We start from the raw sequence: 64,590 nt of genomic DNA on the forward strand, positions 1-64,590 counted from the left end.
AGTCTATCTGCTGCATGCATACCCCAAGCATCGTGATGCCCATTAAAGTCCCCGACAATTAAATAAGGACTGGGTATGTTGAATGTTAAAGCTTGTAAATCAGTTTGTTTTATATTTTGAGAATTGTAATTGGAAGGGATATACACATTGATTATCGTAATTTTATATCCTGCTATGTAAATTTGGATTGCTCTTGCTTCTACTTTATAATTCTGGAATAGTTTTTTATGTTTATGTAATTGTATTTCCTGGTAGGCTACCTTTTCATGGACATATATACCAATTCCCCGTTCCGTATCTTTGTATGGAGGTCCTATACAATGATAATGGGAAATTCTATATATTTCTTGCTGACGACCCTTAGTTTCTTGTAAACATAGTATTAAAGGGTGTCTTTCCGTCACTAGTTTTAGTAGATCTGGTTTACGTGCAGAGAAACTATTGACATTCCATTGAAGTAATAATGTCATATTAGTCAACTTTTATATAATTGATTTATTATGAGGTGAGATTCTGTAAAACGGCCAGCAGGTTTGTAGATAGGGTATTAATATGTTGTAAAAGAAGTTTCTGTTGCTGTAATTCTTTTATTTGCACAAGAGTAGACCATAGAAGCGGTATTGTCTTTAATAATGAGGTGTAAACCTCTTGAATATTTCCGGATGGGAGATAAGAGGATGATTGTTCTAAGTTTTTATCTATTGAATTAGCATGCTGTACCCTTGAGGAGCTAGAATTAGAATAAGCATTTTGTGCTATATTTAAAGAGGTCTTGGGTTCTGATTCAGCAGAAGAAGTATCTGTAATTGATGTTGTGGAAGGGTTGGATTGAGTATGTATCCTTGGTTTCCTAGGATGTTTCCTTTTTTCTTTTGGTGTCACTCTGATATTTTTATGTACTTCTATCGTCTTCCCTGATGTATGTGGAATAGGATGATGAAACGTTAAAGCAACTGGAGTTAAATTTGATCCAACAGAATGATTTTGCCATTTATTAATGTTGGGGCTGTGATTTGCAATTATGATAGGTTTAGATGTAAGGGTAGGTTGTGCATTATGATTTGGAATTTTTGAGCCTCTAGGTGAAGTATTTAGTCGGGCACGAAACTGAATAGGAGGAAAATCTGTTTTGTTAACAATGGGATTCAGAATTTCCTCTATAGATGGTGGTTGTATATATGTGCCTTCAATAATTTCTCTAACCTCACGGTAAGAGAGATTATCATTCGCCATTCGCTCCTGTATTTGTTGTTCTCTTTGCCACATTGGACAATTTTTATCAAGAGCTGAATGAGCTCCTTGGCAATTAGAGCATTTTACTGGTAGGTTACAGGAGGAACCATGCTTATTATCTCCGCAGGTTGCGCATTTTGGTTGGGAACGGCACTGAGTTGCCGTGTGTGCATATCTGAAACATTGTCTGCACTGAAGAACAGCTTTTTGCCTTGGATTAACTTCATATATCATGCTATTTATGATTAGTTTTTGGGGAATTATACGCCCCAAAAATGTCAGACATATAAGTTTTGTATCTCGTAGCAAAAATGTTCCATCATTTTTCCACAACTTCTTTTTCATGCGTTTGACGTCAATGACTGGGATAGGCGATTGAACGCCATCAAGTACATCCTGCTCGCTAACATCATATTCTATCCCGTAAACTAGTCCTTCTCGTTGAAGTAAAGATTGCGGTATACGAGATTTGATCGAGAGCTCAGCTTGAAATTTTGTATTTTTGACGAATTTGTTTGCCTCCAGAGCAGATTTAAACGTAATTCTAACTCTATTACGACCACATTGATCAATATGTTTCACTGGTATTTCTGCCTTCCTAAATTTATTTCCTAGGCTTCCCCCAGCTAGATTTCCAATATTTTTCCCTATACCCTCTATCAAGACAATGTATGGGCCAGAGCTGTCGAGTTCATATAAATTCTGATAGGGGATCCTTCTGTTCTGAGATTTGATACAATTTTCTGTGTTTTGAGACATTGATCCTTCTTGTGAATTATTACATTGATACTCCTCACTATTGATGTTATCCACTTCGATATATTGCGCCGGAGAAGGAGGAACATTGGGATCCACATAACTAACTTGAACACTAGCATTTTCATGCATTAATGCAGCATTATGACAATCGTTTGAGTCTTCTTCCATTTGGACTCTGTTTGTAGACCTTAAACGGCCTTTTACTTTACTTCTTACTTATATTCTTATATATCTTCTCGAAGATCACACACGCTTAATTGACACAAATTAAACACAATTTCAATCCACCAAATCACACAATTACACCAACGAACTCTCTCTCTTCGGATGCGTTGAGTCTAAAACCCAAATTTTGTTTATTATCATAAAACATCTAGGTTGCAATCTATTGATTATAAATTCTTGGGTTGGTTACTCCATATAACTCGTTTTACTTCATTGGTAACTCAACCAAGACTCAACTCTTAAAATGAAAGGCATTTGCAGCTGATGTGTATTGAAGTAGGATGAAATCATATGAGAGATGTCAATTACGTAGTAATTTCGTCTCGGGGATACAAAAGGATCGCAAGACAAGCAAGTTTACCTCGAAATACGACTGATCGAAACTTCTGAAGAACTTCGGGATTTGCTACGAATTGACAAATTTTGTCCCATTTTACAAAACGGAGTCTTCAAACACCGAAAATATCTTGTACCAGTGCTAGTACGCCTGATTTCGTGAGCGAATAGTTTGCAAAGTAAGTTTCAAAAATATTTCATTGGTTTTCTAGTTTATATTTGTTGACTAGTGACTGAATTCCTTTAATAGTAAATATGGGACACGTGATTTTAATGCCCTGTTATTAGGATGAAAATTAATTAATTAAGAGCAGGAAGGCTCATGTAGTTATGTTTTTTTACACTAATGAATATAACTAGAGAATATTACTTTCGAACTCCGAAATTTGAAGCAGAAATTTAGTGTGTATGTGAGGTAGTTAGGTTAACTGCTCTCTAATTATACTCACTTATATTTCCATGTTATGCTTTATCGTTAGTGTAATAATACTCACTTGTATATTTCCATGTTATGCTTTATCGTTAGTGTAATAATACTCACTTGTATATTTCCATGTTATGCTTTATCGTTAGTGTAAATGATTTAACTTACAAGACATTTACAATGTGTGAATAGCATAAAAGATTCCTGATGAAAATAACACCCCAAGTTCTGATTGGGAGCGAATTTACAATCCCGGACTAGGGTTACCAGACGTCCGGTTTTTCCCGGACATGTCCTACATTTTAGCCTTATGTCCGTCGTCTGTGAGGAATTGAAAAATATCATTTTGAACGTCACATACTTTGAACTAATAAAATGCATGTTTCAGTTGAACAAAGATAAACCACAGTGAAAATATTTATCTGCTGCTGGTTTGATTGATTTGGTGTTTTAAGTCCACTTTATACATAGTAAGGCTAAGATTTATGGTATAATTTAACAATACAGGGAATTTCTCCAATTTGTTTGAATTTTCGGTTACTTACTAATTTGGGTCTCCTAATCACGAATCTGCACTTAAAATTTGGCGCTCACGTATAAATTTGGCGCTTATTTGGGGGCAGGTGAATCCGGCCACTTTCTAACATGCCCTTAACAGGGAGTCTATAGATATAGGCGGGAAGCCGGAGCGAAGCGAAGCGGAGCGAAGCGGAGCGGAGGCGGGGCCGCGATAGCGGTTGGGGGCGGTAGGTCGATTACCCCAGGGGCGGAGCCCGGAACCGGCGGGAAATTCGGAAATCGAGGGTGTGGAAATAAAAACTTAATTTCGATTATTTTGCTATTTCCACGTGTGAGCGCCAAATTTTGACTGCAGATTCGTGATTAGGGGGTCAAAATTAGTGAGTATGCCGAATTTCAAACAAAATGGAGAAATTCCCTGTATTGTAAAATCGCTCCAGATTTATTTATATATATATATATGACGAAGTATTTTATTTACTGATAAGAAAACCTGAAGAAGCTAAGCGTAGCTTCGCGAAACTCAGTTTGCAAGGATTGTTACGACTGTTATACTCACTCATGTAAGTTTTTTATACCGTGGATGTCATACATTTCCCTCATAGTGATCTGGTAACCCTATACTGGACCCCTCCCCGATTTGTGTAATATTTTGCATACTCACTAATGAGGCCTCCTAATCGCGAATTTGAAGTTAAAATTTGGGGGTCACATGTAGAAATTGCAAAATAAGCAAACCATTGCGATCGGAACACAAACCCTGGATTTCTCTGCGAAAACAATGGTTATTGCAATATTTTATGGGTAAATTTCTCGTAAGGTATAGACAGATGAAATTTGCTACTTTTTTTTATTTCAATATTTCTACTTACGTATTCTGCATTGAGAAACATTGTTGAAGGTGGCTTTTCGCTTATTTCACTGCAATAAGCTCTATTTGCAACAGCCCGACCCTGTGGCCGAGTGGTTAGCACATCGCGCTGCGACGCCAAGGGTCCTGGGTTCGAATCCCGGTCGGGCTTGGTTGTTTGTGAATGTCCATTCATCAATTTCATCATTTCATCACTCATCCCCATCTTCGCAAATTAGCCAAGTGGCACAAAACGCGAAGTAAAATACACTAAATCAATCAATCAATCTATTTGCAACATATCGAGTAAGTTTTCTTAGTTTCTTTTTGCCTTCGGTAACACGCAAAATGGCGGTCACAGTTTCACTACCGTACTCGGCTTGCAGTGTTTCCACTCCACTGCACCCAAAAATACCTACGTAGCCCCACAAACCATTGATGCATAGCCCCATGAACCATTCATACATAGCCACATGAACCATTTCTGGTAAGGTTATGTAGGGTCACGTATATGTTACAATAGTTAAAAATTGGTTTCGAAAAAGATATGCGTAGCCCCACAACACCATTCTCACATAGCCCCACAAACCATTTGCGGAAACGTACCTTCTTCAGTTACAAAAACACATGTTTGGAAACACTGACCGGGATTATGTCATTACACACAGGCTACATCCACCTGGAAGTAAATGGATGCAAGAGCTTTCGTGCATCGGTCACACATTTATATTGAAAAATAGATGATTTACTGGCAATATTCAATGAACGATGCGAGAAAACACTTCCCCGAACTTCCAGAAGTATAAAGAAACTGCATTCTGTATGTAATTTCTCCTGTAAATTTGATGAAATCCATCTGTCCCTTACGAGAAATTTACCATTTTATGTTTTAGAACGAAATTTATATATTCCTGATATTACTAAGACCCCAAATTTTAACTATGCTTCCCTAACCTAACCTTACCGTGAATGGTTTGGGGCTGTCCATGAATGGTTTGTGGGGCTACCCGTGCATGGTTCTACAACCCCAAATTTTAACTGTTTTCCTAACCTAACCTAACCTTTCCGAGAATGGCTCCTGTGGCTATCTGTGAGTAGTTTGTGGGCCAATTGCAATCACGGATCGAATAAAAAAAAATGGTTTCGTAGCACTGTAACGGCAAAATTTCCTCACTAAATTTCGCTTTGCAATTTCTACACGTGACCCCCAAATTTTAACTTCAAATTCGTGATTAGGAGGCCTCAATTAATGAGTATGCGAAATATTACAAAAATCGGGGAGTGGTCCGGTATTGTAAATTCTTATCTCTGATTGTTTAATTCTGAACTAATCATGGCACTTTTTACATAGTTTGATTTATTTTCATGTCTGTTGACACATACTTCAGTGTCTTTGCCATTACTTATTGCATTTTATCTGGAGAACTTGGGGCCGTCGACCCACTCTACCCTCTCGAGAATTAAGTCTATTTTTTTTAATCGACAGATTTCAACGTTTTACGTAATATAAAAGTGGTTCCAGCGTTAAGAAACCACAAATAACAAATATTTGATCGCAAAATATGACCCACGTTAGCACAAGGAACTCCTATTCCAGACTGCTATCGGTCATTTTTCCTGTAAAAAATTCCCAAACTAACACTCCTGGCATATGTTGACATTATTACGACCCCAAATTTTAATTGTTTGCCTAACCTAACCTTACCTTACCGTGCATGGTTTGAGGGGCTATCTGTGAATGGTTTGTGGGTTTACCCATGCATGACGTCGGTGCCAAATTTTAATGGCGCCGTCGACCCACTGTACCCCTTCGAGAATTACGTCAATTTTTTTTAATGCTTGCTGCCATATTTTTAACTTCATACACACATTCCTGCGATATAGTCCACTGCATTTAACACATTTATTTTTTCCAGTTACTAAACCATCCTCTGCAACTCGCAGATATACACCTCCGGCTCCCGGCCGAAGAACGCTACGATACTGAAAATGTCGATACACTCCCCAATATGCATTTTCAATTAATAACACTTACCACATTAAAAACGCATGCCCACGTTGCAAATAAAATCCCAGTACCATATGTTATGAACCGAAACATCGTCTGCAGTAAATCTCGCGTGGCCTGACGTAACACCAGAATTGCCAACCTTCAATTTTAAATATTTCCAAGACTGCTCCAAGTTACAAAACACAAATAATGTAACAACATGTTCCTTCATATCACATGCAGATGGCAACGATGAAAACTACGTCATAAATAGTCCCATCAAAAAACTCTCATCACTCCAGTATAACACATGTTATAGAGCTAAAAATAACACAAATCGTTCGTATAGAACATAATCTTCATAAATGACACAAAAATCATAACCTTATGGCGTGGGTACGTACGGACCATTGACGGTACCGAGAACATTTTTTCCTTGGGTTATTCGATGTCAAATCATACATTAATGTAACTCACCGTCTCACATGTTCTTCAGATTTGCTACATTTCTTCCTCATGTGGTCCTTGCAAAAAATGCAATTTTTTAACATTCTTGAACATTTGGTTCAAGAGATACAGGGGTGCAAAGTTTGCTGAAACACTCATCCAACATGAAATTGTTGCATTTGTCTTAAGAAATAAGTGAACTTGCTTGGAAAGATGTAATTTTGTGAAATTTTGAATGTCCAAAAGTTGTGTCTACAGCTAAAATAAAAATTTTCAAAAATGTAAGATTCGGTTTCACAGTAATGTTTCACCATGAGCTCCACTTTGAAAATAAATGAAAATTGCTCCAGTGATAGCTTAATAGAGAAATGTCGAAAAAAGAAATTACACTTTCTGATCCCCATTGGCCCAAGTTCCTTTTGTTTTATTTAGATTGCATCATGCTACGAATGCAATTTTTACATGGCCTGATTTCGATTTACGTCTGTTAACCATACTGCAAAGTTTCAGCGATTACTTTCAATGACTACAAATTCAATCTATGTGTGCAGAAGGAATTGGTGTTGTTTACATAAAAAAATATCAATAAAATTTGCAAGATTTTAAATTCTCATTTCATCTTCAAGTTAAGAGAGTTTTTCTCAACCCACACATACCACTTTAAACAAAATAATAAGAAAAACAAGATTATCACTAATTTGTAAATCAGGAATATGAAGGTTTTGATGTTACTATCTTGAATAAGAATGTATAGAATATATTCAAGTTCTGTAGTATACAAGTAGTAAATTTTACCATGTAATTGACAAATGGTCTCTGATGGTCACAAGTGTAAATATATTACAGCCAGCAAATATTTACTTTCATCAGAATCTCACCCATACCATATGTATCTCATTATTTATTTGTATTTGTTCTTCAACAGGCACATCTCTGCAATGGAGTTTGAAGGGAAGTATAACATTAGAAGCCCAGGTGAGTTTACAGATTTTCTATCTTTACAAGTTTTTTTTTTTTTTAAATAAGATGGAATGGAATAGAGGAAAATATGTTGAATTCTGTATTAATTAATAGATTATTATGTTTTATGTAATATAAAATATGGTTTCTGGGCGTAGAAACCACAAATAACAGATATTTGATCCCAATGCATGGTCGCCTAAGTTAAAATCCAACTTCTGGATACTTTTGCAGTATTTTATCTGTAAACGCCTATTGTATGCACAACCAAATAGTGAAAAAACCTGTTCAAGTCACCAAACCTAGCACCTAAACTAAAGAAGTACGTCAAAAATTGTTATCATTGTTACAACTAACACTCCCAATGATGGTTTAATTTCAATTTTTGGTTTTGTACACTTCAGTCCATCTTGCCTTTTAACATTAATATCTTCTGTTTATGAACTGATATGCAATGTTCCATGTGGTGTTGTTTTGGGTGCTACTTTCACTTGTGCGAAGTCTTCAAGTTGAGCTGCCTCAGGCTATGGAAACTGGTAATTTGCTTCACATCCCTGCAAGCTAAAAACAATCGAAAACATACGTTAACCATGCATAATTTTTCACTCGTTACTAGGGGTACACAGGGTCGAAGGTACCAGCAAAATGAACGTAGTTGTTTTTTGAACTATCTACTGAATCATATTTTAAATTGGGCGTATTTCTTATTTTTAAGATTAAGTTGTATACGGTTTTTCCAATATGACCTGGGGATAATAATATCCTAGGTTTCATTGAGTGATGGACACTCCTGGTTTTACTGTACGTGGGGAGACCCAAGAGAAACAGGAATTTTGTAATAAAGAAATGTGTATTTATTTTTAGGTGTTACAAATAAAATCTCCTTCAAAGTAGTATCCATTTGATACAGTGCACATATCTAAATGTGTTTTCCACTTTTCAAGGCAGTCCTGAAACTCTTGCAAAGTGATGCCTTTTAATGCCTCAATGATTTTTTCTTCACCTCTTCCACATCCACAAAACATTTTCCTTTGAGGACTTTTTTCATTTGGAGGAACAAAAAGAAGTTGCATGCAGCGAGATCGGGTGAATAAACTGGGTCATGCTGTTTTTAGTTAAAAACGTTTCACACTCAAGGCTTTGTGTGTGCTGGCAGGTTGTCGAAGCCACCACTCTCCAGTTTGCTACGACTCGGGGTGTTTTCATCCCATCGCGTCATGCAAACTTTTCAGAACTTGTAGGTAAAATGCCTGGCTAACAGTTTGACCGTTAGGAACGAATTCTGCATGAACAATGCCTTTTGCATGAGAAAAAGGAATCAACATTTACTTGACTTGTTGCCCTTAGCGAGGTTGGTCTGCAAGTGACAATTCACCATTCCTGAAGCAGGAAAACCACTCGTAAACTTGTTTTCCCAAAGGGAAGAGAATATTTTTAATCTCTGTTCATGGCTAATGACATCCAGGAGTGTACTGACTTGTGCACCGGAGGCTGGGATACACGGTTTCAGTTGCATTATTGAGTTAAATTATTTTGTCACTGTCAATTTATTTTAATTCTTTTCAAGTATTCTAGTTGCATTTTTAGAAAAGACATTGGCTTTAGGAAATTTTAATTGCACGTAGGTCATGTTTTAAAATATATTTTATAGTGCCAATATATGATTGTCAAGTCATAATTTTTAGCTTATCATTATTTTACGTTTTCTTCGGTTTCTTGTATTGTAATTTTGAACACATTATTATTAGTACAGGGTGACTACTCACTGGGAATTATGCATAAATTTTTGGCTCCGGGAATTCTGCGTGAATTTTTCTCTGTACACGTGAAAACTTGCAACTTTTATTAATCCAAATCCCATTGAATTTATACTACTTTATAAATGCCCTGTGGCAAATTTTAACAGTTTAGCTTTTATTTTTTAAGGAAGGAAAATAAGGCTGCGTGAAAAATAGAAAAGAATTCTCTAAATCCGTTTACTTTGTTAGTGCCCTTTGCAGAACAGTCTGTCAGACGGAAGATTATTCGAAGAGAGGATATCTTGAAGTTGATTAGGTAAATTTGAGTTTGAGATTTCTTATACAATGAACAACTTTTCCTAGATTAGTGTCTACCATAACATTTGTGACTTGTATTTTTAAATGTATTGTGAGTCCGAGTATGTGAAATGGCAAATGTAAATTCCCAATCTTAAATTAAATATTTTATATATATATACTGTTTAATTGAATTGAATTACAAATTTTGGGTACATTGGAATCGCACAGACTCATTATATTGTTAATATTTTTGTGTGTGTGTGTGTGGGTGATGAGAGTCGGTAATACGTAAGGTTGAAATAGAAAAAACATCTGCTTGAATTTTTGGAAAATTCACCTTGAATACCGGGAATTATACTAGTGTGTTTCTGTGTATTGTAGTATTTCTTATAGTTACGACAATTCTCTTTCTTTCAGAATGCTATTATGAGCAAATACTACTAAATCATGGTTTAGAAATGGTACTAATAATAAAGCAGTAATTTTTTTTAAGAGTTTTGGTTAAAAGTTACTAGTTGATGTGTCATATATTTCTACTAAATTTCACAAGAATAGTAAAATAAGTCATGGTTTTTTTTATGGGGTTTGGTTTCAGATAGCTTGTCGTTCTTTCACGATTACGAACTGTGTCTGTAATAAATAGGAATATAATATACTAATTAGGAATGCCTTGCCCAACCTTTCATTTAATTTAAAACCCAAAGGGAGTTCTATACACAGAAATGTGTATGAAAGCTGTATCCTCAAGCAAGTGTATAAATGCATCGGGTAGAATGCATATGTTTTTATCAATGTTATTCATCAAGTTACTCGACCTGAAAGAAATCATATAATATTTCATAAACGTACTGAGATTTCTGTCCTGATGTTTATAATAATATTACCTTTATGAGTGCAGCAAATTGTGTTCCCAGATAGCACAGTAAGCTCGTTTCATAGCGTAGTGTACCTCACATTATCGAGTTACAGTTACTTTTGTAGAAGGCAGGAAATATGAAAGGAATGCGTTACTTCAGCAGAATGGATTTCTAGCTACAAAAGAGAAAAGTGGAGGGAGGAGAAAGGAAGTAGGAGGAGTCTGTTTTGGGGTGGATGCAAGTGTCTTGAACTGGACAGTTGGTCTTTAGCTTGGAAAGGGAACGTTTGTTTGGGGAAATTGTAAGGAGAGAAAGAGAGGAACACTACGGTAGCTTGCTGCAAGCATATTATGGCAAGCTTAAGCTTGCATCAGGCTTGAATCAAGCCAACTAGTTACTGCATGTCAAAATTGCAGCATGCTTGCCACAGAAACTGTATGCTTGATACAAGCTTACGAATGCCAACTGTCAGCTTCATTCAAGCTTGCCATATCCAACTGGCTTTGATAAGCTGCAACAGGGTGGTTACTCACCGGGAATTCTGCATGAATTATTGGCAATAGGATTTATGCATGAATTCTGCATGACGTGAAAAATTGCACTTTTATTAATACATATCCCACTGTTTCACACTTGAGCTTTTATTTTTATCAAGGAAGGAAACTAAAGCTGTGTGGAAAATAAAACAGAATTGTTTCAATCCATTTGCTTTCTTAGTGTCCTTTGCAGAACAATCTATCTGACAGACGGTAAATTATTGCAATAAGATATCTTGAAGTTGATTGGGTAAATTCGAGTTTGAGAACCTTAGGCAATTTACAATTTTTCATAGATTAGTAAATCGCGTAACACTTGTGACTTGTGTTTGTAGATGTATTTCGAGTCAGTATGTGAAATGGCAAATGTAAACCTAAACCTTGAATTAAATATTCTAAATATATACAGGGGATGGACAGAAATATGGAAACACCTGCGAAGAAAAGCCGGAATACTGTAGCTAATAAGGTGGAGGAACGCCTTTAGCTTCCAAAACACACTGCATTCTCCGAGGAATGGACAAATACAAGTCCTGGATGGTGGATAATGGGATCTTGCACCATTCTTCATGCAAAACATGGCCACAATCCTCCTCAGTGTCCTTCTGTCTCTGTCGCTCAGTGTACATTTTCATCCACACAGGTGTTTATCTGATGACGTCTTTCTGGACACACTATTATGTCATCATGATCTTGGATAGAGTCCCTCTCGGTATGCCAAATAACATGGCTACTCTGGTAACAGAGGTACCTGTAAGACTGGCACCAACTATTTGCTCCCTTTGAAGCACAGTCAGCTAGGACATCATTCAGTATTAACTGTCTGCATGCTATCTACGGTGCAACAGTCTACTCCTACCAGGCCGACAGGCTCCTATCTCACGGTGCAAAACAAAAGAATGTCGCACCTCGTCCGATTTCAAGTGGAAAAATTGTGTCGATATCACCCGTTCCGATGTCGTGGTGTTTCCATATTTTTGTCCATACCCTATATGTACCGTTTAATTGAATTGAATTAGAATTTATTGGATTAGGATATATTGGAATCGCACAGGCCCTTTATATTGTTAATATATTTGTGTGTGTGAGAGGCGGTAATATGTAAGGTTGAAATAGAGAAAACATCTGCTTGTACCTTTGAATTTTTTTTTCAAAAGTTTGCCTCTAAAACCGGGAATTATCCTTGAATTTTATCCTGGTCCTATAGAGACCACTCTTTACAAGCAAGCTACTGCAAGTTTTCTGCAAGCTTACATGCTATCTGGTAGTAAATTGTTTTGGTCATGTCAAATTTGCCTTGTGGGCCAGTACATCCCTGGTTACTGCAATATTTTGAATCGGTGAATGTATCACATCTCAGTCTACTTGTTTTATTTCAGCTGTGAAAAGACTAATGCGTGAAGCATGTGAATTGAAAGATGCCACAGAGGAGTTCTGTGCACGGCCTCTGGAGGATAACTTATTCGAGTGGCACTTCACTGTTCAGGGCCCCCCAGGAACCGAGTTTGAGGGCGGGATTTATCACGGAAGGATCCTATTACCGACCGAATATCCTATGAAACCACCAAATATAATTTTATTAACGGTAAGTGTACGTGCCAAGTCCTAAGAAAGTTATGTATGCATGTTCGGTAATAGTCACACTGAGTTAATACATTTGGGAGTCATGTCAAGTTTGTAGTTTGTACTCTGTCCCGGGAAAGTGTGGAGCAAGATTGTGCATAACAGTAGAGAAGGGGAGAAAGTGAGTGGGCAGAGCAAGGCAGTGTATGCAGGTGCAGCCACGTTTTTCCCTCCACGCACTCACTTCACCTCTCATTCATTGGTTGAGCCCTCTCAAGTCACTACATGAGCAGAGACATGCTTTCGTTCACTTGCTCGAGAGATTTCCTGGACAGGAAGCTTGTATGGACCATCAGAATTTTTTTCCACATTGCGTTGCTGTCTGTCTGTATTAATTGAACATGATCTATTTGAAGAGGGGATAGAATTTCATGTTTGAATAGGTTTCCAAGGTTTAATTATTCTGCGCTCTTTTTATATTACTTTCACAAGCCATGTGAGTGTATATTTTGAAGAACACCTTCTTAGTAGAGCCACATACAGTGAAAGATTTCGGTAGAGGAATTGGACACATTTCAGGATCGAAAGCAGTGACATTTTGGTGTTAGATGGTGGATAAGACCCTAAATTTGATTTAAAAATTACACTTATTATACAAAATTAACTTTTCCATGCTAAAACCACATTGTTTTCTTGTATATACTCATTGCTGCATTGTAGAATTATTTCTCTTGGAGTCTATGGTTTTTTAAGCATAAAAACACAGTTTTTTATTGTGACGCTTCAGGAGAACACACACTCTCTTCATCAGACATTATTTTTAGTTTGACTAAACTAAATTGTATCTTTAATCAAACTACAAAACTTGTAAAAATAAATGTCTGATGAGCGTGTGTGCTCCTGAAACGTCACAATGACAAACTTTTTTTTTTATGCTTGTAATAACCATAGACCACAAGAGAAATAATAATACCACATTTATATAGTTGTCAGAATATTAAGTTTATTCCTATGTGAAAGAGTCTGTTTTTACTTCTCAAATACACTAGACTACTCTGTTTTTACTTCTCAAATACACTAGACTCTCGCTAATCCGGCCCTCAATAGTCTGCCCTCTCAGTGGTCTGGCCCACATCTGGCCTGTAGTCACTCAAGCAGAAATGAGGTGCACAACAATGAATTATCGTGTTCAACAATGTTGTTAGTTAAAAATGTTAAACAATGCTATACAGCATTTGAAATTGTGACTTTCTTACAGTAAAGTTCAATACTATGGCTTCTAAAAGGAAACACGTAAAGTACAGCCTGTATAGTCCCTATGTGTTTAAACTACATAGCAGTATGTAATTTCCGACCCTCTCGATAATCCGGCACTTCTACGAATCCGGCACCCATATGTGCAAGGAATAGCCGGATTAGCGAGAGTCTAGTGTATTTACATCAAAATTAATGAGTTTTCTGTGATTTTCATAACTCACATAATAATTCAAATTTCAAAAAATATCTACATTTTGTGTTCAGGAATTTATTTTGCAGTTCATTTCGTGAGAAAACATGGTAGGAAAATGCACCTCACACCTCACAGAAACATGAGAAATAAACATTACAGTGTGTTATTTTCTTTTTCCGCCAAAAACGAAATATTCATGCCTCTACTTATTAGCCCTGCTTTTCTGAATAATGTTCGCTATTTTAGCCTAATGGGAGATTTGAGGTCAACAACAAGATCTGCTTGAGCATATCTGGCCACCACCCGGAGACATGGCAGCCATCGTGGTCTATCCGTACGGCACTTCTTGCCCTCATAGCTTTCATGCCTACGCCAGGGAGCGGAACAATTGGATCCTTGGATTACACTCCTGAGGAGAGGAAGGTTCTCGCAAAAAGGTACTGTATCAAGAAAATCTGTGACTCCCTCGCAATTCTTACCTCTAACCAGAGGTACATTACATGATAAAGTGAATTTCCACCAGGCACCTTTTTTGTTGTTGATGTTTCAAGTTTGTTTATGGAAATGTAATTTCCTTTTTTAAGTAATGAGTTCAGTGTTTTTGATGTTTGTGTGTTTTCTGTGTCATTAAATCAGAGTAATAAACATGCCACTATATTTTTTTCACTGTTGCTAGCCGCATTTTAAAATCTGTAGAGTGCTTCGATTTTCCATTTATTTCGGATTCCTTTACTTCTAATTTTTTTCCTCGTAAGGTTATTGCACGTTACGACACCAAAAATCTCCCGTGCGAACAAATTATTCTGGTTTTATCATATTGACGAAGAGTCCAACATGCTCTACCATATAGAAGACCAGGTTTTGCAATTATGCTGTATATTTTGTTATTAGGGCATATTTATTGAAATTTTAGGCCAAAAGTGCATGATGTTTTTTTTGTATGTTTTGATGAATTTGAGGTCATAAAAAATGTAACCCTTGTCACGTATGATACGAGATGATGATAATGGACATATTGCACTTAGAATTATGTATTTTCAAGTGAGGAGAATTCCTTAATATTGATATGTTTGTTCCTGTCTTGTCAGGTCACAGGAGTGGCAGTGCACCAGCTGTGGGAAGATAATTTCACTACTCGCTCCACCAAAGACAGCACGTTTGAAAGATTCTTCTAGCGGGAAGCCAGAACCATCCACTACCAAACATGAATTGAAGGTAATTGTTTCATGCATGTTGCGAAACACCATTATGAAAGTGCCATGCATACCTATAGCTTTCTCAGGAGTGGAAAATTGTCAGTAAAAGTCAATTTTTCATCCTGGTCTGTAATTTGTAAGTATTTTTTAAAGTCTTGTTAGTAAAGTAAGTATTTATTATGTTGCCCATTGCTTTTTTGGGGAATACATGATGTCTTTGAACAAAGGCAATAGATTTTCCTCAGTTAATTTAAAGATAAGACTTTTTTTTTGTATAATTTTGCCTAACCTAGTAATTACTATTTTTGTGCTGGCAAAGTAACACATTTATGAAAGCTTTTCTTGAGCATGGACAGTCCATATTGGTTTCAAAATTATATATTCTAGTTTGAAGGTTAGGTTTTTTCCTCTGGTTTCTATTTTATTCACCATTTGTGTTACTAAGTCACCTTTGTTACCCATTCATTAACTTTTTGGTACAAAATGAAAACATTGTTATCTTCATAAACATGTGTTATGTTATGTGTTATGTTTTTTTTGTTAATAAAATGCTGTTATCAATAGCAATTAAATTAGTCAGTATTTGGTCAGTTCTCTTGGTATTCTGGCCAGGTAAATCAGTAATTTGGACCGTTTTACTATTTTCCATCCCCACTATTTACAACAGACCTTTTTAGCCATGAAGAAGGATCTAGGCTCGCCAAAAACATTCAGAGGAAGACATGGAAGGATGCCAATTGTGACATACAATTGCTACCATAATTTTATCGTCTGTGTACCTTTTAAGACACTACCTTTTATCGTGTTTCAACTAGGGCTGAACCTTTGAACCAATACCAATATTCGTAGTGATTCCCACCAATACTGATGCATGAAAATTGTAATGATTAAAAGTTGTTCAAGATATTGATTAGTATTATATAATAATAAATAACCCGTGTCTCTACAGCCCATAATGTCTTTGGCCTATCTCCCGGCTGCCAGTCTCCCTCCCACAATCCTACCTAGAGGTGTGGAAATCTTCAACCAATAATGGGGTGACGTGGGGTCAGCATGTCGAACACCCAGCCATTGTAGGAGATATACATAACCGGGTTACCCTACTCACTCATAGCTCCCCAATTTCCTCATGATGGTGGGTTGCCACCTGTCCTATACACAGGCCGAAAACCCAGGCAGACTTGAACCCATGCCATTCTGCAGTCAGAGCCCAAAGCACAGCATCTTAGACCGTACGGCCACGGAGGAGAACGTTGATTGGTAGAGGCGTACATATTTCGTTTTTGACACCTTTCATGCTTCTGAAAGGTGTGAGGTGCATTTTCCTACCCTGTTTTGTCACGAAATAATGCGAAATGAACTGCAAGATGCGAAATAGACTCCTAAACACGAAATTTAGAGTTTATTTACCGACACAACACTTTCTGAAGTCAGAATTATCCTGTAAATTATGCAATTCATGGAAAATTGATTAATTCTGCTGTAAATATTTGAGACTCAAAAATGGACCCCTTTATACAGGAATAAACTTAATATTCTGGTAACGACATAAATGTACTATTAGAAGGGATATGTTTATTTTGTGTAGTAAGTGCAGTTTTTAAATCAAATTTGGGATTATATGCACATTTTTAAAAACAAAAATGTAATTTTATATACCGCTATAACAGCAAAATTTTATTTCATTTACCGCTTTTGAACCCGAAATTGACTGTTTTTGTACCAAAATGTTGCCTTTTTTTATTTTCAAAAAATGTATGCCCCTATTGATTAGTATGAAGGTAAGGTAAAGTTCCCCGTGCATATAGCACTGTGCCATGATGACACATTTAGGGGATGTGAGGATAGGACCACACACATTCTTGATCTCGGCCATTTTGGAGGTAATGTGGTAAGCACTATGCTCCAGCCACCTTTACTCCACAAGGACTGGGTGAGCCCTGGAACCACTCTGCAGGGACAAGGCTGGAAAAATTCCAACCTTAGATCACCCACCCTGGTAGAGTTGTAAATTACCTTACTATTTGATACATACAGAAGCAGAAAACACAAATTCTGAAATTTAAGGACTGATGCCATGCCTTCTTAGAAATTCCTATGAAGCATGTGGGTGTCCAGTTTGAAAACATGTTCTTTTTTTCCATACACAGGGTGAAGAATTGACGGATGAAACTGAGGTGGATACACTGCTTTCACCTGCTTCGGAGAGAAGAATATCGGAGATCACTGCAGCAGCACTGTCTGAGAACGTACTCAGCAGCATCGCATCCGAAGGGGATGCCGTGCCGAATGAATCCCAACAACATATCACCCACAGACAAATAGTTACAAACAACCTTCTACCCACACAGGTTGGTAGAGCGGTTGGAAACACTCAGGAAGGTGTAAGCGCAAACCACCAGAGCGATCTCCTTATATTTTTTCTCGTGTGCGCTATAGCAGTTTTACTGTACAGAAGAATCTTTCTTTTGTGATGTTGCAGATTGCGAGTTAGGGTTTAACTGTTGTTACTAATATTAAAGCAGTCCCCCATTGACCAGGTATGTAGAAATACTGTATATACATTCAAAACTTGATAGCAAGATCCCCCTAGTGTGATTCTGGGTATTATGATGCATTTTAGTTGTGAACAAGTTAAGTATACTTAAATAAATGTTGCTCTATAATTTTATCATAAATGTCTTTGAATGCAGGATTTTTTGGTATGATTAGCACATTTGTCAAAGTCGTAATCTATGTGCATTTGTGGTAATGTGTGGGTATTTCTCATTGATTATGGTGTGTGATTTTTACAGATTGCAAGCAGGGTGCAAAGTTATGAGTGTCTGCAAATCACTTAACAATTCCCTTTTTCTAGCACGGTTTTAATTGTTTTTGTTTCAGAATACTTTGATGTAGAGGAACCTTTTTTAAAAATTTCATTTGTAAATTAGTCTTCTGAACAGTTTCATAGAGATGGCAACATTGAGAAACTGTAAGAGTTGTGTAAAGGGCATCAAGGAAACAACTTTTCCGAATGTTTAACTTGTAAATGGTAAAAGACTAATTTGTTCTGTTTTCAAACTCACCTGGGTTATTCACCAAGAAATTGAAAGTAATGATAGTTACAGAGAGGAAAAATCAATTTTGAAAAACGTTGGTAGGTAAGCATTTTCAAACTCCTTTCATGTCGGGAAAACAGTGAAACAAATTATAAGGTATGTGTCTTTTACCATTTACATTGGTAATGACAAGTGGCATTAAATTTTACCTTTTTTATAAATGTTTTACTTGCCAGGTATTCGTTCTACTAAGACCCCCCCTCAAATGAAAACAGATTTATCCTGTATGTATGTAACTGTGCATCATAGATTCACTGTTCCCATTGATCTGAATAAACCATTGTTTCGATCAAGAAACTTCAAAATTTTTAATATGCTTTTCACTCTGTAATGAATTGAAGGGTTGACCCAGTGGAGGGACATAGTGGTTCCCACTTTAAATAGGTCCAGTCCCGATTAGCCTGTCCATGCATAAAGTGGACTAAGAAACAAACTCAACCAACCAGCTTAATTTAGGGGTTGACTTCGAGAGAGAGTACTTTTGGGCAAAACATGTGAAACCTACTCCGTAATGCTAAAACATGAAAGAGGATATGCAAGAACATACACACGGAAGGTACTGCATGTGTGGTTTAAGGGGGAGAACCTGTGTGAACAAAACAGTAAGACAAGTTCTTCACGTGTATATCCTCTATGTGCTGTGAAAGTTTGTCAGCATTTTCAGTGATGCTGATATGTGTGCCATTCGGTGTTAATTCGGAATATAAATGTAATTTATGGGTTTGTAGATCAGTGATTTATACCCCTAGATGCATAAAAAGACCTCATTATTCAGAAACTCCAGGCAGATGGTTCGAAATATATGAAAACACTATCAAAAATACAATGTTTATGCTTTACTTTTTATTTTTGGTCTTCACTTGCTCTTATGGTAGTTTTCGACCATGAACATGAATCAGATACTGTTTCTTTTCTTTGAAAGGGGGTCTACTTTAATCTTGTATTTATGAATTGGAACGTTGATTATACAGTTTCTAAGAAACTGTGGGAAAATAATGTGGGTAATTTTTTTACATCTTTCTTTATTATGTCTAGGAAGGTGAAATGTATGAAGTGGGGGGGGGGACTATAATTTGGGTTTCAAAGTAACATAAACTGATATTCATGTGCAAGGGGAAAAGCTGCGATTCATTTTACGATGATGTGGTACACTTTTCTCCCATAATAGTAAGATATGCCTGTATGTATTTAGTTGTTTTTTTCCGTAAGGATTGTGATTATCAGAAAGGTGCTTGTAATCTGATTGTTAGTACAAAGCGCAAATGACGGTGATACATGCAAGGGTTGAAAGTAAGAACCTGTAAAAGAATTACCCCTCACATCTCTCGGAATATTGTTTATTGTTATTTTGAAACTTGTTTCTTTTTCTCCTGTTCTTCTCTATATTTACAAGAGTACAACTTCTGTTTGCGGGCTTCAAGTAAGTTGATTAAATTGTGATTTTAATAAAGAAATGTTAGTGTTATGTGCACGTTAAGTATACTGACATTTTCTTCATCAAAGTAATCTAAACTCGGTGATCACATCCCCACGTAGGAAATCCTATTTAGTATGTTGTATTATAATGTACCAACTTTTATATGCAAGACCACCTATGATCCGGGTACCTCTTCCTGAGGATTCATCGTGTATCGTGAAATCACAAATGTGAGCATCTTCCTAAGTTCATTTACTCGTTCAAAGCTGACGAACCGAAACTCATTGTTCGACAGTTCATTGATGCAAGCAGTGTTTCTTCCCTGGTTGATATACTGACTGTTGTGGCAGGAGCCTCCTACTTCTTCTTTCCAAGTAGTTTTTCAATTGTCCTAATGATGCTGTGTCAGTGGGACTCAAATCTGGAACCGCTAGCTCGAAACTGTAGCCTACAGCCAACCACCTAAAAATAGATGGTTCATATGGGTCTGCAGTCCTTACAAAAACCACTGATTCACAGTATTAATATAAATATATAATTATAGTATATTGTATACAAATGCATCATTAGTGTATAAGATAAGATGGCACTTGTTTAGTTATTGTAATATTTATTGCTAGTCAATAACATAAATTAACTTTCATTTCCTGTGATAGCATTTCAAAGGGAGACTTTATACATTAATGTATTATGGACCATGCATATCTACACTAATTATTAAAGGGTTTGTAAACAAATGTAATTCATTAGATTGATTTGTAGAGTATAGGTTTGCTTATGTAACGTGTGTGTTGTTATATTGAAACGAGGACCAGTTTTCCTGCCACGTCCATTATTTTTCAGTGTTTCTTTTGTAGTATTTACTAGGGAAATTGAGATGACAGATCTTTAGATTCTAAATTATCCATAGTATTGGTAATCTGGATGGTGGATATTAGGATATTCAGATGTCGCAAATATCCGATACCTACAGTTTAATCAGATTTGACCACCCCAGTTTTTTTACAAATTACTCCACAGATGTGCTTTTATGAAAGCATGTATGTTGCAAATTAGTAAATGTTAAACATCTTTCTTTCTTTCCAGAGATTTATTTTAACATTAATGTTTTCTTTGTTGTTACGAGTACCATTTATTAAACTGAAATGAAGTATTCATGTACCTGTGAAACATTCTTGAGGTTCTATTACCTCCGTCCTCTTGGAAACTTGGTTCTAGTGTTGCTTGGCCAGCACCTGGTGTACTGTTTAATGAATGCTCCATTGGTTAAATTATACGAGGGGTGTTCCAGAGGGCAGGCATGATGCATTGCAATTCAGTTAAGCTACTAACTGGCACCACACTTCCACATGCTAACTTGAACCTTAACATTACATTGAGAAACCAGCCCTTAAGGTTATGAGAGAGAGTTTCGCACTAGGTGGGCATTTATTTAAATAACATCAAGATGTGAACTGCTATTTAAAAGGAAAAAAACGATAGAGGCAAAAGAGAGCATGAATTTCTCCCCATGTTGGAAGTGGAAGCGGTTTTTGAAGTTTATTATTACGCCAGATATGATCTGTGAAAAAAATTATGCGTATTTACACGATCCCATATTTTTTTATGGAGAGGCAACTTCATGTTTAATTCAGGTACTCACGTTTTCCGCGAAGCTATTTTAAGTAATTTTCTATTAATTTCGGTAGTCACTTCGTGGAAAACATGAGTACCTGAATTATCTATTACCGCATCTCTCATTCCCATAGTATGGATTCATCTTTAAGTTATGTCTAATCAAATGGACATTTTGACTTTTCCATCTGCAAATGAAATATTGAGCCTGTTCTTTTTCCGTTCATGTTTTTGTACGCCATCGGAAGTTTGATATTCCAAAGAGAAAATGTAAAATAATAGTTCCATAAGTGTAATGCTAAGTTCTCTTCCCCTCCTACAACAAAACAGCAAACAGCCCTCTCGTTCTTCAGCTCGCTGCAGGGAAAGGTCAGTGGGGGAGAAGCAGTTCAGGTCCTCACGTTTGGCTGGACACAAACTGCCCCTCGTAACCTTAAGGATGCAAATGATTCATCTAGGCATTTTGTTAAATGTTTGCCAATCTATATCAGTACAATCTATTATTTAAATTGATTAATTTTATGTCGACACTCCATGTTGTTACTACAAATTTAACACCAGTACAATCTTAACTTATAGTATACGTTAATTTCATGTACAAAATATTGTTTTTATGCAATAGAGAATTGTTTAAGATGTATCTGACCTTCAGAAGTTTTTCAGTTGTGGCAGATAAGATATCTTAAGTGAATATTTTCATTGCTTTTTTTTTTCAAACTTGTTTTATGGTGCTAAAGAAAATAGTTTTTATCTGGTTTGTATATTGATAAATATTTTCTCATGTTCCTGATCTATTGTGTATGATGCCAGTCATAGAAAATATAGAAAACTATGGCTTAGACAGGGTTTGAACCTGGAACCCTAGCTCTTGAGGCATGCGAGTTACAAAATCAACTTCTGACTTCACAATTTTCGCATTTTGGACTCCAAACATCTAGTAGTTCTTTTGTCTTTTCTGACATTCAAACAACAATGCCATCTATATTTCAATTTCTGACATGAAGAGGTCAGCAAGAGATAATGTTGGTGGAAAAGTGTGACTGGTATAATTTCTATTGTTACGTTTAATTTGTTCCTATAATATATTATCAAGTATACAATCCTTTTTTAAAGCTTTAGATAAATATGCAATGAAAAGCTATATAGGCCAGTATGTTTATGTTTTGTGTATATAAAGATGGAGAAATTTGTTATGGAAGCAATCATCCATATTGGTGGATTCCACTATTGCATCATGGGAAGTTACGGTAGCACGTCTTGAATTGGTGAATGTTCACAGGCCAATTGTGACTTGTTAAATGACATGAGATCTTCATTTGGGATGGAAACTTTAGGTAATGATTGCAGTATGCATTGTTTAACAGCTTTTCTGTATAAAAACTAACTGGCTCAGCAAATTGGTCACCATAATTGTGATCGAGAAGCTTATGCAAATGGTTAACTCCCGTATTAAATAGTGAATATACAAGGGTTGTTCAAGCTTGACCAAGACTTTTATTTCTAGACAGGAAATATGCATACATAGAAGCACCAAACAATGTCAGTTTTTCAAAGTATTCCTCCTGAACATCCAGATACCGTTGCCATCTTTGTGGAAGTTCCGTGAAGCCTTTGGTGTAGAAAGAAGTATGTTGGTGTTGCAACCACTGCAGGACAGTGTTCTTGAGTTCCTCATCTGTCTGGAAGTGCATCCTGCCCAAATGCTCTTTAACAGCCCCAAACAAGTGGAAATCACTGGGGGCTAAATCTGGACTGTAAAGACTGTGTGGTAAAACCTCCCAGTGCAAGTTGGCCAGTGTTGTTTGAGTCAAATGGGCGGTGTGTGGCCTGGCATTGTCATGGAGAAGAGTGACATGTTTCGACAACATTCCAGGTCATTTCTTATATTAATTTCATTATAAACCACTGTTCCCCAGCAACAGATAACTACTTGCTGCCATCTTTGTTTACACTACTGTGCATGCACCAAATGCATCGCAAAGGATCATGGTCTGTCCTGCCGAAGTAATGCAGCGCTACATTGATTGATTCATTAATATTTTACGCACGAAAGTCTTGGTCAACCTTGAACGACCCTTGTAGTATGAAATTATTACAATTTTAAGACTAAAAATGTTTTTATTTTCTACCTCTTTAGCTTCATAGTGACAAAGAAACACTCATACCATGATTGGTATTTGAACCTAGAACTTTCAGAGTTATTTTATTTTACCTTTTCCCATGTTGAAGTAAAGGTTGCAATGTCGATTACACACACACACACATGCAGAGTGAGAGTGGAAGCCCTCTTTTAAGTTCCCAAATTTTGTGTTTTCCTGTATTTTAACTTTTTCATTATGGTCCTCTGAAAAGTGTAAAATCGAGGTCCCCCCCCCCCATATGTGCTTTTGTGGTGAGGGGGATAATATACCATATTTCTTAGAATCCAAGATGCCATTGAATGTAAGGTGCACCTTAAATATTGTTTTGTCGTTTGACAAAAAAAAATGACTTCCAATTTAAGACACAGATGTACCAAACCTTTATTAGAACCAATACAGTAGTATTACATTCACTTTGTTGTTGCACTATTATTATATTTCCTGTTAACAATACTACCATAAGAAAATTTCGTCAAGGGTGATTTTTATTAATTTGGTAAAACACTGAGGGGAAAAAATTGAGGCAAGCGGATACAAAGGACGAATGTAACAAAAAGGTCATGACATCATATTGGAAAGTTTTCCAGTGTGATTTGCAAAGATTTTGTTGATTTAGCCTGTGCCTCACAACTTGAAATGCATTTTTCTCAAAATGTTCGTTTGTTGAGTTTGCCTTTCGTATCTGCAACACCTCAATTACTTCCTGAAATAGGCAAATACTCCATTACATAATACACTAATACCATGGTATATTTATACATATATACTCAGCAGACCCAAGACACCATCGAATCCAAGGTGCGGTATCCAAATATCCTATTATATAGGAAACATTTAAAAAAAAAAAATATAAGGAATAAAAAAGTTACAAGAATAAAAGTCTAACCCCTAGGTTACACAGGGCCCATTCTGAAAGTTGCACTAGTTTAACGCATTACGCCAACTGGCCGTCCCATAAGTGCTTTCGTGAGGTTCGTTATGCTGTCCCAAAAGTCGCTTTTCATGCGAGAACGAGATTCACCAAACAATCGTCTGCGGCTTGCAGACAACTCGCATGCTTGATTGTTTCAAACTGCACTAGTTCGGAAAATGTATTAGAATTTTAACAGAGAGCAATATGAAGCAACATTCACAAGATCAGTATGCCTTAACTGTTCTTACAATGTGATTAAAGTGAGTAACAGTGGCTGCAGTAGAGTTCATTTCTGCCAAAAGGACATGCCTTCCGCTGGATGCCATGCAGAAACTTTCTATAAACAAATCGCGGCACCTTCAGTTTCGCCTAGTGTGTCCCATAAGTCTGTAAAATAACTGGTTTCACCAGGTTCACGTGCCCAGTTATCTTAGTTCGTTTCATTAAGACTTTCGGAACACACCCAACGACATTTCCTTCAGTCATTTGCAGCCTAGAATAATATATTAATGGATTTCCTATAATGGAGCTAATTTAATTTGTTCCAGGAGTCCGCTTGCATTAATTCTAACCGTAGGCTTAAAAACAGATATTGAAGATATATTCTGAATTTTGAGGGACAGTATGTTCCAAAGACAGAATGTGGAAATTGAAGATTCTGAATAGAATTTGAGTTATGAAGGGGAATGAGCAACCGAGGTCTCTTTTACAATTTATGGAGAATGGCAAATACAGAATTATGCTGATCGAATCCTAAGTTTTTATTGAATTTTTATAATTAATACATTTCCTATATGTACATGAACTCCTTTATAAACTTGAGTAGTGCCTTGTAAGTTCCCTACGCTTATAATAAAGATCTCATGTCATTGCAGAGCCAAATATATCAGCCATTACATGCTAAATTAGCAGTACCAGAAAGTGTGCATCAAAACCAAAATACATGATTGCATTGTGTACGAAATATGTAATAGTGGATTCCAGCTTTATGGGTAACTTTTAAGTGCGTACACTGAATAGTTGAAGCATGATGAATTTTGTGTTTTAATAAACTTTGTTTATTTTCTGGCTTCAGCACACCAAAGCTCTAAATATTAATTGTTAATATAATGGATATGTTACAAATAAAATTGGTATGCAAACTTTAACTTTGAGTGTTTTTTTTTTTTTTAATTTAGGTAGGATTATACTCAGAATTGATGTTAAGAATGTCACCCATGTTTCTTCACAGGGCCTTGCACACTAAAAAAAATGGTTGCGAATGGGGGAAAAATGAAAAAAAAAGATTACGAATGGGGGAAAATGAAAAAAAAAATTGTGTAAAATTAAAGAATAGATAAAATCATTATTATTTAAGGGTGTGCAGGATGGAATTTATTTTTTAATCTTGACATTTTGGTATGGGAAATGTTCAGGATTTGTCCCTCTTCCCTTTGTCTGATATCATTCCTGGTTGCTATAATGTCTATGGAGTAATGATGGATTGTGTCTATCAGACCTGGTGTGGTACTACACAATTTTTTTTATGGAGATTGTGATTTGAATTTGAAAATTATTTTTTTTGTGTTATTTATTATTTACTTATATCCAAATATGTGCTCTCCAACAATCAGAAAACTGAACAAAATTAGGACAATTACCACTTGAAGCTTTCCTGGTGACGAATGACGAAAATATTATCTTGAGCTATCGACCAGGTGAGTTGTGGAAATGATTCCAAGCTTTCGAGAGCTAATGTCACACTCATCTTCAGGGTAGAAGTGCATTTCTGAGCGTCAACCCAGTGTGTGTACATTCGTGGAGGTGGGATCCCGGTGAAGATGGGGGACCAATCGGGTGTTGTGTCTGCTGCATGCATGCTTCTGGTTAACGAACGCTAACTAAGCTGGGTCCAGTTCGAGCCCTGTGTTGCGATTAAGATTGTCATTTTCTTCGTGAATGTCTATTGCTTCCTTGATGATGCGGTCCCAGTAGTTGGAAGTTTTGGCTATGATTTCTGTGTTGCTGAATTCTGGTCTATGTCCCTCGTTGATTGAATGTTCTGTTAGTCCCGACTTCTCAGGATGGAAATACTTGATGTAGCTTTGGTGTTCTTTACAGCACTGTTCTATTGTCCTGCCCAATGTATGACAATAGACTCACCTGGTCGATAGCCAGAGAGAATCTTTTCGAGGACAGAATAATTGTTAAATAATACATTAAGTGACCAGACATGTTTGTTCAACAAAAATGTGGTTCATATGTTTTTCTGAGAAAGCTGAACCAACAATCAAAGGATATGGCACATTTTTAGACATCTTGACAAGTTGAAAAGTCACAGTTGTAACAAAAATGAACACACGAGATTACAGGGTTAATTCTAAATTTGTGGATCAGTTCTCATCAAATTAAATTTACGCCAAGGAAATAAAAAAATATATTGGATGGGAATTTGAGGACATTTACATTACCCCAGGGCAGTATCAATATCTAAAACAAGCATAAAGTGCAGATCAAATTGTACTTAACTTATGGAGGCACAATTTAAAAAAAAAGCATAAAATGTTTTTTCTTTTGAATTCATTCTGGGTAAAACAAAGGTACGTTACAATTTGGAGTAGGCATATCTATCTTTATATTTGGCATTTAATTATTGTACACTACTGTTCACATAAATTGGCACATTTTATAATGTTGGACAGTTGAAGTATGGGCCTCTTTATCTGAACAGGACTGTACATTCCCTTGTTCTGAATTCTACTTTGTACTGAACATTTTTAAATAAAATACCAGGCCTGTAAAAGGAAAAACTTTATTTGTTAAAACAAAGAAATTAACAGTCTACAGAAGCACAATATGCATTGTTTTGCACTGAATTAGATATTCCATAATAAATTTAGATTAGTGTGTAAAATATATGATGCAAGATTATGTATTCATATAATTAACATATATGAAGCTAATCTGTAATGGGTAGATATATCAAGGTATATTAGTATTGCTTTTTTGTTTTCCGTAGTAAGTTACAATACCTTAAGGCAAGCAAGAGGATGGGAGACGTTTATATTGGTCTGTCTCTATGTTCCTAACTTCTCTTCCCACTGCGTGTCCCCTGTGAAAGAAAACAGTATATTATTATGACTATAATATTTTTTCTTTCTTCAAAAACACAAATGTATTAGTTTTGCCTGGAAAGAAAGATTCTAGTATTCTTCATACCTCAGTTTGCTATGTTATCGTGAATAATAGTGAATCAAGGTCAGTCATAGGAACTGTTGAAAAATAACATTAATATACGTGTGTGTGTGTCATGGAATTTTTGGGGTGTAGGAAGTTATGGTAAACAGACAGGAAAGTTTTCGAAAATGCATTAAATTACACAGTGACATGTATCGCCTGTATCTTGGAATAGCCATTGGATTTGTAATGTTAGCTGCAGGCCCTCCCTGCCTGTCATGTGTGGATTAAGAACAGCTTTGACAATACCAACCTCCTGATAAGAATAGGTGCTGTTTCAACTCATAAATTATGCTAAATGTGATAAAATTATGCTAGGGTTTATTATTATTATACAATTATTGTTAATTTATTATTTTCTGATGACTAGTAGTTTTTAAGTTCAATTTTATTTTGCTATTTTGGATTTGTGAACTGCGTTATTGATTATTTATTGTAGGTAAACAACGTTAGGAATTTCGACCATTAATAAAATGGGTTTAGCATAGTGCTTGAAAAACGTTGAAGAAAATTCCATGACTGGTAACGGTCCATTTGTTTTATTTGTGACCTCCAACTTTCTACCGATTTCCTTTTATGAAATGTTCCTCCCTTGTTAAATCGGGAGGATAAAGAAAAGATGAAAACAAGAGGATGGATGAGGGCCTATAAAAGCTTATCCCTTGGTCGGCATACTTCCTTTTGTTTGAAACAAATCTGCTAGAGAACTACAAACAAGATCTGGAGGTTTTCTTAAAAATAAACATTTCCTCAAAATATCTTCATTAGAATTCAGTTTCTCTTTTTTCCCAGCGATGCCCATTTTTGAGATAATGCTGGATTTTCCATTATGCTAGAGTTGGCATCACTGTTGAGGAACCCACAGGACCTTCCTCACGGACCAAATAACTGGACAACCTCCCCCTGTACCCCCACTCTCCCTTGCACTGCCCCTCACCCATCTGCCTGTAGGATGACGAGAAAGGTTCCTCAGCAGCAGGCAAAGATCGTCGGTCATCTTTGAGCAACATCTAGAATGAGTGGGTGATAGCTAGCACATTGATTCTTGACAGTCAAGTAGCGAACCTTGATTGCGCTCAAAATTTTATAACGCTCATTAAACTCTTACAAAGTAGAAAACTGGAAATAAGTATAAATGGAACTGTAGGAAGTTCCTCACTGGTACAGTGTCAAAATTGAAGCAAGCAGGTGAATTATTGTCCGGTACACCTTTGTTTGTTGTCCCATAATAATTGTCCGATATTCAAACTGTGACATTGGTGTATACAGAAGAAGAAAATGAAACACGGGAATGAGTCATGCAACTTTATTACTCAAGGATCAGTACAAATTGGCTGATCAAGTATACAAAAGAACCTAAATAAAAAGTAATCAATCCAGGATCAATACAAAGTGACCAAGAAGTTCGACAAAATAAAACATCAAGACGAAAGAGATTGTTGGTCCAGGAAGGGTGTCATCCCATCAACGAGCTAGAGCTAGTGCTGCAGTGCTGCTGTAGCCTCCTCGTAAATGTTTCGAGGACACTCCAAGCGAGATGGCAGGACGTTTCGGTGGTTCAAGTGTGCTTTTTGCATATGGGGAATCCTGTAGTTGTTCCCACCTTTGGAGGCGCATAATTTCAATGAGACAGGACTGCAAAGTGAAAAAGATGTTGATGAGCTTGTCGCGTGTCAGATCAGAGATGTTTCAACGGCGGTGATCAACTCATCAATAGTTTGTGGAGCTGCCTGATGCTGGAGAGACTGAATTGCCCGGAAGTACCCCAGATCTAAAACATTCATGTCCGGACTGTTTGGCGGTTGGCATAGAAGATCCAAAGTGATTCCACTGGCCGCTGCAGCATCCATCCAGGTGCGGTCATTGGGAACGATATGCGGACATGCATTGTCCTGCTGAACGGACACCTGGATTCTCCCTGCGTGCAGTCCACGAGGCCATTGTGCATCTATTGCTGGGATTAACTTGTTGATGAGCATGTCCCGGTAAACATCTTTGGTAACAGTTAATGGTTTGGTGACCATTGTACCAGCAGGACGATTCCTACTGTTCCTCTTGGCAGGTTCCTTGCTGACGAACGGCCAAATGCCTAACTTACCATTAAACCACTGCTTGCGACCAGGATCCCAATGAGGCCGGACGACGGCAGCCAGAAACATGTTAGGAATAAAATATTTGCTTTTACATGTTCACTACGGGTCTGGTTCGTTGGGCAGCAAGACAATTTCTGACCGTCCTTCATCAGGTAGAACGATTTTTCATCCACATGAACTGTCTCCATCATCATTCTTGCTACCCCTGTCGCTTCCTATCATGGGTTGAGTTTTCATGGCTGTTCTTCTCTCACGTACTCACGGAAGGAGTGCTCTACTAACGATTTGCAGCGTGCCTTGCTAGACCAGTTGCCATACAGTGCCACACCAGCACACCACTCCTTAATCCAGGATTATCTGCACTCACAGACACGGTGTGTCACCCTTTCAGGTGCCTCTTCTGATTTTCTTCCTGTCTTGTCTGGGGTGCCACAAGGGAGCATCTTGTGCCCTCTCTTGTTCATCCTATACATGGACGATCTCCCTCAAAGATTTTCCTCACTTCCTGTCAATATACTCATGTTTGCTGACGACTGTAAACTTTTCAAAGAAATCTCAACCACACAAGATGCTGTGATTCTCCAGAATGCTCTTTCCGAACTTGTCACATGGTGTAAGCAGTGGAATCTACAACTTAACCCACAGAAATGTTCCTCCCTCACAGTCTCTTTAAAAAAGAACAAAATACATTATCATTATGTTCTTGAAAACAATTATATTACCACACGTGCAACCCAGAAACATCTAGGTGTTATCATAGATGAAAAACTGAACTTTAAGGAACACATCGCAGCTACAACTAAAAGTGCAATGCGCCTCTTAGGCCTCCTCTACAGATTCACTGAAATTGATACTCCAACTTCTCTTAGCCTGTTTTTCAAGTCATTCATTTCTCCGATTCTTGAATACTGTTCTCCAGTCTGGGCCATGGCTTCCAATACAAATCTTTCTAGCATGGATTCCGTCCTCAGCTTCTTTACCGCCATTGTTCATCATAGAATACCTTCTCTGCGGCATCTTCAGAAACCTGACATCCTGACTACTTTGAACATCCAGTTACTGCAGACCTGACGCGATAAGGCCGATATGATATTTTTCTATAAAATCATCAATGGATAATTAAGATCTGAACTTCTACTTACAGAATTCAACTTCAAAGTTCCCTCTCGATCGACCCGAAACACTGAATTGTTCCACAACTCTACCGCTAGGCTTTCCCTTATACAGCGCTCTCTGATTCACAGGCTGCCACAGTTCTATAATAAACTACCTACAAACATCGACATTTTTGCCCCTGAAAGTATTTTCCGATCTTCTCTAACAACGAATATGTAAATCTTTTGTTTGTTTCCTTGTTTATGTCTTATCTGTTTATATGTATCCTTTTTGTTTTTACCCAAAACCATTTGGACTTGTTCTTATTGATTTATTAGAATTTTCAGTGTAAAATGGCCTTACAAGTGCTGTATCTGAAATTTGAATAAATAAATAAATTCATCTAGATGGAGGGTGGCTGTGTAATAAATATATACAATTAATAATTGTGGTAAACTAGGTAAAATTTTCAAGATACGCCACCATGATTAAAATGAGCTGAGACAAAACCAAAGGAAAGACAAAAAATTACAACTAGAAGAAATAAATAATATACCCTTGTGTCAGTTTTAGTTTTCCTTGGTGTTGCTGTAGTTGGGAATATTCGACGAAGCTTTGAGCAGAGTTCATTATAGGACTTCACAGATTTTGACAGGAGTGGGTTAACAGATAAAAGATTGCCCTCTTCATCTTCTGAAATGAAGAAGCAGTGAATAAAATATTGCAATATAATAAAATATATATATTACATGAAGAAGCATATATTTTTTTCATTGGCGAAGGTCCACTGGTATTTTCTTGGAATCTCATAACAGTTGGGCTGAAAAGTTCGTGGGCTAACATAGTAAAAAATATTTTTTTGACAAAATTCGATTTTATTATTCAATATAGTTGCCTTCGAGGGCGATACAACGGTTATAGCGGTCATACAATTTTTCAATGCCATTTTTATAGTACGATTTCTCTTTAGCCTCAAAATAGGCCTCAGTTTCGGCGATTACCTCTTCATCAGTGCTAAATTTCTTTCCAGCGAGCATTCTTTTAAGGTCTGCAAACAGGAAAAAGTCACTGGAGGCCAGATCTGGAGAATATGGTGGATGGGGAAGCAATTCATAGTCTAATTCATATAATTTTGCCATCGTTTTCATTGATTTGTGACACGGTGCAGTGTCGATTGTGAGCTCATTGATTTGTGACACGGTGCAGTGTCGATTGTGAGCACGCGCGGCACCCATTTTGCACAGCTTTCGCATGTTCAAATATTCATGCACAATATGTCCAACACGTTCCTTTGATATTTTTAAAGTCTCAGCTATCTCGATCAACTTCACTTTACGATCATTTAAAATTATTTTGTGGACTTTTTTGATGTTTTCGTCGGTAACAGCCTCTTTGGGGCGTCCACAGCGTGCTTCGTCTTCGATGCTCATTTCGCCTCATTTAAATTTAGCAAACCACTTCTCAACGGTTGATTTTCCTGGTGCAGAGTCCGAATAATGTTTACCAAGCCAAGCCTTGGCTTCAACAGTATTTTTTTCGCCAAAAAGCAATGCTTTATTAACACACAAAATTCTTTTTTTATCCATTTTTTCACAATAACAAAAGCTGCTTCACTCACAATGCTATATCTCACGAACTAATTATCCGGCAGCTGTGAAATTTATACACATATCTTTTGAAGGTTAGTACTAAGTAAAAATCACATGGATTTAATTCTAGTAACGCCATCTATGAGTCAGCCTATGAACTTTTCAGCCCAACTGTTATAAGGACATATCAAAAAGTTTCAAGACTAGTTCTGTAACACACCAACAGATGGCAGCGCAAGGCTGCACGTACAGGCACAGGGAGCACCAACCTTCATAAGGCACTGTGCCAAGGGACATCGTCCTGTGTACATCGTGATCTGTGCAGCTGGTGCTCTTCCGACCACGTGCGTTACCACGTTTGAGATTTCATCATGGACAGCAAGTTAGAACAGAATACGTGAAATTCTGTGTGAAACTGGGCAAATCCGCCACAGAACATCACTGGAAGACTGCACGCTGACGGAGTTCTTGGCATACTTGGATGCAGTGTTCCTTCTGCTCCTGGGTCTGCAGCCTGGGGACGAACTTGGCAGCAACACGGTGCATGTTCAACTCACATGTGAGGATTGCCTGCACTGTTCCGTATGACACACTGACAATGGCAGCAATGTTGTGGATTGTTCTCTAATGATCCTCATGCATAAGTTGCTGAATGGTTTCGACATTTTCGGGTGTTGTGCTCATTGAAGGTTGTCCTGATCTCTCGTCGTCTTCCAGTGATGTTCTTCCATTCTTGAAGCGCACGCTCCACTCAAAACACCTCGCTTGACTCATTGCAGCATCGCCGTACACTTGCCAAATCATGTGAAGCGCGTCTGTGGCGGATTTGCCCAGTTTCACACAGAATTTCACGTTCGCTCGTTGTTCTAACTTGCTGTCCATGATGAAATCGCAGACGTGGTAATGCACGTGGTCAGAAGAGCACCAGCGGCACAGCTCACGATGTACACAGGACGATGTCTCTTGGCACACTGACTTATGAAGGTTGGTGCTCCCTGTGCCTGTGTGTGCAGCCTTGCGCTGCCATCTGTTGGCATGTTACAGAACTAGTTTCGAAACTTTTTGATACGTCCTTGTATGTACAATACTAACAGTTACAAGTGTCGGTTAACGATATATCTTCAAAAACTTGACTGAAATTGCAAAATCACAGTATCTTACATTTCTTTTGTGAATGGAAGTCAGACTTTTGTGAATGGAAATCAGAAAATGCATAAATATTAATTTTCACATTGTTTAATCATTCATCTTTATTGTAGGGTTGCTACATTTCATAACTAAAAATCTGGGATGCACTGACTGGAAGTCATATAATTATTATGGTTTATACACTGAAACTTGCTGTAGGATTACAAAATCATTAAGTAGTTCAGACACAGAGGAAAATTAAAACATCATCTTACAGCCTAAGTTTAAATGACACACAAAGGGCACAGAAATTCAAGACTTAAAAATAATTTTCAGAAAACTATTTTATATCTTACGTAACAGATTAATATATAGGAATGTAATTAATAAATAACGAAAACTATGCAATAGAAGAGAAGGTCAACTGAAATTCAACACTGCAAACAAATGGAAATAAAAGTAGCATCATTTCTAATTGTTGTCGGCAAGTGGTCATTGTGAAGTCAAAGATCTCTACAGCACATCTTTGTATCCGTAACTCTTGTGTTATTAAGAGGGAGTGCTTAAATTTTCTGTAAAATTAGCATTTTAAAATTACGTTCACACATTCAAATAGAAATAATCTTCATGGAAGTATAGTTTTAATCATTTCTGCTTTTCCTCCAGATTCCAGGGCATTGCTGCATCCCGAAGAAACTTTTCGGGACACCAGGACAAATGATACCATTCCTGGACTGTCCCAGAAAGTGTGGGACATATAGCAACCCTATTTTATTGTCACTGTCACTTACATTTGTCAACTCTTCGCTAGAAATAGGAATCAATTGAGCTTGAGCAACTTTTCCTTCCCTGTTATCTCTCAATTTTTAGAACTTGAGTTTTTAAATTGATGTCCTTCTATCAATAATGATTACTTATTCCTGTTTGGATTCTACTTTGCTGAATATCATCCAGATATTCCTTAAATCTCTTACTAACAGTCCTCTAATGCATTTTGCTTCCTCCACTCTCAGATTGTTGTAACAGATTTCATTCTTTACATAACTATCAAAATTGTTGTCGCTACAAAGAAATATGTATTATTTTAATAGTTGCACCACCTTTCTATCAGCTATTCTACAAATGGATATGTTTTTTGTCTCAAAGAATGGAGAGATGCAACAGAATCTGAACTTGGGACCCATTGACTTCATTTAACTTATGTCTGAAATATTGAACATTCTATCTAATTGGCCTATGCCACAGTAACATTGTTGACAGCATTTTGTCTGACTATAACATTTGAAAACTTCCTATATTAAGTTAGTATAGTATACTAATTCCAAAAAAATGACTTCCAACATTGTAATTGTTTGTGGATTACTATTTACGAGTAACACAGGGTGACTACTCGCTGGGAATTCTAGGAATTACGCATGATGTGAAAACTTGTGACTTTTATTAATCCAAATCCAACTGAATTTATTCATATTTATAAATGTTCGAAGGCAGCTTTTATTTTTATCGAGGAAGGTAAAGAAAGCTGGGTGGAAAGTAAAACTGAATTCTTTGTTAGTGTCCTCTGCAGAACAATCTGTCCGACAGATGAAGATTATTGTAAAATAAGATATCTTGAAGTTGAATCGGTAAATTAGAGTTTGAAATTCTTGATTGATTTGCTTTATTTTACTTCCCTTTTTGTGCTACTTTTGGCTAATTTGCGAACATGGGAATGAGTTATGATATGATGAAATTGATGAATGGACACTCGCAAGCATCCATGCCCAGGCCAGGATTCAAAACCGGGACCCCTGGCATCGTAGTGCGATGTGCTAACCACTCTGCCACAGGGGAAGTTTGAAATTCTTGTATAATTGACAATTTTTCATAGATCAGTGCATCCCGCAACATTTGTGACTTGTGTTTCTATTCTGTTTCCAGCTTTAGAACAAAGTAGGTGTGGCCAATAAGTTACCGAAATTTATATTAATGCGCGCGGTGCCCAGTTTCTATTCGCCAGCACTTGCCCCTCCCTCCCAGCGCACGTGTTAGCTTCAGTGTCAGTATTTTCCACAACGTTTCGAGACTAGAGTGACTTTTAAAAATGTGCAAATATTAGTTTTAAAATGAACACTGTTGTAAATACGAGAGATGAAGAAAATATAATAAAATTGAGGTAAAAACTTACCAACGATGTCAGTTCTCGTCAGTGGTAATATACCATGTAAGAAGAATTCACACAGCTGTCCGTTGTAGCGGAGTGGTTATCACTGTGCGCTACGACGCCAGAAGTCCCAAGTTTGAATCTTGGCCTTGGCATGGATGTTCTTTGTGAGTGTTATTTCATCAGTTTCACCATATCATCACTCATCCTTGCGATTAACCAAGTGTGGCAGAAATGCGAAGTAAAATAAACCAAATGAATCATGCAATAATTTAACCAGCGTAGACAAACTCATATCCATGAGAAAAAAAAAACATCCACTTTCCTGCTAACGGCAGCAAGTCCAAAATCGACTAAAATGTGCCTTCCGCGTTTTTGTTCGGCTGAATTTCCTTGCGGACCGCATAAATGCTTGTTTTTAAGACACCTGTTCAGAAGTTAACGATTCAACACAATATTCTGGATCCACCGCAATTTTGGTATCGCCACTTGTTCAAAGTTTCAAATGTAGATGTTTTGTAACACTTGCTGTTGAAGCCACATCAACATTCAATGATATTTACAACCTATAAACACTACGCAAAATCTCGAGAACCACCACACGGCAAGGAAGAGAAGGGCAGGTTTTGCAGGGTCGAGGGGAGGAAAGCTATAAATAGCCGTGTGCTTGAGGGTAACAGTGTTTCGGAAGATTCTTGACCACGAGAAGTAGTGTCTTCAACTATGTTATTTTTTCCCTTACGAATTAGATACAAGAAATGTGAAGATCTTATTACGTACACCCGTGTTCGAAGATTAATAAAACTTTGTAGTTGCGAAATTGGCTATATAGCAATTAGATACGATAACATCTTTGGAATATTACCGAATTGTAACGATGTTTCTATAAAGGTCGGGTAGCAACACTGAATGGCACAGTTTGCCCATCTGTAACGCCAAAAGCTTGTGTCCCCGCCCTCTACAAATTCCTTCTTGGAAGCAGTTGCCAGTGTATGCATCTGGCATTTTTCTTTGACAAGCTGGGGGAATTCAGGTTCCTGAAATTTGAGCATGTTTTATGTGGGAAGTAAACGAAAGGTAGCATAGGTGGATCATTTAATAAATGCTAAAGTAACATTCCGTACGATTTTAAGCATCACTGGTTATATTTGCACCAAGCACTTTGGCTTTTCTCAAAGGTTTCCCTACAATATTTTGCAGTGTGTTGATTTTACCATTGTAGATAAAACGCATGAAGTTGAAAGTAGTGTGTGCGTGTTTGTGGTATATACATCAACACGTGTGTAATCTAGAGATTCCCATGTCAGTCACTGTCAGTCTAAATCATGTTCTGATTCTGTCTAGTCCGGTGTTTCAAGATTATAGACTTTACTTAATATTGTGAATTTGCAACACTGCACAACACAGAGTGACGGACAAGTAGCGGGAATTTCGTTAATTTGAATGAGTGAATGTCACCGTAAAGAATGATTACTAAAGAATGATTATGAATTCATAAGCAAGGATAAGGCTAGTAAATGCTTTGAACAGCATATAATGCTGTATTACTCTAGTTTCAAGACGGCATTGAATGGACTATCTATCAGGGTGCAAAAGGTCTGCGGAGGGACTACTGCCAGAATCCACCAATAGGGCTGCACTGGCTTTCTCTGGAACACGTGCTTTTGTTTACATCCACTTCGTAGTGGAAAAAAATGGACTTTAGATGTATTTCGAGTCACTATGTGAACTGGCAAATGTAAAGTCTGCACCTGAAATTAAATATTTTAAATATACATACCATTCAACTGAATTAGAATTTTTGGACACATTGGAATCTCGCAGACCCTTTATATTGTTATTATATTTGTGTGTGTATGTGTGTGGGTGGTGAGAGACAGTAAGTTTGAAATTGAGAAAACATTACTTGTACCCTTGAATTTTTGGGAAGTTTGCCTCGAAAACCCCGAATTATACTTGAATTTTACCATAGGCTTACGAGTACCCACCCTGTAATTCTGAAAAAAGTAAAGAACATATCAGTGGTGTGTCCAAGGTATTTGGGGGGGGGGGCATAATCCTACTTTTCACTTGCAATTCCTTAAAAAAATAGCTTAAAATGCAAGAAAATATAGTTAAACATAGGATTGGGTACTAAATAAGAGTAACACTGTTAAACCTTGTTTCCATCTTAATAAAACATTAAAATGCTGACCAAGGAAACTTTTATAGTCTAAAAAATATACATAAAAACTTAACGTTTCCACCCTCTAACAGGGTCATCTTCAGACGAATATTCACAATTCACAATCATTTTAATGTTTTATAAATAAGAGATACAACCTCTCTCCCCTTACAAAATCCAAGACACGTCACTGCAATCCACAAGTGAAATTATACATACTCTCAAAAAAGACTATAAAGTAGACTCCACGATGCTGAAACAGTTCTGCTGTACTATTCCAAGGTAAGAGATTATTCACCATTGTCACATTCCCACTTTCATCACACAAATCCATGTCAGCTAGAAGATAAACAGATGTAATACAATTGTAATTAGTAAGAATTAAATGCAGAGCTTGAATTCTGTGTAGAAATTATTTTGTTAACCCTTTCTATAACAGGTTTACGTGAGGTCTTTCTGAAGGGAGGAGCTGCAGCCTCTCAAATGGTACCCCCCCCCCCCCCAAAACATGAAACTAGAAAAAGTAGGTAAAAAAGTCTTAGTATGAAATTAAGAAGTAAAATATTTTTTTCTAGAGCAATTAATAATCTGTAATGCAATTAGTTTCATTATAGTTTTTCATTGAATACCATTTTCTTTGAAACATGGAATGTTCTCGTGCCTCTTTACCTTCCATTTGCTTCTCTATTTCTGCCTGCATTCAGTCTGTTGCAAGGGGTTGGCAAACAATATAGTCACTGAAGGTTCTGGCTACAAGTTCCAGTCTTGGTCATGGGTATTCCTGTGTGTCTCTTCAACAATTTAATCTACTCATCATTCATCCTCATTGTGATTAGCCAGAAGTGGCAGAAGAAATGACACGGAATATGAAAGACATTCCATCACATAAGCAGAGGATACACCACCATTTGTAGGTACAGTAGCTAAAAAATTTACGCCTCCTAATGGTATGATAGGTTCTAGTCAGGGCTGGCCCATCGTCAGAGTCCATGTGTTCCCTATGACCAGTGATTTCTTCTGGAAATGCCACACTCCTTGAAACCTCTTAGATTGAAAATTTTTGTAGGGGGAGGGACAAGTTTTACCTCTAGTGTCAGTTTTCTGAGCTCCCACAGCTGAACGGTACTCTTGGCTTTGGTGTGTGACGGTACCATGCTTGATTCCTGACGGAGCTGAAAATTTTGCTATTGTTAGAAATTATATTATTTTGGCTTATACAATGTTTCTCATTGGCTAAAAATAAATGAGCAGCAATGATTTAGAGTTTAAATCAGTGATGTGCGTCTACGCGTAAACAACGATTGTCTACATTCTACGTGTAGACAATGCAGACTATGTAAACTGTGTAATCTACGTAATCAACGTAGATAACATGGCGCTCGGCGTTCTCCGTGCAAGGAAAGCGCATCATTCTAGAAGCAGCAACCAGCATCAGCAGGTGGACATGGAGAGTGTGAAGTATTCCACTATCCAGAAATAGTGTTGTAAGTATTTATTTACGTCCAAACAATTCATTAGGTATTAACTGAACTGCAAAATAAACTTGTCGCGACATACCCAAAAAAATGCAATGTCCGTAGAATGACAAGATTTGTTTTACTTTTATTTTCACCATTTCACACGTGTAAAAATCTGTTTTAAAGACACATGCACTTTCCTAAGCAATAAGACAAAAAAATATATTTTAGCCTTCCCTTTTGTCAGTGTAAAAAATGTCCGTTTTCACTATGGCTGTTATTTGTTTCTCTTCCGGTAGTCCCTTTTCCCCTCGTTTGTGAAAATTCGATAACTTTGATTACGCCGGATGGTCTTAAGTTGGTTATAGGCTCAAATTATCGACATGTTTGAAGAAAAAAATTATTTCTCTTTGAAAAACCACTGGGATTTCTTTCTTCCCTGTTGTTTGCATTGTCTACGGTAGACTATGTAAACTATAAGCCAATGTAATCTTCATGTAGATTACGCGTAGACAACGCATGTAGACGTAAATTTAGAGAGTACGGCACATCACTGGTTTAAATATAAAGCAAACAAAGGTAAAAATTGTAATTCAAAGCAGCAGGAGGAATATAATTTGATCTCTGTTTCATTATCCATAAGATGACCAATCCTGTACTTCAGACAACTGAAATTCATATTTATGTTTTTTTTTTTTTTTTATTAAACTACGAAAACGCTAAATGTTTACCTCCTGTAGGAATATCAAGTTTCATGTGTATGTAGTCCAGAAATGCTCCAGCTGTACAGTTTGGGTTTACATACAGGTCCTGATCTTCTGGTTAAAAAAATAATAGGATGCACCATTAAAACAAATATATAAACATATTATCAATAAAAGTATTATATAATTTACAGTTCAATAGAATTCTCTCTGTGAGAGAAAATCGTTAATCTGTCACTCTCTCTGCCCATCAATCAACCCAGTCATTCTTACATGCAACAAACCTCCCATCTGTCTATCCCTTCACTTGCTCAAAGACCATAGAGTACTCTATCATACCAAATCTTGGTCTAGTGGAATTTCCTTGCAATCAAGGGGTCCTGGGTTTGATACACTGGTTTGGATCCCACTTGTAACTGTGGGCCTAGTCCTGCCTTATTTCAAGAATGCACATGCATCTTGTGAATCGATCACTACCACAGTTTCAGTTTGAAACGGAAAATCTTTAAATAACAATCTATTCATATAATCTTATGTTCATGTACAAACACAACTAATATTAAGTGAGTGTTATTTAATACATGATTGCTAACAGAGGGTGTTCCCACTTCAAACTGTAGGTGGTCTCGATTAGCTTATCTGTGCATAAAGTGGACTTAAAACTCAAGCAATCAATGGAGGAAGAAATCATTCTTGCTCACGTTCATACTTACCGCCGTATTTGATGCGTATATACATTATTTTTGCATCCAATTAAAATGTTCATGCAAATTTTCAATTGATATCAAACATCCCGCCAAGTTGAGATTGATTATTACTACGGTTGTCATGGAACCATAGAAAAAAATTAAGAAAGATTGAAGTTTTTGGAACCATGATTAATTGATTATGAACATATCATGAAAATCATGTTAATTATATTTTTGAAAGAAGATTATAAATTATGATTGAAAAATAAAGGAAATGAATATTGTTCGCAAAACTCGGTAACGGAAAATAAATCCCGACTTTTTTCAAAAAAAGTCTAGAAATTCCAAATGAACTTGTTTAAAATTGATTTATTCTCGATTTTCTCCCAGCAATTTTTATTCCAGCAGTGGAAAAACAATCATCATTTGAGGGGGATATAATGTGTAAAATCGAGATTTTCAGTGCCGGAAAATGATAATTATCTCGTGTTTTTTAAAATGAGCTGGTCCTCATCCCGCTCCGTACACTCCTAGAAATACAAAATATAATAATCTGTTTTGTTTTGTTGTTATAATTGGGTGTGTTTCTTCTCTTACGGCTGTGACGCCGGCAGCGAAATTTCTTTTTCCACATAGGACAGGACTAGCACCGGAAGTGATGATGAAATCCTGATTAAGGGGCCTCGCGCAATCGTCATGTAAACAAATGAAGATCAGATACCGAAGCATGTTGTTTGTTGTTGTCCTATTCTGTATATCAATTGAATATATATTAATTATAAAGAAGAGTGTGAATAATTTGTCAATTGATATCATTTTCAGGTGAAATCCTTTTACAAACTCCCGAAAGTTAGTAGACAGTTGAATCAATAATGATAATAATGCAATAACTGGAGTATAAAATTATATTGAAAATTGCAAGATACAAACTCCTGAAAGTGAGTAGACAAGACAGTTGAATCAATAATGCAGTAACTAGAGTATAAAATTATGATACTGAAAACTGCAAGAGGAGCTGTGACGAAAGAAATGTCTGTAAGAGAAACCTTAGCATTCGCGTAATGATCGTTTAGTGCAAGATTCCAGCAATATGCAACATGTTGATATGGGTATGTACTGCGAGGCAGTGATTTATCAGCACAAACCCCACATTTTTTCACAAATGCCCAACTTACAGTTACTTTGGCTGTAAATTTACCCCTACACCCCTCTAAATGCAATGTTAGACCTAGCCAGATTAATATTTCCGAATAAACCTCTTCTGTGAGGGGTTGTAATTAATGCACTGTGTTTTTTTTCATTAAATTAATGCACTGTGTTTTTTTACATTAAATAGTTAATGATATTTTAGTGCAAGCTTCTTGAAACATGTTGATATGAGTGTGTTATGTGAGGCAGTGATATATCCGTACAACCCCCACATTTTTTCATAAATGCCCAATTTATAGTGATTTTGGGGCCCAAGTTCCTTTTGTTTTATTGCGATTTCATCATGCTACGTACGTAATTTTTACATGGTTCGATTCCGATTTACGTCTGTTAACACACACTGTGGAGTTTGGTACCCATGACCCTGTGTACACCCCCTATAGAATGTGAAAGGTTTTGCATGGTATATGAATATTTTGTTGTTTCTGAACGTTTTCAGTTGATTTTAGCTCGCGAAAATGTGCTATAATGTACCAATAAGAGCCTGAAAGCTTCGTGCAATTGAATCTAGCACCCAAAACTACATTCTACAACAGCAAGTATAATTTTACATAGTTAGGTTAGGTTTCGTACCAATAGTTATTATCGACTTGTTCTTTTGCTATTTGAGTTGGCATACAAAGGGTTTCAATAATAAAAAATTGGCGGAAGCACTCTAAAATGGCAGGTTTTTGCTTTTGCTGGTCATACTTTATGATCGAATATCTCAGTTATTTGTGTTTTCCACACGCTGCAACTAATATTATATTATGCAAAACATCAAAAACTGTCGATTAATATAAATTTCAATGTAATTCTGGAGGGGTATGGTGGGTAAACGGCCCCATGTGCTTGACACCAGTCATTCGTGTATCAAAATGTTTGAAGATTTTGTTCAATACCCTTCTACAGGTGCCATGATTGCCAAAATACTGCAATTTAAAGGTGTTGAAAAAATTTCACATTTTGCACTCATACTTTCGTAGTTAGGTGGGTCAGGTTTAGTTCTTTTACCATTTTCACATGGAATGACCCTGTTTAGAATTTGATGATAAATTACAGAACACAAAGTTAAGTTAATATGCCATTATGTCCATGATGAAAAGGACCAAAATATATACTTTAGGAAATGAGTTCATGTTAATGCTAGTATAAATTCTGCGTTTGGTAACAGTTAGATATAGTGAAAACAGAATTCTTCAAATTTACAGGAGAAATGATGGGAAAGTACTTGTGGAATTGAGTTCCTGTGGACTTTTGGATGCTGGGAATAGTGTTCTTTCGATTCGTGCAACTTATTCGGCCGGTAAATAATGTCATTTTCGACATTAATGTATCTCCGTTGCACGATAGCTCGTGCCACCATTACCGTCGACTATGTGAATCAAATGTTCCGTGCATTCGAATATGTAACCCCCTGTCAGTGTAGCAACCACTCAGTCGTTTTACAAGATGACTTATGAGCGAGTTTTTTTTTTTTACCAATTTAATTTTCTATTTTTGCCTAACCTAACCTTCTGTGAATGGTTTGTGGATCAATGTTAGCCTAAAAACCATCATTTTTCGGTTAATAAGTGTTAGTGTAGCAACCACACGGTAGTTTTACAAGATGATGTGTGAGCGTTTTTTTCCCCCAATTTAATTTTCTATGTTTGCCTAACCTAACTGAACCTAACCTAACCTTCCTTGAATGGTTTGTGGATCAATTTTCGCTTAAAAACCCTTTGTGAATAGTTTGTGCGGCATTTTTCGGTTCATAAGTTTGGAAACACTGCATATCAGCTGACGATAGACAACGTGAGTCAAGATTTGCCCACCATATTGTGTGTCACGAAAGCGAATTAGCAACGACCAATAAATACTTGTAATGTGAAAAATTACTCTTTTTTTCAGTGAAAAAAAAAAAACATAATCCCAAGTTGAAAAATGTTCCGCTATGCATATAAGGTAAGTACAAATGTAAATAATTCGGAAATAAAAGAGTTAAATGTGTTTTCACTATATCTAACTGGTACCCTGCTTTTTATACAGTAACGCACAGGTTTCTGAAAATTTGATCTGGTGTACCAGATATAGGCCTCTGTAATAGATGTAATATATGTAATAGAAGAAAACACTAATGAAGGCATGCTAGTAAATAAAAGAAAATGGAAATCCAACAACTTCAAATTTTCTGCTTTTTTTAATTTTTCATAAAATTACCTCTTTACCTACAATTGGACATAGGTTTCCCTGTACCAAGATAAATTTCCCTTCACATAACAACACTGCCTCTGCCAAGCACCCTGAAGCCTCATGTTTTTAAATAACCACTCATCCTACTTTCTTTTCATCTCCCTTACCTACAATCTGGGAGGAAACCGGGTCATCAGAAGGGTGTGATGGAGACCAGTTTTTAAGTTTTTTAAATAATTTACTTAAATTCTGGTTTAGAAGCTTGTTTTCGTAGCTTGCAGAATATATAATGAGCAATAAACCATACTTTAAATGAAATACAATATGAAAAAAGTTGTAATGTATGTAAACGTGGTAATTGGAGAATGTGCCACTGTAATTTACATACACAGATATGGACATCCGAAAGGAGCCAAGGAAAATGACTGTCCACCTAAAAACTACATATTTTACACATAATTTCATTTCAGTCACCGTAATTCATGTTATTTATTATAAATTCATTGAAGAAACATGATAATTTCAAACTGAAATAGTGTTTTTGAGGGGTAAAAATATTCCTGCCCACCCCCCTCGAAAAGATCCTGGAGATGTCCATGTACACAGAAGTAAGACAACTTATAGTAAACTTTATTTATATAAAAAGGCTAGGCAATACCAAATTCAAAAAGTTACATACATTTTCAACCAGATATGATGCATCATATACATAGCTTAAACAGTTTTTAAATATCAGTAAAGTAAAGTGCTCCCCTGTGTTATTTGCCATGCCATGATGGCATATAGGGGGTGTGAGCTTAGGTCCCCACAATATCTTGATCACAGCCGAAGGTGGGGGTGATGTGATCAGCACCATGCCCCTGGCTACCTTTACCCCCCCCCCCGAGTTTTCTCTAGGTACCCACTTTATACGACGCTGGGTGGGCATCGGAGCTGCTTGAACAGGTGGAAAAATTCCTGGTTCTCCCCCGCCGGTGATCGAACCCGGGTCTCTCACATGGTAGTCAGATGCCTTAATGACTGAGCTACCGCAACTACTTTTAAATATCAGTAAAGAAATTATATGGGTCATTCCTTGTCAGACCAATTTCAGAAAGTCTTTGGATTTGGATGATGGTCCAGTTATGTATGGAAAGGTTCTATACAAATATTAGGTTTCTCTGAGAAATAGTTTTCAAGCTATAGCCTGTGGAAGAAGGTGGTGCACAACAAAAATTGTGACCCATATTTGACCAATAAGTATTGTAGCTAACTGCAAGGTTCAATAACTTTGGAACTATTGATCAATCACAGCTTGTTTAGCAAATACAAAATCAAAATATGTGTTAAAAGGTCTTGCATGCCATAACAGGCATATTTTGTGTGTATAAAGTTACAACTGTAATCCACCCAGGATCATGGTATTTATAGTAACACAGGTCGGCTGAATAGACACACATTAGATTATTTCAATATCCTTCACATGTGGCTGAATCTACTAGAAATGGAAGAATCACTGGAAAATGTAGCACAAAAAGGGTGATATCCAAGCCAAGTTAGACACACTATCTAATCAGACTTCTCCTTAATGAGTGACATAATACTAACTTGTTATTGCAAGGCATTAGTGTACAGTAAAGGTTTATAAACATGTATTGGGATAGGTGATGTAAACAAAGTTTTAAAAATGTTGATTCGAAATCTCCTTCATTGCCATGTGCCATGATCTCATAGGAAAATCATTTGTAAATGATGAAGCATCGAAGGTGAACAAGAAAATGGATGCTCTGAACAACAATGGTTCTCTACATTTCTAAGCCCACAGCCCAGTAAATTCGTATTTTCAAAGTTGATGCTCCGATCCCAACAATTTCTCTCGCAAATATCATCCTATTTTTTTCCAACTTTATACATTAATTATACATAAATTAATAGGTACCCTTGAAATTTAACATTAATACATGAATTATGGAATATTCAAAGAGACTATCAGGCCGTGTCCAAAAGATGCAAGACCGTACTTGAAGCAAGTATACTTCGAGAATGATCTTGCAGTGTGGTCTTGAAGCAGTTGACACTTCGACTGCAGTGCCAAATACGATCAGTAGATATAACCGAGAACACGTTCCTTTTCCACATTTTAAACACTTGTGTTTCACCACAGAAATCACATAGCAAATGTTCTTATACATACATTTCCACACCTTTGAAGAACTGCAACAAACAACTTGCTGGCTTTCTACCTCTGCAATTTCAAACAAATGAACAACAACTCCACTTGTCATGTGACCAAGCCTGTAACTTGGCATGCTCTTTAAAATCTCTGTGTACGCCACTTGCAGCTCCACCTTGAATAACACACAATAGGTTATAAATGATGGTATTTTCCCTCAGGTTTTTTTATCACCCTGTCTCTGAACCGCCCATCCCAATTCTTCCATCAGGCATTAGCACATACTCCGAGCTACCCACATATAAAATTGGTGGGAAATTGAAAGGGGGGGGGGGGGTATTGCACGAAATTTGCTATTGAAGTAAGTAATTTATTCTTCTAAATATTACATGGAACTATACATAAAAATACATGGTTATTAATACATTCATCTGAAACCTTATTTGAATGAAAGCTTACACCATTTTTAACAAAAGAAAAGAAACTTGAAGTTTCTACGGCAAACCTGAGGAAAGATACTATCATTTATAACCTAATGCGTGTCATTCAAAGTGGATCTGCAAGTGGCGTACACGGAGATTTTAGAAAGTGCGTTAACTTCTGAACCCCTAGACCAATCTAAAAAATATTGTCGTTTTTGTAATCAGCATTAAACATTGTATAAGTATACTGAACTTAATCAAAATCTGGGATGGTGGGTGACATGACCTGGATGAATTGACATCCAATGACCCCAAAGCAAGTGTCGCTTGTTACTTGGCCTGTACTAATTTCTCAGGGAACTTTCAGACCGAAGCAACAAGTGACATGTGTCAGTCACTTGGAAGCAGACTCTCAGTAAACCATTCAACCTTTTAAAACAAAGTGTGACAACGACCTAAACATGTCACTTGCATGTTGCTCCGACTACACTGTTTTCTCAATGGTATGCACGGTGAATGTTTTGCTTTATACTGAATGCGACTGTGTCGCTCGTCATCTCTGACATTTCAACCTGAAAGCTCCTTCAATGGCGCACATCATTTCACCTCGGTCTTGCTTGTGCATGCATGGTGGATGCTTGCTTACAGACTGAAGGGGCCCATGTCAGTTGTCATGGCCCCCCACTGTCATGTGTTGCTTTGGTCTGAATATTCTCTAAACTTAACAAGATTGTTAGCTACTTCATCAGACATTAAGATTTAATTTAGCCTGTAAATCACAGAGAACAAATTGCTTGTACTATTGTAAAAAGGCCGGCTTTTTGATAGAAGTTTCCTTTTATAATCACAAATGGGCCTCTGGAGTGGAATAAATTATTAATGTTGCCTTGTAACAAGAAGATTGAACCTCAGTGGTCAGAGTGTTTCGGATCTCATTTCAATCTGTAGGTCCAGTCCAGAGTTCTAAAATAGGATTTTTTTGCTTGACATTTGCGACCAGTCTTATTTGCTTCTGCTTCAGTTTTAGTGCCAGTGTTTTTCAACTGCTGGGCCGCAAAAATCCATTGCACCCAGGGATTGACAACAAATTTAAATCAAATTTTATATTTGACAGCAAGTCTATACACAATTGAACCATGATTATGCCAGAGTTGATATATAAATATTAATTAAGGGTGCATATTAATTTCCATATAAACTTTAAAGATCAGAAATGTATTTATCAGTGAAATTGTTGGCATCAGGGCATCGACTTGTAAGAAATAAATTTACTGGGCTGAGGTCTCACAAATGTTGAGAATTTTGCAACAAGCAGCGAAAATACACCACTAGTTTCTCTGTGACCAGGCTTAGCAGCCATTTATCCAAATTATGCATGATGTACTGGAAAGCCAGAATACAAATATACATATTTTACTGAACACAAAATTTAATGTAAAGAGATTTGATACTAGACTTTCTAAAGGTAGAGCAGTATTTTCTTTTTTGCTTCATGTACGTGTTCGTATAACAAATTCAAACATCGTAAATAGTATCTTACTGATCATACTATTAGGTTATATTAAAAAAAAAAACATACAAAACTACTCTAATTACATGAATATGTTTATACTACATAGATTTATTTAATAAGCCAACCAAAATATGAAGATAACACTCGGTAGGAACCGTTTCAACAATGTTTATGTCTAGCTACGAATTTCATATTGTAAATTGCATTTTATATTATGAAATGGGTGTCCACTTTAGAGTAGGGAGCTAAACGAAAACAATGAAACAGGAGAAATACTGCCAACTCCTGTATTTTCATTGATTTGACACACTTTTGTGAAAAAAGCCGCAGAAACCCATTTTTTCCCGAGCATTTCCAATTCTAATTCTGCATGGATTTTTCTCTGTGCACGTAAAAATAGCAACTTTTGTGAATCAAAATTCCATTGAATTTATACAGGTCTATAAATTCACTGAGGCACGTTTTTCACAGTTCAGCTTCATTTTTATCAAAGAAGGAAAAGAAAGCTGCGTGGAAAATAGAACAGAATTCTCTCAATCCGTTTACTTTGTTAGTATCCTTTGCAGAACATTCTATCTGACAGATGGAAGATTATTGCAAGCTAAAATATCTTGAAGTTGATGTTAAATTGAGTTTGAAATTTTTATGCAATTAACAATCTTTCATAGATTAGTATATGCCGTAACATTTGTGATTTATGTTTGTAGATGCATTTCGAGTCTTAGTATGTTAAATGGCAAATGTAAACTCTGCACCATAAATTAAATATTTTTTGAAGTATGTACACCATTTACTTGAATTAGAATTTTTGGATCCATTGTAATGACTCAGACCCTTTATATTGTTACTATATCTGTGTGTGGGTGGTGAGAGACTGTACTAATATGTAGGATTGAAATAGAGAGAACGTCTGTCTGCATGTACCCTTGAATTTTTGGAAAATTCGCCTTTAAAACTGGGAATTATACTTGAATATTACCATGGTCCTAAAGTTGCCATCCTGCAAGATCACTTAAACAAAAAAATAAATGTTTAAACAAAAAAACAAATGTATTTTTGTTTAGTATCACTTTTCTGTCACTTTTGTCTATTCATGATGATGAGAATGAGTGATGATATGGTGAAGAGACAGTCATAAAGAACACCCATGTCCAGACTGGGATTCGAAACCTGGGACACCCGCCATCTTAGCACACTGTGGTCACCCGCTGCCACAGAGGTCAACTAATCAAATAATGAATACTATTTAGGAACAAGACAGCAATAGAATTATCCAAAGGCACCCAGAAAATTCAATAGTGGTTCTTTGCCAACAATTTTTGTCAGACAACAAAGAACAAGGAAAAACATGTTATGGTGAATGATGCAATGGCTAAATGTAATGAAGACAACAGTATTGAGCCATGGGAGATAACACAGGTCAATACAAAAGAAGTAAAAGAGAGGTTTGTGATAAGGGATGGAGTTCAATCCAAACTTAACAATTGTAATGTGGTACAAAGGTGTCCACAGGATTTTTTCTCAGGGAGACTCAAAGTAAGATTTCATATCTTGACCCTCAGTTACAGAAGTTGTTACCTTTTCTTGTTATTATTATGTTACAAATTATAAAATTGAAATTGAGTGAAAATACCTTGGCGCTGTTGACAAATTCTGACTTGAGTCCACTATTTAAATAGAATTTGGATTCGCCTTGTTTCCTTTACATAAATATCTATCACTTTGATGATGAACAATTCTTTATCATTTTGAAATTTTTCATGATGCATTGATATCAAACAGAGAGCACTTAATCTGCTCTCCATCGTGGCAGCAAAGATCAATGTTTTTATGCATCAAAGGTTACTGTATAAAAGAAAAGTAATTCAAAATGACAGCATGAGAATTGCCAACTTGGGGAAATAATTTTCAACTTTTCGAGATCCCGAGAAATCAAGAAATTCCAAAGGATTGTGTTGGGAAATGGTTATTTCTTGGTATTTTTTCTGCTAAGTGTGTCTAAATTTTTTGAAATTAATGGCTTTTTATTTCAGAAGTGCAAAAACAATCACTTAAGAGGGAGGGGGATAGTGTGTAGAATTCAAGATTTTCACCGTGAGATCTCTTCGTCAAGATGGGGGAGGATTTTCTCTTTATTGTTAATCAAATAGACATGTGTGCCAATTGTTGCGAAAATAGTCGCATACTCACAGCCAATGACTCCAGCTCCTACAGTTCACAAATATTGTAAGTTTCCCAAAACATGATTGGGGAGGGAAATCCTATCATACGGAACTGATAAAATTTGCCATTTCTGGACCAGTTTCGGGATGGGAAACTTGCAAAATTTGTGAACATGGTGAAAATCTTGAATTTTACACATGTTCTCATCACAAATTTTTATCCTTGGACACCCCTAGTTATGGCGGTCAAATGTTCTTTCCTTACTTTGTTCGACATGGCAGTAATTACTATAACTTTCCTTTTTTCAAGTCACAAAAAAATATTACTCACTCTGTCCCATAATTATTGTCCAGTACAACTTTGTTTGTTGTCTCATAATATTCAAACTGCGACATTGATGTAGGCAGAAGAACATGAAACAAGGGAATGAGTCATACAACTTTACTACTCAAGGATCAGTACAAATTGTGCTTTCCATCTGCCTCTTCGGCTGTCATTCCTGTACTACCATTTTGGCATACCGGACTATAATTATGGGACACAGGGAGTAGTATTTATCATAAAATGTCACCACTTGAATTACATGGTATTTTCTCATATCTTAGATTTTAATAGTTTATTAAAACAACATTGCAATTATGCTATTTTAGTTATGGTAAGGGCTGGACCCCGTATAACGTGACAGGTGCAAAATAGCCTAGGTGCTGACGCACCCAAAATTTTAAGTTCAAATTCAAATAAATATATCTCCAGAGTTTTTTACTCCTTAAACCATATTCTTGTGAAAAAATTGTTGCGATTGCTGTACAGAAATCTGAACAATTTGATTGAGTTGGTGTTTGAAGTCCACTTTATGCATATTAAGGCTAATTGGGACTGGACTATGACAATAAAAATAATACATTGTCATAACTACTTTTGAAAATGGTTAGGCTAAGTCCAAAGTTCCACATTTGTGCTATATCTATAATAATTTAGTCATATGATTGCTCAAAATTTTATTCATATAATGCAATTAAGTGTCTGAAATTACTATTTAAACTAATTTCATTAAATATGATGTTTAAAAAAGCCAATTTGTATATCATGACAAAATTATCAAATTGTGCAATATTCTGAATTCATATTCATAACAGTTATTTTTGACTGACAATATGAAAAAACAAATATCTTCAATCATATGTGTTATTTCAGGCAAGCAAGATAAGTTACATTCAAATTTATAATTAAATTTATTGAAATTATGTACATTTGCATTGACATCAAGGTTTATATACAAAGGTCAACTCTTTAAAATTGTTCAATGTCTTATATGATGTCATACTTGGTATTTTATATCAACATTCATAAAATGGTAATTGTAATCATTAGATAAGTATATTGTGATATACATAGTAAAATAGCTGTAACAGAGCAAATATGTACATTTACTAAACAAACATTCAAGGTGTTAAGCAGTTATGGACAAAAATATAAAACAAAAACAATTGAAGATAACTCATACTAAAAAATCTGGCTTGAACTAGTTGCTCTAATACTAGTTGTCTGTGACTTTAGAGGAATCTCAAGATGGATGGTACATAAGTAAAAATGTGACTATTGGTGAAGGTTTGATATCATTAAAAATCTGGATATTTTGAAAGATTATACTTTACAAATTAATTTTTAATAGTTTCTTTAAACTATAAAGAGACATTTTGTTGATAACAGAAGCTTGAAAATGGTTTTATAATGGAATAATCTGTATAACGAAAAAGGAAAGATTTGGAACTGGTGTAAAGTGCCTAGTTTAATAATTGAGAGCAGGAAATTATTATCTGATGGCATCTGCATTAACTAGCTAGTAAATGAATATTGCATTATCTAAAATGAGAATCTTATGAGAAATAAGACTAAGTGAGTGAAATATTTTCGGCATTTTGGATGTGAATAAGTCAAATGTGAAGTTTTGAAAATTGAAGGAAGCCATCTTGTGGACCTGATTGAAGAATTTGACATGTTGAGTGTGCTCAGAAGTAGAACTGAGGCATACTCAAATATTTAGTGAAGGACTTGCTCTGTCTCACAAGGAGATAATAAAGAAATGTTTTCTACATATAAATAACATTTATATGTTATAAATGTTCTTGTAAACAATTGCATAATTTGATGCTCTTATAACATTTGTTATTTCTAGTTATTTTATCAATGTAATAATTATAAAAATATTTATTATTGTATGAACATAAACACTGTTCATCAGTATATGTAAATTTAAATTTCCTTTTCAACATAGCACCATAGTTACCTATTGTGCCGATACCGAGTTTAAAATATACTGACAAAGTTGTCATATAAATAAGATTATGAGACTTAGGTGATTAGTTGAAAAGGTTCAAGCTTATAATAATCTTTGTATTGTTTTGCTTCTTGTTCTGGTTTCTGAGGTTAGGTGTTTTTACCTTTAAATATGTCAGATCCAAAGGGTGATTTCTGCTTGGCAGAAGTTATGGCTGCTCTCAGTGCTATCAAGGATGGCCAAACAGAGCTCAAAGCTAATCAGGAGGATCTCAAAGCTAATCAGGAAAAGACTGATGCTCAATTGACAGAGCTGAATGATATTATTAAAACTAGTATCTCAGAAGTCAGAGTGTTCAGAGATGAAATCGAAGCTACTTGTACAGAGCTTAGAGAAGAGATCAAAGATGAACTCGAGGTGGGCGAAAAGACAAAAATGGCGGCTATATGTGTGGAAAGAGCCCAGTTAATGTCAACCTCAGATAAGTTAGAGGAAATATATGATATGTCCAGGCTTCTGCAAGAACAGGGAGATGAAAGTGAAGAAGATGCAATTTGTGTCAAAGAACAAAGTATCTTGAAACTAGGAGAGACTTACAAGAAAGATGGCAAAGCAAAAGAACTGTCTGAACTTATTAAGCAGACGAGACCTTTCCTCTGCACCATTAGTAAGGTGAAGGCAGCAAAATTGGTTCGTGCTCTGGTTGACATGTTCTTGGATCTGGAAGCCAACATTGGCAGTAAAGTTCAGTTGTGCAAGGAATGCATTGAGTGTACAAAACAAGATAAAAATACTATCCTCGGGCAGTATTTGGAAGCCTGCCTAATAGCTTTGTATTTTGACACTGGCATGTTTACTGAAGCTCTTCACCTAGGATCGACCTTATTAAGAGAACTGAATAAGTTTGATGACAAAATGTTATTGCTAGAGGTTCAACTTCTAGAAAGTAAAACTTACCATGCCTTGAGTAATCTTTCAAAAGCACGTGCAGCACTTACCTCAGCTCGGACTACAGCTAATTCAATATATTGCCCTCCAAAACTACAAGCATCGCTTGATATGCAGTCAGGCATTCTTCATGCTGCTGATGAGATAGACTTCAAAACAGCATACTCTTACTTCTATGAAGCATTTGAAGGCTATGATAGTGTGGAAAGCTCAAAGGCTTTGACTGCATTGAAGTACATGCTGCTGTCTAAAATAATGTTGAACACACCAGAAGATGTGCAGCAGATCATAAGCGGGAAACTGGATCTGAAGTATGCCGGAAGTGCAATTGAAGCTATGAAGTGTGTTGCTCAAGCAAGTCTTAAGAGATCTCTGGTAGACTTTCAGAAGGTTGTGGATAAGTTTAAAGAAGAACTGGAAAATGATCCAATTGTTCGAGCACATTTAGACAGCCTTTATGACACAGTGTTAGAACAAAACCTTTGTCAAATAATCGAACCTTATTCTCGTGTTCTGGTGGATTATGTTTCAAAATGCATTAACATACTTGTAAACCAAGTAGAGAAGAAACTTTCACAAATGATTTTGGAGAAGAAGTTTCACGGTATTCTACACCAAGGTAAAGGGGTGTTTCCCCAAAGTGTTCCAAATGTTCAGTTGAAGGATAGAATAAGGAAAGGCACCAAATTTAAATTGAAAGTAATTAGTAAGACTGTTTTCACCAATTGCCCAGGTGCAAGGAGAAAAGTAACAACTCATCCTAAACATGTTCGTAAAAGAACATTCAGGCAGCGATGTTTGAAATTATGGAGGAGAAAATTTAGTCTAGAAGCATTCCATGCTTACTCCTCACATATTTGTACTTTGCCTGTGATAGCATGCTTGATCATGCATCGTACACATGTACGCAGAAGATGTCACGATGATGTCATGAAGTTAAAGTTAACTTCAAATTTGTAATGTCGTAGACTTTTATTTTAATCATTTGATTACTTACCTGTAATGTATCTTTATCTTTTCAAAGGCATTGTTGCAGTGTGCAGACATGTCTTACTATATTTTATCAGATATGTGACTGAAAATTACTTGATGGGTAAAGATTGTTACATACTTATAGTGCTTATCATTTGTGATTAAGTTTAGAATTACAGTAATATGAACTATGAGTGTTGTAACATTCTTATGTGGTTGCATATATTTGGAAAAAGTATGTTATGAAACATACATAGTTTTATTAGTATGTGAATTTGAAACATACAGTTTAGCAAAATAACTATATTGTGTACATGTAACATCTGATACGAAGAGTTATCTTGAATACTTTCACTATGACAGTATCAGTACATGTTTTAATTTGGGTATTGTCGATGGAGTAAGGTCAGTGGTTACATAGCTTGACATGTTGAGTCATGAATATATTTCTGTTTCAATGCTGAAATCAATCAATCACATATGCAAACCCTAAAGTTGAAAAATATTATCAAAGATTCTTTGTTTAAAGAAAAGAATTACACTTTACTTTGTTCTGTGTGAACATAAAGTATAACTTAGTGGCCTAAGGATAGGTTCACATGCTTCCGATATCATGTGAAGTAAAGACATGTCGACTTTGAAGTGTTAAAAGGGGACGTTGAAGAAACCGAAGAAAGGTTTCATCCAAACACAGAAAAGTCTCGGATCGTCAAGCCTTAATAGGTTCAATATAATAATTTGGAATTTAATATCGTTTATCTCAGATTGCACGGTGATGGTAGGGAGAGTAGTTAGAATGCTCACACCCGATGGTAACCTGTTGTCTAGGTAAAGTAGGGGAATATTAATAAAGGGGTTCATGCATATTTATTCACTTTGTTCAGCAGCCTGATTCTTCTGTTGGAATACACTGTTAGCAATAAAGGTGCGGTAATTTGGGCACACATGTTAACATTTGACCACATGTAAGCTGACAACTTATTATGATTGTATACCCATCTGACTTTCAAAGATTTTTAATTTTAACAAAGATTGATTTCCTATACATCCTGAAATATTGTTGCAGGATAATTTAATCTATACTTATCATCCACAGAGTAAAGTAACTTTAAGGGTTGGTTGGTTGGGAGTTTCTTATTGACTGAGTGTCAAGGGTGGTATATAAGACCTCAGTTCTTTATTTTTTCAGTCTTCGTATATTAATTTTGGCATTATGAAATTGCTTATGCTAACATGTTGTTTATTTTGTTGGTTTGAAGGACAAAAGATACTTCTTCATTCCACAACCATACCCATAAGGGTTGGTTGGTTGGGAGTTTCTTATTGACTGAGTGTCAAGGGTGGTATATAAGACCTCAGTTCTTTATTTTTTCGTTCTTTGTATATTAATTTTAGCATTATGAAATTGCTTATGCGAACATGTTGTTTATTTTGTTGGTTTGAAGGACAAAAGATACTTCTTCATTCCACAACCATACCCACAAGGGTTGGTTGGTTGGTTGAGTTCTTCTTCTTAGGATGTTGGTTAAAGGTGGTACTGTGAGTCACAGTACTTTGTGCAGAATTTTTCTTTTGTCGGCTGTCAATGTAAAAATTTTCTCTTTTTCGTGCTTCTTTTCTTGAGTCAGAAACATTAGTTCAGATATGAAGTCTTCTTCTGTAGAGTTTGCTTTAAGTTGATCTTCATGATCCAATATCGGTCCTCATTCACATTTCTTGATCCTTAGTTGTGTTGAACGGTGGAAAAATTCAATATAACAAATATTCTTTGTTATGTGTATTTTGGAGTGCAAAAAATGTATAATATAATGTGATGGCATGTGCATAATAATTTTGAATGCTAAGATTTAGCTTTGGCTTGAAAAATATTTACTAGAGCACAAAGATTCCAAGAGTTGAATCGTAGGCTCAAATAGGAATGAACTTGACAAAGAGCAAAGAGATTCACGTGTTGATCCAAGCTTCAGTCAAGTAGTTGTTTCCTTTAAAAATGCTAGAATGCATTATGGCTCCAAAATGTGTTCACAAAGGGCTGAATAGTAAGTTCGAGCCATGACGCTGCGAGTTCAGGAACAACAATTATTTATGATTTATAATTTTAGTGCGCACATCATAATTTATACATTTCTTGCATGAATTCATTTGTGATGTAAAAAAAAATCTTATATTCAGCACTCCGTAAATCTGAGGATGTTTGCTTCTTGATGCAGGGACTTAGATTTTTGTCTTGTTAGCTGATCTTACCAGATAAATGGATGAATTCCCAATGGGAAACTTAGTTGGATCAGAGGTTACTTACTCTACATGTAAAAAATTATTATTAATATATTTTTTGGCTAAATAAAGATTAATATAGAAATTATGCTCTCAGGTTGAGAATGAATTTCTGAATGGTGCTTCATGGGTTGACAATAAATAATAATGTTAGGTAGGTACATTGTTTATGTAAAAATGATTCATGTGGTACTTCACTAGATAATAATTGTTGGTATGTCGAACTTGAATTTCATTTTTTCAATATTATTATGTACTAAAAATTCATTATGCATAGTTGCACTGTATTGGTTCATGATGAACAAGTTCTTGTTGTATTGTTGGAAAACAAATATTCAGTCACACTCAATTGATTATAATGCTGAACATGTAAACAGATTGTAAATATAGAGGCATTATATTAATTATTATATGTTAAATGTCTCAGTAGGACTCAGGTCTGTTGTGGGTTCGTCCCTTGTTGAGCGCCAGTATGACAATAAAAATAATACATTGTCATAACTACTTTTGAAAATGGTTAGGCTAAGTCCAAAGTTCCACATTTGTGCTATATCTATAATAATTTAGTCATATGATTGCTCAAAATTTTATTCATATAATGCAATTAAGTGTCTGAAATTACTATTTAAACTAATTTCATTAAATATGATGTTTAAAAAAGCCAATTTGTATATCATGACAAAATTATCAAATTGTGCAATATTCTGAATTCATATTCATAACAGTTATTTTTGACTGACAATATGAAAAAACAAATATCTTCAATCATATGTGTTATTTCAGGCAAGCAAGATAAGTTACATTCAAATTTATAATTAAATTTATTGAAATTATGTACATTTGCATTGACATCAAGGTTTATATACAAAGGTCAACTCTTTAAAATTGTTCAATGTCTTATATGATGTCATACTTGGTATTTTATATCAACATTCATAAAATGGTAATTGTAATCATTAGATAAGTATATTGTGATATACATAGTAAAATAGCTGTAACAGAGCAAATATGTACATTTACTAAACAAACATTCAAGGTGTTAAGCAGTTATGGACAAAAATATAAAACAAAAACAATTGAAGATAACTCATACTAAAAAATCTGGCTTGAACTAGTTGCTCTAATACTAGTTGTCTGTGACTTTAGAGGAATCTCAAGATGGATGGTACATAAGTAAAAATGTGACTATTGGTGAAGGTTTGATATCATTAAAAATCTGGATATTTTGAAAGATTATACTTTACAAATTAATCTTTAATAGTTTCTTTAAACTATAAAGAGACATTTTGTTGATAACAGAAGCTTGAAAATGGTTTTATAATGGAATAATCTGTATAACGAAAAAGGAAAGATTTGGAACTGGTGTAAAGTGCCTAGTTTAATAATTGAGAGCAGGAAATTATTATCTGATGGCATCTGCATTAACTAGCTAGTAAATGAATATTGCATTATCTAAAATGAGAATCTTATGAGAAATAAGACTAAGTGAGTGAAATATTTTCGGCATTTTGGATGTGAATAAGTCAAATGTGAAGTTTTGAAAATTGAAGGAAGCCATCTTGTGGACCTGATTGAAGAATTTGACATGTTGAGTGTGCTCAGAAGTAGAACTGAGGCATACTCAAATATTTAGTGAAGGACTTGCTCTGTCTCACAAGGAGATAATAAAGAAATGTTTTCTACATATAAATAACATTTATATGTTATAAATGTTCTTGTAAACAATTGCATAATTTGATGCTCTTATAACATTTGTTATTTCTAGTTATTTTATCAATGTAATAATTATAAAAATATTTATTATTGTATGAACATAAACACTGTTCATCAGTATATGTAAATTTAAATTTCCTTTTCAACATAGCACCATAGTTACCTATTGTGCCGATACCGAGTTTAAAATATACTGACAAAGTTGTCATAGGACCTGCAGTTTAAAGTGGGATCCGAACCACTATGTGCCTCCACCGGGTATCGAACCTGGGACCCCTTGATTACAAGGTGACAATGCCATCGGGGAGGCCAGAAATCTGAACAAGAATTCATAAAAACAGTAGGACGGAGCCATGTTGGTATCGATAAGTATCTTTTGAATTTTCTCCACTGTTGCCAATGATCTTGAGTGACTAGACGAGCAGCCAAGAGAAACAACTCTTTAGTCAAGATATGTAATTTTCAAAGGTTCATTCACCTTTGTGACTTGGGGGTCCAACACAGGAAGTTCCACATACGAGGGGTGACTGAAAAGTTCTCGGCCTACCCATGAAGGGTTGCATGGAGCTCAATCGTTCATGGCTATTTTCCAACATAGCCCCATTTCAGCGCCACACACTTTTGCCACCGGTGCTGCAGGCCCATGATAGCTTCCTTGTAGAACGTTTCATCCTGCACTGCAAAAAAGTCCTCCACCGCAGCCATGACGTCATCATCTGATGGAAAATGGATTCCACCGAGGTGTTGCTTGAGTTTAGGGAACAGATGAAAGTCTGAGGGAGCCAAGTCTGGCGAATAGGGAGGGTGTCGAAGCAGTTCGAAGCCGCAGGACTCGATGGCGGACATTGCAATGGTGGACGTGTGCGCGGGTGCATTGACTTGGTGGAAAAGGACGCGCTTCTTCAACATTCCATGACATTTCACCTTGATGGCCTGCCTCAAACGCTTCAGTTGAGCAGCATAATACGCACCGTTCACCGTTTCACCTTTTTTTAGATACTCAGCCAGGATGACACCCCTCGCATCCCAAAAAACGGAGACCATCACCTTGCCAGCTGATTTCACCGACTGGAACTTTTTAGGGTAAGGGGAGGAGGGGTGTTTCCACTGTTTCGATTGCACCTTGGACTCTGGCTGAAAGTGGTGGACCCATGCTTCGTCCATGGTTACAAAACGTTGGAGAAATGTCTCAGGATCAGCCTGAAGGAGGGTCAAGTTTGCTGCAGACAAGAGGTGTCTCCGACGTTTGTTCTCAGCACTCAACATTTTCGGGACCCATCGACATGACACCTTGTGCATGTCCAGCACAACTGTTAGTATGTGTCAAACGCATTCCTGGGACATCCCCACTTTCTCTGCGATGTAATGTTCTGTCACTCGCCCGTCTGCCATAACAAGATCCTGTATTGCTGTGATGTTTTCTTCCAGTACAGCCCGTTGCCGGCCTTCCACTGCGAGGTGCATCTTGGACAGAGGTGCTCGAATTCCGCCACCCACTTTTTCACAGTAGAATACGATGGGGCATCCTCCCCCAATGTTTCCACCGTGTCCTTGTGGATGTCCTGTCCACTCGTGCCTTTTTTCAGGATGTATTGGATAACCGCACGAATGCTCACTTTATCCATTTTTCAGAAAATGCTCACCGTCTTCACTTCAAACATCAAAATCTGAAAAACAAGAAAAGATAGTGCTATGAAATTTGGTATGGGGCTTTGCAAAGCCATATATTATGATTAGCTAAAGTAACATTCAGCTACGATAAATGCATCATGGGTAGGCCGAGAACTTTCAGTCACCCCTCGTAGATTTTCGAGAAATGCTGTACCCTTCTGGAAAGCAGATGACAAGTACCAAGGCAGAACTGATGTGCTACACCCAAATGTGACATCAAAGGCATGTAACTGCCTAGTGGTCAATGCTATGTGGAAAAATGAAACAAATCATCCATTGCCAATTCTTGCTTGCAAACTCTTGGGTAAGAACGTGGACATTTTCAAAACCACCATTATCATCATGTGGGCCGATTCCAGAGTTCTTGAGAAAGGAATGAATGTCACTGTGTGGAGGGAGGGTTGTGGATTCCTACCCTTCTGTGTAAGTCTTTTGTGGGACTGCTGACTGATACCTACACTGCAGCGGCTTGTTTTTGTTGCACATGACAGAAAAGAATGGGCAGCAGGGGCATAAACAGAGCTGGTCAAATTAGCATTATTATTTTTCCATATTTGTATATATTTCTATGCCATTTTCCTCCCTCTCCAGGTTAACCAAAACAACAAGAATCTTGATTACATCAAATTGAAGTAGGGACGCTCATAATAATCCACCAATTTTTCGGTGTAACTGCAACACTTTAAAAAGGCTTGCAAACTTTCAAAAACAACTTCTTCTTTTTGCATCCTGTGGGTCTAGAAAGAAGTTCACATAAAATGTCACAAGACATTTTAAAGTGCTATAATGCTACATGAGAACAATTTAGGAGTTATTTAATGTGATGTGATGAGTTGTCATAACTCAGTAACTAGACTTTCTTATTTTAAACTGCTGAAATTATATAATCACACAGCCCTCCATTTTGGGGGAAAAATTTGGATGATTTCAAATCAGTATGCGATTCTGAAAGTATAAGAGTATTTTGAGTGCAGATCACAGAAATGGCATCCATTTTTTCCACATCATGACAGGATTTTTCAAAATTTCACAATTAAAATTCTCACATTCACCATTCCATTACACTTATTACAGAATGCAATAAACTAAATTTAAACATGGGAAATTTCGGTTGTTTACAAACCAAAAGGAGATTCTGGAAGTATTTTGAATGCTGATGGAGGATATGACAAATTTCATCCCATCATGTCAGATTTTTCTCCATGTCATTAGGTTCAATTAAGCGCCACCGTATTATAACATTCTGTTTTCAACACCTTCCCAAACACTCAATGTGTAATGAGAAGAAAGTAATACATGCCAATAATGTTTTCTCTTTGGAACAGTTCTTCACGTTATGAATTGGGTATAATATCACATCTTTTTTATTTGGAGTTCTTCATCTTGTTTCATTTATACATACGTGTATACATCTCTCTCTCTCACACACACACACACACACAGAGAGAGAGAGAGATATGAAGGAATTGGGAGCATAAAAATTGAAATCTTCATTTATTAAAGCATAGCTCTGAAGCTCATTGGTTGAATGCTCATTCACCTCAATTTCTACCGGATGCAGAGCCTAGTAATAAGAAATTTCCACTCGGCTCTGCACAGTCAGCAAGGCAACGACCCTTACCAGCAGTGATTGCACCTCCACTATAACTTTCCACCAGCATCAAGGGATACCCCTGGTGAATATCTTGAGGTGCAAAGTCCACCACATCTCAAAGGAATTCTGAAGTATAAAAATAAACCTGGAGATGGTAAATAGACACCATCGACGCTGATTGACAAGATCACATCATCACGAGGTCGCAACAAGCGTGCGGTACGATTGCAGCTGTCTGGACTACAGAGAGCCAGAAGCCAAGAAGCCAGCCCAAGTCCGGAGAAGTAGCGGTCCAGCGATAAGCCACCAAAACTCCTGCCGCCTCCTATTGCTGTCAACATCTAGGCCAGCAGTCTCCAGCATCTCCAGTGCACCCATCTCTGCCCAACTGTCGCCGACGCCAATAGCCGAGGGCCAAATCATCACGCAAGTGGTGAGTATCATTCAACCGACTAAGGCTCCCAACGTCCTTAGTCAACACCATTCAGGGTAGAGGTGGTCAAGTGTGACCCAAATTGAAATCTTATGTTTATTTAATTGAGCTACGTCCCGGCGTGACTCGATCCCATAATTAACCAGATGCCACACTACAATATACATACATATGTGTGTGTGTGTAACACACTCGCACTCTTCAGATTGACCCTGCAAAAAAATAGTCCAATCTCATTAAAGAACATTACAGGAGGCAAAATATTTGTTGCTATTTTAATGTTTCAAAGGCATTATACTAAAATTCTGTGCAAAGAAGCTGTTTAACAACACCTGGTACGAGTATTTTTTTGGTATACTCAATCTAAAATTTTGTGTCAAGACATTCTTCTGAGGACGACAACTACCATCTTTCTTTAGATGACTCATGCACTGTAAGTAGACTTCTGTCACAATATCTTAACTTTCTAAACCCAATCCTTAGACTTATTTATGCACAACCATAATTCCTATTTTCCATATAAGGAAGGGGGTACACTAAAATTTTGTTGAAATTCAGTTGAAATAGCCATGCTTACGAAGGGTTTGTGGTTGCTGTGCATGAACAACATGAGTATGATGATAAAATACAGTTATGTGCCCAGTTTCTTCATTTACTGTGGCTTCAATTCTTGCTGGACAGTTTACACGTTCGATTGCTAGTTGACGAACATACCACTGTTTTATGCATCCATCCTGAAATGTTTTTTGTCCTGATCTGTTGAAATAGTTGGTTCTATTCAGTTCCTGTTTCCACTTCAAAAATTCTACAAGAATTGTACATGCTTGCAGTTGTAAGAAATGTAATCAGTGCATTAAAATCTCATGGTAATAGAAGAACCATCACATCAAATAATAAATACTTGCAGTAGTGGAGTGTCAATAGAGATGGGAGACAGTGTCTATCTCAAACTTTTCATTAGTAAAAGCAAATAAAATATATATATATTGATTTCTTTAAATGCTGTATCTGGCAAAAGGATGAGTGTTGTGCAGTTCATAATCTGACAGTAAAAACAGAACACTAATCCAAAACAAACTGAACCATACCTCGCCGGAGGCTGCAGCAGGAATGGGATGAGTACTGATGGATGATGTCTGGTTTCTATTTAGACAGGTTTCTATTTGCTATGCAGAAGTAAACTAGCTGATTGGAAGAATTTATTTAATTACTAGTATCGACACCATCATTCTTGACCGATCCTCTATTGCTTGACCAGAAGTTTTGTGGAATGAACAAATGATGTGATTGATTATTCAGTTTGTGTCCTTGATTTCTTTGTTTTGAGCTTCCTCCATTGTTTGTGAATCCACTAGGTTTGGAAAACAATGTGTATCTTTTCTTGTTAGGCACAGTGCCAATCATTATTAACTTCAGTAGTAAACATGGTATCCCCCCGCTAGCAAAATGTTCCCAAAGCATCCTTCAACAGTCCCATTGTCACCATGTCAAACCATAAGAGCATCTCCCACGGGGTGTTTACCACAATAACATCCAAAATTCTTGACTTTTTCGTGACCTTACATTTTCTTGACCCCCCTTTTTTTCTTAACATTTATTTAATTGTCCTCTAATTAGGTGTAGTAAAGAAAATATATATTTTTATTCAATGAAAAACCCCTACCGCAAGGCCAGTTAAGATGAAAATTGAAGCTCTACTTTAAAAAGAGATTTAGACTTGCTTTAATTATTAATACATGTAAAACTTAATGCTTCAGACTTCATCCTGGATGGGGAATGGCCACATTACTTTAATAGTTTTACAAAACTTCACGCATACAAGAATGTAATTCTTGAGAAACAGAGTGAACAAATCTTTACCACAACTCAATACAATTTATCAAATCCCAGTACAATGTACATTCACTATACTGTAAAAAAAATAGCAACAATTCTTGACCACAAGCATAATTTTGTGACTTTTTCTTGACTTTCTTGGCCTACCTGTTAATTGCTTGACTTCCTTGACATTCCTAACTGATAGACACCCTGCCCCAGATAAAATTTTCAACTTCAGGTGCTAGTTTAATGCAAATATTACATCAAACTGCAAGTTACGCCTGCAGGCTTCATTGCCAACAATTTTTTCTGGCCTTCACTACATGCATATTTATCATATTGGCAGGGCCTCCCTGATGGTGTAGTGGTAACCATCTTGTAATCAAGGTGTCCCACGTTTGAAACCCAGTGGAGGTACATACTGGTTC

At 36.5% G+C, this 64,590-nt stretch overlaps 2 protein-coding genes and 1 pseudogene across 4 annotated transcripts; 2 read left to right on the plus strand and 1 right to left on the minus strand.

Moving 5' to 3' along the window:
* The first annotated feature begins 2,456 nt into the window (after positions 1-2,456).
* LOC145997428 (ubiquitin-conjugating enzyme E2 J1-like) lies at positions 2,457-25,718 on the plus strand. The gene is made up of 6 exons (XM_083134456.1): positions 2,457-2,732; positions 7,709-7,758; positions 12,555-12,760; positions 14,435-14,625; positions 15,277-15,403; positions 17,535-25,718. The coding sequence occupies exons 2-6, from the start codon at positions 7,722-7,724 to the stop codon at positions 17,856-17,858; spliced, it is 885 nt and encodes a 294-aa protein (XP_082990582.1). The 5' UTR covers positions 2,457-2,732; positions 7,709-7,721; the 3' UTR covers positions 17,859-25,718.
* A 1,627-nt stretch (positions 25,719-27,345) lies between these two features.
* On the minus strand, positions 27,346-40,988 carry LOC145997049 (uncharacterized protein CXorf65 homolog). 3 transcript variants are annotated; one of them, XM_083133670.1, is made up of 5 exons: positions 40,873-40,988; positions 40,187-40,273; positions 38,218-38,337; positions 31,531-31,664; positions 27,346-27,661 (listed from the first exon to the last, which is right to left on the minus strand). In XM_083133670.1, the coding sequence occupies exons 1-5, from the start codon at positions 40,895-40,897 to the stop codon at positions 27,635-27,637; spliced, it is 393 nt and encodes a 130-aa protein (XP_082989796.1). In that variant the 5' UTR covers positions 40,898-40,988; the 3' UTR covers positions 27,346-27,634. The 3 variants fall into 3 exon arrangements, with proteins under 3 accessions (XP_082989796.1, XP_082989795.1, XP_082989797.1); XM_083133669.1 differs by having other exon boundaries at positions 31,531-31,667; XM_083133671.1 differs by lacking the exon at positions 40,187-40,273 and having other exon boundaries at positions 31,531-31,667; positions 40,873-40,960.
* Positions 40,989-53,037: 12,049 nt separating this feature from the next.
* Positions 53,038-54,647, plus strand: LOC145996822 (26S proteasome non-ATPase regulatory subunit 11 pseudogene; annotated as a pseudogene).
* The last annotated feature ends 9,943 nt before the right edge of the window (positions 54,648-64,590 follow it).

This window comes from Lepisma saccharinum, chromosome 13, assembly GCF_977018435.1.
Source record: "Lepisma saccharinum chromosome 13, izLepSacc3.1, whole genome shotgun sequence".
Lineage (NCBI taxonomy): Eukaryota > Metazoa > Arthropoda > Insecta > Zygentoma > Lepismatidae > Lepisma > Lepisma saccharinum.

Coding starts and splice junctions, on each gene's coding strand:
- LOC145997428 (XM_083134456.1), top strand. CDS start 7,722: ATGGAGTTTGAAGGGAAGTATAACATTAGAAGCCCAG. Junction 7,759..12,554: donor GTATAACATTAGAAGCCCAG/GTGAGTTTACAG, acceptor GTTTTATTTCAG/CTGTGAAAAGACTAATGCGT. Junction 12,761..14,434: donor CAAATATAATTTTATTAACG/GTAAGTGTACGT, acceptor TCGCTATTTTAG/CCTAATGGGAGATTTGAGGT.
- LOC145997049 (XM_083133669.1), bottom strand. CDS start 40,897: ATGTATATACGCATCAAATACGGCG. Junction 40,274..40,872: donor TATACGCATCAAATACGGCG/GTAAGTATGAAC, acceptor TTTTTTAACCAG/AAGATCAGGACCTGTATGTA. Junction 38,338..40,186: donor ACTTGATATTCCTACAGGAG/GTAAACATTTAG, acceptor TTTATCTTCTAG/CTGACATGGATTTGTGTGAT.